The 72,089-nt window shown below is 41.4% G+C and overlaps 1 protein-coding gene and 1 pseudogene across 6 annotated transcripts; one reads left to right on the plus strand and one right to left on the minus strand.

Moving 5' to 3' along the window:
* The first annotated feature begins 5,931 nt into the window (after nt 1–5,931).
* CYSLTR2 (cysteinyl leukotriene receptor 2) lies at nt 5,932–44,371 on the plus strand. Of its 6 annotated transcripts, none has more exons than XM_058685686.1 (3): nt 5,932–6,133; nt 15,169–15,245; nt 43,304–44,371. In XM_058685686.1, the coding sequence occupies exon 3, from the start codon at nt 43,353–43,355 to the stop codon at nt 44,340–44,342; it is 990 nt and encodes a 329-aa protein (XP_058541669.1). In that variant the 5' UTR covers nt 5,932–6,133; nt 15,169–15,245; nt 43,304–43,352; the 3' UTR covers nt 44,343–44,371. The 6 variants fall into 6 exon arrangements, with proteins under 6 accessions (XP_058541669.1, XP_058541687.1, XP_058541663.1 ...); XM_058685704.1 differs by lacking the exon at nt 5,932–6,133 and adding an exon at nt 6,672–6,925; XM_058685696.1 differs by lacking the exons at nt 5,932–6,133; nt 15,169–15,245 and adding exons at nt 18,101–19,012; nt 30,841–30,953.
* On the minus strand, nt 11,657–28,500 carry LOC131493136 (NADH dehydrogenase [ubiquinone] 1 subunit C1, mitochondrial-like; annotated as a pseudogene).
* Nucleotides 44,372–72,089: the final 27,718 nt, after the last annotated feature.

Genomic DNA, 72,089 nt, shown 5'->3' on the forward strand with positions numbered 1-72,089 from the left:
CAAATAATTTGGGAGCAGGAAGTACGTAGGAGATAAATGAAACCAGACTGGTCATGAATTGACACTGAGTGATAAGAGCATGGGAATTCATTATATTATCCTGTTGACTTTTGGACATATTTAAAACTTGCCATATTAGGAAAGAAAAAAAAAAAAAAAAGGAATGGCCACTCAAGTAGGACGACAACCAAGATATCGTGGTGTCAAGAAACCTAGGAAAAAACATGCTTCATGAAAATAGTGGGCAATGGCCAGTGCTTCTGAGGATGGAGAAGATGTGGACAGAGAGCTGACCCCTCGAGCTGACAAAATAGCTGTCGCGGGGGTCTCATTAAGAATCATTCAGTGGGTGGGGCTTCTCGGTGGCTCAGTCAGTTAAACATCCAACTCTTTTTTTTTTTAATTTTTAAAAATCTTTTCATTTATTTTTGAGAGAGAGAGAGAGAGACAGAGTGCAATTGGGGGAGGAATAGAGAGAGAGGGAGACACAGAATCTGAAGCTGTCAGCACAGAGCCTGATGCGGGGCTCGAACCCATGAACCACAAGATCATGACCTGAGCCAAAGTTGGATTTTCCACCGACTGAGCCACCCACGTGCCCCAAACGTCCAACTCTTGATTTCAGCTCAGGTCATGATCTCATGATACATGAGTTCGAGCCCCACCCTGGCAGCGCGAAGCCTGCTTGGGATTCTCTCTCTCTCTCTGCCCCTCCCCCACTCACTCTCACTCTCTTTTTAAAATAAATAAACTTAAAAACAAAGAGTCATTCAGTGGGTTGATGAAGACGAGAGCCTGGCTGGGAGGAGAAGTTGTGCAGAGAATGGAGGATGAGGGAATAGAATGAAAAAGACAATTTCTTTTTCTCTAAAGGAAAACAAAGAAATGGAAAAACAGCTAGAGGGGCATGGAGCTGAGGAATCTATTTAAATGGGTCATATTGAGGCAAATCAATATGTTGATTGGAATGATCCAGCGAGGAAGAAATTTATGCCATAGGAGGCAAGAGCTTGAGTAGGGACAGATGATTGGCTGGAGAGCACAAGAGAGGGTCTGGCTTTGGAGAAGAGCAGGTTGAGAAGGCAAACTATCAGCTGTGGGTTTTCACACAGGTTCTGAATTCAGTGGTGGGAAGATGAGGTAGTTCTCATCTAGTTGTATGTATTTTCTCAGTGAAGTATAAAATGAGGTCGCAAGCTGACAGTGAAGAAAAAAGTTTCCTGTAGGTTTGAGGAGGGAGGAGAAGTTGCCACAGAAGAGGGGACTTGATTTACCAGGGAAATGTGACCATTTAAAAGCTATTGTTATGCCCAGAATTCGTGATCTCCAAAGACCACCAGGGAGCCGAGTCCAATGCAAAAGCAAAAGAGCCTTTATTTGAGCTAGCTCGAGCTCAATCCCCTACCTGCACCGACGCAGCGGTGAGGTGAGATACCGGGGAGAGAGAGCAAGTTTCAAAAGCACAAAAGTTTTATAGGGGTCTAGGGGCAGTTGGTGAGGTAATGGCTGTGGCCTCAGCTGATTGGCTGGGGAAGGGTCGGAGTCCTGTTACGCAGGTCGCTGGGCATGTTTTGATCAGGAAGTTTGAACGGGTGAGCGGGAGGTTACTCAAGGGGAGGAGGCCTGGTCTAGGTGAAGGACACAGAACAAGATGGAGTCAGCTGGTGTAGGCCCGCCCTTTCACTATCTTATACATTTTTTAAGAAAAAGAAAAACATGCAGCAGGATTGTTTGATTTTCTTCTCCCAGTTTCTGCTGCTGGAATGCAGCCATGTAGCAAGCAGACAGTTGGGTTTAATGAGGGTTGGTGTTTTGCCGGGTTAATTAAATGGCGGGAGAGATAGGAGGCCCAGGGTGTTTGTAGCAGTGAGGCTGATGTGCTGGACCATGGGCTCTGAGTCCAGGGAAGTGTATGGTGCATGTATGCATGCATGCGTGAGTGCATGCACACGTGTCCTGGGGATTTAGAGGGCCACGTGGTTTTGAAGCGTAGCTGGAGTGGGGAAACTCAAATGAGTGAATCAGGAGGTGAAGAGGTGGTGGCCAAGAATGGGCAGGGTGTTGAAATAGAGAATTTGGAGATGGTGTGCTTAACGGTGAAGACAGAGTCAAGGTATGCCAGAGGGGGCAGATGGTGGAGGTGGGGTGGAGAAAGTGGCCACTGGAGTTAGAGGCCAAGAAACCAGAGGCTAGAGTTCTCCTCTCCTTTCCCATCAGACATCAAGCACAGGCTTTGTGTCTCATTGGTCCATGGTAATTGTTGACTAAATGTTGGGCATGAGGCCAGGTACAAGTGAACAAGGAGCAGGATGGAGGGAGGGGAAGTAAGAGAGGTAAGAGTAGTCTCTCCATGATCAGCTATCCCCTTGGTTCTGCCTAGAATGCTGCCATTTATAGGTGTTTAATATATTCTAATGGAGTAATCTGAGGTCCACGGGAAGACATATTTGACTCAGTTCAATCTGAGCAATGTTTATCGAGAACCTTATATCTTTAGAATGGCAGACTCTGTGCTGAGAGTACCTAGGAAAGGCTATAATCAAGTTGGAGAGAGGGCATAAACCATTCGTTAAACTGCCAGGCAGCTTCTGCTAAGTGCCAAACAGTGAATGAATACATTGCTTTGCCTCCTCTTTTCAGAGAAGGGAATTTCTTAAGAGGTCTGTTTGAAATCGTAGGGTCTCAGGAAAGCCTGCTGTAATACATTGTGGAGCTGAGACTGAAAGGGCCCCAAAACAGACAACTTGCAAATAGATACATGCTTTGTTTGGTAGTTTTCACCTTTCCTCAAATGCCTTCAATCTTTATTCCCGAAACAGAACTCTTACGAATGAAGTCTTTCCCCTTGTGTATAATCCTACTGATTCCTCATAAAATTGTCCTATTTCCCTCTATAGTAGGGTTTTCCAGAGAAACAGAACCAATAGGATACACAAACGCATGCACGTACACAAATTTATTTTAAGCAATTGGCTCCTGCAAATGAACCCCATGGGACAGACTGGTAGGCTAGAAATCCTGTTAAGAAATGATGATGTCTGGAGTCCAAATTCCACAAGGCAGCAGGCCAGAAATTCAGGCAGGGTTTCTATTTTGCAGTTTTGACAATTTCTTCTGCTTTGGGAAACCTTAGTTTTTCTCTTAAGGCCTTCATCTGACTGAATGATGCCAACCTACATGACAGAGAACGCTGTGCTTTACTGAAAGTCTACTGATTTAGGTGTAAATCTCATCTAAAAAATACTTTACAGCAATCTCTAGATTGGTGTTTGACCAAACCACCATAGCGTAGTCAAGGTGACACATAAAATTGACCATCGCACTGGCCTAGAAGATAATCAATACTACAGGAATTTAATTCATCTGGTTTTTTCTTTGGAATGTTTATAGTCTATCAAATATATAATTTTTGTGAAAGTCTTATCCGAGCTATTATTCTTTCAGCTTCTTGCTAATAGGTACTATTTTCCATTCCTCTTTCCATCATTTCCCCAAACTTAGCCACTATTGTATATTGGTGTATTATCAAGTCCTGTGCTGAGTGCTTTGCATGCATTAACTTAGTTATTCTGCAGAACAATCCCGATTGGACTGCTACATCATTGTTATCATTTCACAGGGAGCAAAGAGGCTCAGAGAGGGTAAGTTACATGCACACACACACACACACACACACACACACACAGCTGGAACTAGTGAGGCAGAGTGGAGCTAAGGCTGGCTATTGTTCCCTGCAGAGTACCTGGTGTTTCTCCAAAATTCCCTCTGCCATGAAGGCCCTGCTTTCCATCTGGGGCAGCCACTTCTCTCCAGAGCCAGCTCCTGCCCCACAGCCTCTGAGAGGCCATTTCTGCTGTGCTCTTCCTTAGGAAGAAGAGCTGATGGGAGCCAGCTGATGGGAGCCAGATGAGGGGGTCTCTACTTCACCAGGACATCAGGGGGAACACCAGGGAGTTCCCACAGCAGGGAACTGATGAAGCTACACCTTATCCTAATCTTCAAAGCCAGAATGGCTGTCATTCACACAGAACTACCTATAGCAGAGGGGCACCTGGGTGGCTCAGTCGGTTAAGTGTCTGACCTTGGTTCAGGTTGTGATCTCACAGTTCGTGAGTTCAAACCCCACTTCGGGCTCTGTGCTGACAGCTCAGAGCCTGGTTTGGATTTTGTGTCTCCCTCTGCAACCACACCCCATCTTGTGCTCTCTCTTTTTCTGTTTCAAAAATAAATAAATAAACTTATTTTTTAAAAAAGAGGTACCTGTAGTGTTCGCTGAGCCCTAGGACTGGCCCCCACTGGCACAAGTACTCAGAAATGTTCGTTTTCTGGCAGTGACCCTCTTGAGGGCAGGACCCACATCTTAGGTGTTATTGTATATCTTCATCCTATGTGGACTGACACAGCTCTGCTTAATGTTTTTGTTTGTTTTTTAGCAACAATGTATTTTTTTAATTTTATTTTTTATTTTTAAAATTTACATCCAAATTAGCATAGAGTGCAACAATGATTTCAGGAGTAGATTCCTTAATGCCCCTTACCCATTCAGCCCATCCCTCCTCCCACAACCCCTCCAGTAACCCACTGTTCGTTTTCCATATTTAAGTCTCTTATGTTTTGTCCCTCTCCCTGTGTTTATATTATTTTTGCTTCCCTTCCTTTATGTTCATCTGTTTTGTCTCTTGAAGTCCTCATATGAATGAAGTCATATGATTTTTGTCTTTCTCTGACTGACAAATTTCACTTAGCATAATACCCTCCAATTCCATCCACGTAGTTGCAAATGGCAAGATTTCATTCTTTTTGATTGCCGAGTAATACTCCATTGTGTGTGTGTGTGTGTGTGTGTGTGTGTGTGTGTGTGTGTGTATATATATATATATATATATATATATATATATATATCACATCTTCTTTATCCATTCATCCCTCAATGGACATTTGGTCTCTTTCCATACTTTGGCTATTGCTGATAGTGCTGCTATAAACATGGGGGTGCATGTGTCTCTTCGAAACAGCACACCTGTAGCCCCTGGATAAATGCCTAGTAGTGCAATTGCTGGGTCGTAGAGTAGTTCTATTTTAGTTTTTTGAGGAACCTCCATACTGTTTTCCAGAGTGGCTGCACCAGCTTGCATTCCCAACTCTGCTTAATGTTTGTTGGACAAATGGATTTAAAAAAAAAAAAAAGAATAAATGAAGATGTATTTTTTGAAGTTGGCAAGATTATTTCATTTCTTTCTTCATCCATACACATATATTTACTAAGTATCTACTATGTGTCAGTGGCTGTATAGACAGTGGTGCTACAAAGACATGTGAGATTTTTCTAATTCTGGCCCATAGGAGAAATTCATTTATTCTTTTCTACTCTTCTATACAGAGAGGAAAAACAACAGCCATACAGCAAGCTGGTTCCTTAATGTGTCCTACTAGGTTTCCTGGGGTTTCATCCTTCCAGGCTCCTAATTACCTAACATGTTCAAAACAGAAGAGTCTTTTTATGTACGCCAGGGGCAGGAATTTATAAACACTGACATTCCTGGAGTGTGGAAAATTCAGATGTCAGAATGCCTTCTTCACTGCATGTTTCCCATCTGTTTGTTTTTCTACAGCATCTACTCCTTTGCCAAACCCACCTCCCTCTACTCCACCAGGACAGAGCCCAGGTTAGACTGCCAGCCAAAGCTCCTTTCCTCCCGGGGCATCTTTCCCTCCCCACTGGAGCAGAAAGTAGTGCTAATTGGGCCCTGGGAAGTCATCAACAGGAGTCTCATGGCTCATCTGTGAAACGCAAAGTGAATTGGTTCTTCTGGACAGTTCCTAAGTGGCTTGGTGCGTGTGACCTCCCTAATGACTCAGATGTGGAATTCTGAGGTCTCCAGCTATTAAAGCAATTGTAAAGTACTCTTTAGATACTTGGATGCATGATGCATTTTGTGTTACTGTTTTCTTGGGCCATCAGCTTGTGCTTATTCTACTGAGCATGCCCAATTGAAGAAGAACATTCTGCCCCCATTTTCAGCGCTGTTGAAATGGAGAGAAGCCTGAGAAACTAAGAAAACTACAGTGCCAAATAAATGGGAGTGCCGTGGAAAAGCTCAGTAATACTAAGAAGAGTCCATCATTTCTGTCGGTAAGTAGAAATCACTTAATATGGATAGATGGGTTTATCATGTCAAAGGGATCTATGGTTTGTATCCCAGACATTGCTAATGGTCGGAGGATGCATAATTACTCAGCATCTCTGAAATGTGCCCACCTCATTATTTAGGCTATGTGTCATCTGACAATATCTCAAAGGGTCATTGCAGTGTACATGATACATGTGTGTGTGGCAGTGCCTGCATGGGCTGGGCCCACGGAGGATGCCTAGTGACTGATTGTGGTAGCATCTGAGTGTGATCAACACATGCCCCTCATAGAGTAAAGAGCTCATCAGAGAAGCCCATCCATCAGCTCACATGGGCTGGGGTGGTGTAGTTGCCAGAGTCCAATCGGGAACACAGAGCCCACTCTGAGTATTTACAACAGGGAAGGTTTATGCTGTGATGGAGGAGCTGACTGAGAGAGGCATGAGGTAACACAGAGATGACCCACAATGGGAGGTGATTACCATGGTGGCTGCAGGGACAAAGGGAGGACATGGCCTTCCCCAAGCCCAGGGGTCTCCTTGCAGGATCTGGGGCCATGGGGGGCCAGGAAGGCAGGAACTGGAGCCACAGAGGAGACATAGCTGCCATCAGAAGGAAGGGAGAATGAGAAGAAATACCCTGCCTCCTCACTGCCTTCTTCCACACTCCAAATCCAGCCAGAAGCTGGGCTGACCTGGGGGTCTGAGATATGCATCCTTTAGGGATGAACCTGCCACCCCACCCCAGAGAGAGCAGAGGAGAAGGTGGGGTGGTGGTGAGGAGTAGAACTGAGGGTAAGCAAGCCCAAGCCCCAGGCTGCCAGGTGGGCCTCAGATCCTGCCTCACTGGTAAAGGAACCAGATGAATGGTCTTGCTCGGAGGTCTTCATCTGGGGTGACAGTCCATTTCCAACTATCTCCCCCTGTCTTGTCCTTGTCCCCAGCCTCCCCATCTCTATTTCCCAAATGTCTCTGAGGTTTTCTGCTCAAGATGGGTCATCCTTCTGTGTACAGATGTGAAAGGAGGAGGCACAGGCCTTCAGCCTGTTGCCATTGTGATTGCTGTTTAAATGCCTGGGCACAAGCAGTGCCTGGGCTGACCAAGCGCAGAGGGAAATCAGGGTAACACCACCACTTCTGCCGCTCTGCCTGGAACTAGGTGGAAATTGCTCACAGGGTCTCTCGGGGAGCCCCAGGTGCTCTGGCACAGAGCCTGGCCATGAGCTGGGAGATCAGGAGAGTCCCCTGCCCCTTACCCCCTACGTTAATTCTTAAAGCTCCAGCTTCAAACTCAGACTTGACCCAGGGAAAGCTGAGAACAGGACATTCCTTAGGGTTTTCTGGTAGCTCATTTGCTATTTTCTCAAGAGTCCTTTTCCATCATCTGCCATGTTAAACTTCATGTTTATAAATTCTCCCCTTACCATCAAGTGATGGCTCAGCAGGAAGGAGGTCCTAGAGGGTGTAGGTGGATTTACCCCTTGCTAGCTGGCTGTGGCAGGATCCCCTCACCACACTTCCACTCCCAGTAAACCAGGCTGGCTTTGCCTTGTGTATAAACTGCTGTGTATCCACTATAAGTAAGGAATAAACATTAAAACTGCTTAACTGTGTTTATCAAGGATTATGATTTGTAAGGAATTGAGCCACAGTGAACACAATTTACTCTGATTCAGAATAAATTCATAACATCTTAAAAAATTCGCAGACTCTGGGATTAGGACGTGGACATACATTTGATGCTACCATTCAGCCCACTACACTGGGTAATTCTTTTATCTGTTTGTCTTATCACAGAATGAGCCCTCCCATGCATAAACTTTGCTGCTTTCTAAATTCAAGGTTTCAAGTTTTGTTTCCATTCCTTCCCTTTGTTAATGACCTAAATAGAAACATGATTCATACTGACTTCTTCCTTGGTGTTTAATCTTGCATTATGAAAATAAACACTTTCCCTGATGCCTTTAACACTAGTTCTGACTTTTTAAGAATCCCAGGTTTGTGTTTACAAGAATATACCTGCTAGATTCAAGTCAATGTCTCTAAAAGTCTGAGTAAAACTTCTGTGACTGGTGTATCAATAAAATCAGCAAGAAATTGGCCCTGATTTTCCTTAATTCACTTTGTTATCCAGGACCAACTGAGATCTCCTTCAAAATCAGAGCTGATTCTCATCTTTCCAGGAATTCTGCAGGCCTTTAAGAGTTTTAGAGAAGTCCTTGGGCCACCTGGGTGGCTCAGTCGGTTGAGCATTTGAGTCTTGATTTTGGCTCAGGTCATGCCTCACCCTCTCATGGTTCGTGGGATTGAGCCTCATGTGGGGCTCTGCGCTGACAGCATGGAGCCTACTTGGGCTTCTCTCTCTCTCCCCCTCCCCCACTCACGCTCCCCCCACCTTCAAAATAAATCAATAAACTTAAAAAGAAAATCTATGAGTTCCAGAGAAGATCTCTGTGGCCTGAAACATGCTACACATAAAACAGGCTGACATTATTCCTGTTTTTTTCTCGAGGTTGTCAGGAAAAACAAATTAGAAAAATGTGTTGATTTATTTCTCTGCTCTTTTAGGGTTATATTTTTGTTTAAAGTCATGGATCTTTTCTGTTTCTACACTAAACAAATGCCTTCATTTGCCATCCTGGAAAGTTGGATTATAGTAAGATTTCATCTCTTTGTGTTATCAGGCCAAATTGTACCAAAAAAAGAGACTTTTTAGTGGATCCTTCTCAGTGAATGACTGCCTGCCTCTGGAATGCTTAGAAATTCCAGACTGTTCTAAAAATAAAAGAAAGTCTTAAGAGATTTCTCCTCTCCCTCCCTGAGGTTTACAGATTCAGAGGTAGAGGGGGAAAAGGGGAATTTTCCCTCCTCACTCATCTTTCTAACCATCAAAAGGAGTCTTATTCTGCTCCTTGAAAACCTGATAGGCAAGACTTAGTTCTGGGGGTGCAGGGTGAAATTTTTTCCACTGCTTTTATTTTAATGAGTTGGACATTAGCCAGTTTGCTGAACTTTTCGGGGAGGAGAAGGAACACCTATAATGATTGCCTGTAGACTTTGTTTCTCAAGCGTTTTTTTTTTTTTCTTTTCTGAAGGTGAGAATAGTAATGTTGTGATATTTGTCCACTGTTAATTTCCACTTGGGTCAATCCAATATTAGAAACAGAGTTCCAGGCCCAGCAAGAACCTCGTTCTCTGAGCAGCAGCTTCGGCTCCAGCCCCTTCTCCACAGCCCCATGAAGAGCCAGTACAGCTAACCACCCGCCGTACCCCCGGTTCTGTGTTGTGAAGGTCACGTCACCACACTGTCCTGGCCACAGTCATTGTGGGAGAGCTGTGGGACATTTGTACAGTAGTTCCAGGAGCCCCTTTCCTCTTCATCTTCATAGCGGCAGCAGCCCAGAACTTTTGAGGAAGACATACTTTTTTATTTTTCTCCAAGTTTCAAGACTTTTGTCACTTGTGGAAACTACAGATGGGATAAGGAAGGATTTGTGGTTCTGGCTCCTATCACCCGGCCAGAGTCAAGGCTGGGAAGGGCTGGGGCAGGGGCAGAATCAGTGGTTTCCAGGGTTGTAGGAGACCTAGATCTGTCCAGACCCAGCATGTCTTTCCTGTGGTATTTGGGCTGGCAGAGGACCCTAGTGGAGTGGGGTCAGGTGCACAGGCCCTGGGGACTGTTAGCAGCTTTTCAGACCCCTGTCCCAGGTTCTAGGCCTGGTGTGGCACCAGCTGCATAGCCGCCTGCCAGGAGTGAGAGCCTTTGCACGTCTGAGCCTGCACTTCTTCGGAAGAATCACGATGATTTTTAAGGTCTGTTCCAGGTCCAGTGAACAAATTCTAAACAAGCAAAACAAACAAGGCCTTCCTTGTTTATCTTCAAAGAAGCAACTGATGTTTTCTATCCAACACAACTTACCGTTTTGTGCTACTGTTAGGCCCTAAAATAGTGCCTTTTATTTTGGGAGATGAACAAACAGTTTAGTTTGACCGGAGCCTGGGAAAGGAGAAAGAGAGCCACCAGCAGGAAACGTGACCTGAAAGGGAGGCTGAAATGGGTCCATGAAGGCAGACTGCTCACGGATGTGGGCATGAGGAACCACTGGCCTTGGCACCATGCTTTGGAGGATCCCTCTCTGGTCCTCCTCCAGTACTTCCTGTCCCAAGCGCACAGGGAGGCTGTGGAACTAACCTCCTCCAACTTCACTGTCTATAGTGTGTTTAGGATACTTGAGAATTCAGCACCCAGATGTCCCCGGGGACTCCTTTGTGGCCGCCTCCTCAGATGTGTAAGAGCATACAATTTGTGGAGCTATTCTGCCTAGCGGTGGTCAAGGGCAGCTGTTCTCAGGGGCAGGGAATGGACAAGAAAGCTGGAATATCCACAGGCCTAAGTGTGGGGCTCCTGATAACGTGTGAGGGAGCCAAGGGTGGGACAAGAACACCGGCAGCTGCCGATGTCTGTGGTGACCAGAACCCCAATGAGTTAGAGATGTCTACACAACATACTACAGGAGTCCAATGATTCACAAACAAATATATGATGTTATAAGAAATAGTGATGGTGATGAACACTGTAAAGCAAAATAAAGCAGGTTAAGGGGGTAGAGTGTGTGTGTGTGGGAGGGGCCTTTTAGAAAGGGAGGTCAAGAAAGTCATGGTGGCATTTAAGCAGAGACCCAAATGAAGTGAGGAAGTAAGGGGACAGGGACATTATGGCAGGTGCCTGGAATAGCAGTAGGAAAGTCCTCAGGGATAGAGATGAAGTTGCACAGATACGTAAGACGGGCTGATAGGTCAGACCGTTGTGGACTATAAGGACTTTTTTGTTTGTTTTGTTTTGTTTTGCTTTGTTTTTGACTATAAGGATGTTTATTCTGAGAATATTGGGAAACCACTGCAGAGTTCTGGGCAGGAGACGATGTGATTTGATTTACTCTTGAAAAACAAGGGTAGAATAACAAGGGTGGAAACAGGAAGACAACTAGGTAGGATGTTATACAGCATTCTTTTTTTTTTTGTTTGGACTTTTTCTAATTTATTTTAAAAATTACTTATTTTTTTTTTTATTTTTTTTTTATTTTTTTTTTCAACGTTTTTTATTTATTTTTGGGACAGAGAGAGACAGAGCATGAACGGGGGAGGGGCAGAGAGAGAGGGAGACACAGAATCGGAAACAGGCTCCAGGCTCCGAGCCATCAGCCCAGAGCCTGACGCGGGGCTCGAACTCACGGACCGCGAGATCGTGACCTGGTTGAAGTCGGACGCTTAACCGACTGTGCCACCCAGGCGCCCCAAAAATTACTTATTTTTAAAAATTGTGGTAAAATCTATGTAACATAAAATTGACCATTTTTAAGTTATAGTTCAGTGACATCAAGTACATTCACACTGTTATGCAATCACTACCCACCTCCAAAACTTTTCTCATCTTATAAGACCAAAAATCTATATGCATTAAACAATAACTCCTCATTTCCCCCTTCCTTCAGCCTCTGGCAACCACCCTTGTACTTTCTGTCTTTATGAATTTGACTTATTTTATTTTATTTAAGAATACGGAAGTATTTTTGTTTTTTCATTTAATGATGCAAAACACAAATGCTGATTTGACATACACTCACATATAACTTTTTCTCTCATATTTACAACTCAACAGATTGGTAAATCCAAAGAAACTGGTATAATCACTATATAGAGCATACTGTGTTAGTATTTCAGAAGTTTATTCCAGCCCATTTCTTCTCTGATACTCTAAAACACCTTCATTATGTTGTTTGATGAGATAGATTCACAAGAAGATGGAGGTGCCCAAGGTCAGTCCAACTTGCAGCCAGTCAGGTCTGTTATGTGGTGGCTCCCAAATGTAGAACTTTGATTGCACTGCAGAGCTGCTTGGGAGACTTGGCTAGAGCCAGCAGCTTGGAGAAGGGGCACAAATATATAGCTGGTGCCAACTTGCTGGGCCAGGCTCCTGAATTTGATTACTTTAGATACCTCATAAAAGTGCAATCACACAGTATTTGTCTTTTTGTGACTAGCTTAGTTCACTTAACATAGTATCCTCAAGGTTCATCCATGTTGTAGCATGTGTCAGAACTCCCCCCTCCCCTTTTTTAGGCTGAATAATATTTCATTGTATGTACATATTATATTTTGCATATCCATTCATCCATCAATGGATACTTTAGTTGCTTCCACCTTTTGGTTATTGTGAATAATACTACTATGAACATGAGTGTACAAATGGCTCTTAAAATGTACCTCGTTGTGCAATAGCTGCTTTCAACCCTTTGGGGCATATACTCAGAAGTAGAATTGCCATATCATATGGAGGGTAATTCTATTTTTAATTTTTTGGGAGAAACCACACACATCCTACCAAAAATGCACTAGAGTCTGTTTTCTTCACTTCCTTTTCACACTTGCTATTTTCTTTTTTCTTTTTTGGGTAACGGTCATCTTAATGGGTGTGAAGTAGCACCTCATTGTGGTTTTGAGTTGCATTTCTGTAATGGTTAGTAATGTTGAGTATCTTTTCATGTGCTCGTTGGCCATTTGTATATTTTCTATTTCTATATTCTTTTTTTTTTAATTTTTTTTAACGTTTATTTATTTTTGAGACAGAGAGAGACAGAGCATGAACGGGGGAGGGGCAGAGAGAGAGGGAGACACAGAATCTGAAACAGGCTCCAGGCTCTGAGCCATCAGCCCAGAGCCTGACATGGGGCTCGAACTCACGGACCGCGAGATCGTGACCTGAGCTGAAGTCGGAGGCTTAACTGACTGAGCCACCCAGGCGCCCCTCTATATTCTTTATATTCAAGTCCTTTGCCCATTTTTAAATTGGGTTGTTAGTTTTTGTTGCTGTTGAGTTATAGTTCTATTTTTATTCTGGATATTAATCCTTTATCAGATATGTGATTTGCAAATATTTTCTCCCATTTTGTGGATTGACTTATTACCCTTTGATGTGTCCTTTGATGCACAAAGTTTTTAATTTTGATAAAGTCGAATTTGTCTATTTTTTCTTTTAAAATCTGTATTATATTCAAGAAATCATTGCAAAATCCATGAAGCTTTTCTCTATGTTTTCTTCTAAGAGTTTTACAGTTTTAGCTCCTTTGCTTAGATCTTTGAACCATTTTGAGTTAATTTTTTGTATATGGTGTTAGGTAAGGGTCCAACTTCATTCTTTCACACGTGAATATCCAATTTTCTCAGAACTACTTGTTGAAAACACTGTCTTTTCCTATAAATGGTCTTGGCACCCTTATTAAAAGTTACTAGACCCTATATGTGAGTTTGTTTCTGAGATCTCTATTCTACTTCATTAGGCTATTATCTATCTTTATGCCAAGACTATACTGTTTTTCACTACTGTAGTGCTGTAGTCAGTTTTGAAATCAGGAAGTATCGGTCTTCCAACTTTGTTCTTTTTCAAGATTGTTTTGGTTATTTGGGAGTCCTTTAGATTCCATATGAATTTTAGAATAGATTTTTCTACATCTGAGAAAAATATCATTGGGATTTTATTAGGGATTGTATTGAATCTATAGATTGATTTGGATGTTATTGATGTCTTAATAATATTAAGTCTTTTAACCCATGAACATGGGATGTCTTTCATTTATTTATGTCTTCTTTAATTTCTTTCAGCACTGTTTTGTAGTGTTCAGTGTATAAGTCTCCTTAATTAATACCTAAATACCTTATTTATGCTTAAGTCAGACTCTTAACCAACTGAGCCACCCAGGCACCCGTATTTATTCTTTTCAATGTTACTGTAATTGGAATTGTTCTTTAATTTCCTTTTGGGTTATTCATTTTTAACATATAGAAATGCAAGCTGATTTTTGTGTGTTAACTTTGTATCCTGCAACTTTGCTGAATTTGTTTATTCTAACAGATTTTATTTTGTATGTAGCATCTTTAGGGTTTTTTACATATAATTTTATATTATCTGCAAACAGACATAGTTTTACTTATTTCTTTCCAATTTGGGTGTCTGTTATTTCTTGTCTAATGTTACTGCAACATTCTATACAAAAAACTATGAGAATTTTAATGGGGGCTGGGAAAGTGAGAAATGGTTGGATTGAGGACACATTTTGCTGCTAGAACAAATAGAATTGTTTGGTTTGGATATGGTTGTGGGAGAAAGAGAGGAGTTAAGAATGACTTCTAGGTTTACAGACGTAATAACTGGTTGAACCATTGTGGTGCCATTTATTAGATGGGGTAGTTGGGGGAGTATATGCTTGGGAGAAGCCATATTAAATGTGGCCATGGATGTGGACAACATACATAAAAGCAAGAGAATATGGTAGGAAGAGGTCAGAAGACAGACTTTTGGGGCAAGCTCACATTTAGAAAAGGAGTAGAAGAAAAGGAATCAGAAAGGAAGGCAATGAAGAAGCAACTGAAGGGGTAGAAAAAGAACAAGGAGAGTCAGAGAAACAAAAAGGAGAAAGTTGCAAGAAAGTGGCTTTGGTTAACTGTGCAACAAATTGGGGAAGGAAGATGAGGACTGAGCAAGGACCTTTTACATGAGTGTCATTGGTGACCTCCAACACAGTATTTGCAGTAGAATGGGGAAGGCCTCCACCCATGTGCAAATAAATCGGAAAAGCAAGTGGGTAATGGGAAATGCTCTAAACAACTCTAAAGTGCTATACCTATAAGGCATATGAGGTCATTGATGTTAGTGTTGTCATGGGAACAAAAACCATTTAGGAGAACCAATAGCTGCCTAATACGGGTGACTCTAACTCATCACATTCCCCGGATCTGTTGGGAAAGATGCTGATAAAAACAGTGTTAGAGAGACAGGGCTAATCCCTAAAAGGTTTCTTCCTTTTAGAGGTAGTCCCTAGCTGAAATATCTCCCCCTTCTTCCTGAGAAGGAAGCCAGACCAACACCCACACCAAGTCCTATAAGCACAGAAACACCAGCTGACCAAAGTTCCTTATCTTCTTGCTGTGAGCTGAAACTGTTTATAAACTAAATTTGCTCTTTCACTTTTCTTCTGAAAAAGCTGGATTACTTGGAGGAGGAAGGTGGGAGGAATAGAGAAGACCGAAGCAAAGCCAGCTGAAACACAGAAACCTTTGGGTGAGCATTTTCATCTTTGCTTTGTTAATTCATTACTGAGAATTAGACCTTGCTTATCACTTCATAGTCGGAAGAATGACTTTTGAAAAGTATGTTAATTTTGTTCTAGTGTAAACTTTTTTCCTACCATATACATGGCAGTTTAAAAGATGTTGGGAAAGTACAGAAAAGTAGAAGGAAGTAAAAACCACTACTGAGCTAGTCTCTATTGACATTTTGGGGGGTATTTCTTTTCATTCTTTTTTTGCATGTCTGCATATAGTTTTAGTTTGATCTCCACTGTTGTGTCCATACAGTGTGGATTACTTAATGATAATTTTTTTCCCATTAGAGCATAAATTGTTTCTACATTGCTGTAAATTCTTCATAATGGTAATTTTAAATTGCTGGATATTGTTGCATTGAGGAGATTTGCTACATCTCACTCAAGCATTCCCTTGCTTTTGGCCATAGAGCATCTTTCTTATTTTTTATATACTGGGACATTTAATGTTTATTTTTTGAGAGAGCAAGAGGCAGAGAGAGAGGGAGACAGAGGACCCGAAGTGGGCTCTGCGCTGACAGCTGAGAGCCCACATGGGGCTTAAACTCACAAACCATGAAATCATGACCTGAGCTGAAGTCAGATGCTTAACCAACTGAGCCACCTAGGCACCCTGCAACTGGGTCATTTTATTATGTAAAATGTATCTTTTTCCCATTCAGGGGAGAGGCAATATATTGGGGGAGAGGAAGTTAAATTTGAGAATGTAGGTGTCAGTGGTTTTACTTGGAGGTAGAAAGAGAGAGAGTGTGTGTGTGTGTTTGAGAGCATATGTGTATAAACTGTTTATTACCTCTTTGGGACCTGATTCAGTGGTTTAGCTGCACATTCAGCCAAAATCACCTGATTCTGAGGAAATTAAAAAGTATCCCTAAAATAACTAAAACCTAGATTTTAGAGGTAAGCCAGTCATGTGTAGTAGTCTTTTGTTTTGTTTTGGTTTGTTTTTCAAAAATTTCCCAGATTGTTCTAATGGGTGGCCAGCAAAATAATAGCTGACATAGGTCATTTGAAACATTTTCCTGTCTCTGACCCATGCCTGAGATCAATATGTATTAAGGGAAGGAGAGGTACAATTTCAGGCAAGCCACCCAGATCTTTCTTTTAATACTATATTAATAATGCAGAAGTAATTTGTGGGAAACATAAAATGAACAAAACCTCTAGAAATTTCTATCATCCACCTCACCCACATAAACTCTTGAGATGAGAATCTATTTATGAGTTTCAACTTACTAATGCTTTAAAGACATGGATTTGTTTCCAGTGCATTGGTTAAAAGTTAGGGAGGTTGGGGCTCCAGAATGTTCCAAATGAATCAAAATTAAGCCCAGCATCTGTTAGCATTCTGCCTTCCTACCCACCTGGGGTTATCAGGGTACAAGACAACATAAATAACACCTGTTCTGGAAGAAAAATAACATATTTTTGCAATGTTCTCATTGCTCTGTGTCAGGATCACCTTGGGCGTTTTTGGTATCTCATGTGTACTCCAGACTCAGAGACTCCCATTTTTCAAGTTTGTCTTACACCCCAGACTTGGGAGGCACACTCGTCCTCCAACGCTAAGCCTGGAAACTAAAAGCCTAACAAGAGCTTGTACAGTTACCCAGTGGGCTCTCCTTAACATAGCAGCCAAAGAGAGAAAGACAAACATTTGTCTGGATTGCTCAGCTTTGCCATTGCACCTTATCAAATTTATGTCAGAACCTCCAGCACCATATCTGTGATTTTCTGGGGGGCACTGACCACTGCCTTCTTTGTATTGGAGTTAGTTATGTGCAGGTCTCAACCCTTCTACTGACCAAGAATGCCCGAGGATGGAGTCCTTGCAGAAAACCTAGTACATGAGCTCTGTTAAGAATAGATGAGAAGGTAAGGGAGCCTGGGTGGCTCAGTCAGTTGAGCATTTGACTTCGGCTCGGGTCATGATCTCACAGTTGGTGAGTTCCAGTCCCACATCGGGCTTTGCTCTAACAGTGCCAGGCCTGCTTCTGATTCTGTCTCCCTCTCTCTATCCCTCCCCACTCAAGCTCTCTGTCTCTCTCAAAAATAAATGAAATTAAAGACTAGATGGGAAGGCATAAATATATTAATTCATTAATGAATGTGGAGTTTAGCTAATAGCTTATGTTTATCTCTGTTGAACCTATTGACCTCTTTATATCATTAACTGACCCATGGAGAAAACGGTACAAGGTTTGAGAGTATTTAAAGCAAAACTTCTTCCTATCGGATAGATGACTTAGTGGCAGTGTAGGCTGATGCCCTTGACAAGGGAACTAGTAGAAGCTGGAGCAGTGAGTGGGAACCAAAGCATCTCAAAAGTTGGAAGCGTCCTTGAGAAGAGCCAGGGTCAGGAAAGTAAACTTTTTGTTTCTCTGGTGTTTCAAAGAGAGGTTTCAAGGAAAAGGGGAAGGAGATTTGAAGAGAACTAGAAGGAAAAAGAGAGGGGAAGGGAGGGAGGACAGGACAGGGGTGGGGGTGGGGGATAGACAGAAGAATTAAGTGGAGGGAAAGCGGGGAGCACAGCCTCTTTGCTCCAGGGGTTTAAAGATTAATTAAGCTGGAAGAATTTAAAAGGATCCAGTGTACATACCTTTATTGTACATTATAAAAACAAGAATTTTTTTATCATTAAAAAAAAAAACAATTTCCCGTCTTTTCACGTTTAGTACAGAACACATGATGGTCTACAGAGTACGTGGGGGCATTGCCGATTCTTTAAAGGATGTTGGTTTCATTGTATTTTGAGTTTTACCTTAACGATAACTTTGTTCTCTTATAAATTCTCTGAGAGGATTAAAGTTCGTTTTCCTGGCAGACACAAATCCCTACGGGGAACTTGGCACAAAGTGAGAAAAACGACTGTCAGCCCTCAGAGATACAGTGTCCCTTTCTACAGTGTTTAGAACAGAGCACTATTTGGGTTCTTTCTGTCAATACCCCTCTACCCCCATGCCACTGATTCTGTATGCCTGTCCCCAGAGCCTAGATTGAATTTAAGAAGTGGAAAGTTGGTGAGGAAAAATGTGCAAACGTCATTTTGTTACAAAAGACCATCGGGATTCTTTTCCTTAGAAAATATTTATTGTGAGACATAAAATGAGGGAGGTGAATAATACCTTCATTAGCTCATTCGGTGGTCATTTATTTGAGCATGTTTATGTGCCACAAGCCATGCTAGGGCCTGAGGATACAGTGTTAGACAAGTGAGGCTTCCTCCTGCCGTTAGTGGTGACCAGTCTGGTGGGTGGGGTTAGACAGGAGCTATGGCTGGCCCATGGGGTAGGTGCTGGGACAGAAAGCCCATGGGGCAGCAGGGCCAGGTGGGGCAGTAACCAGCCAAGAGCTCCAGGGGGCAGAGAAGGCTTTTTCTGGAAGAAATGATGTCATAAAGAAACCTGAGATTGGGTAAAAGATGGCCAGGTGATGAGCTGGAGCTCAGAGTAAATAGGCAACAGAAAGCCAGGTGTGTTGGTTCACGAGGCTGGAATGGACTTTACTGAGGGGAGTGGAATGGAGAGAATATGCCAGATGACAAGATCCATATTGTGATGTGCCTGGAGTTGAACTTGATTCTGATGTGATGGTGATAAACAGAAGAGTAATATGGTCAGATATGCCTTTTGGAAAGGTCACTCTGGCCACTGTGTAGATAATGAACTGAGAACAGCAAGAGTGGGGGCAGGGAGCCATTCAGGAGACTGTGTCCTTTGTGCAGGTGAGAGATGACAACTTGTACTGGGACCACCATCAGCTCCTCTGTAACGTCTATACCAGAGCGTAGATAGGAGGGTAATGAGGCCAGGCCTGCCTTGGAGAAGACACTGGACAGCAGGACAGGCCAGGGGAGGAGGAAAGCCCGTGGTTTGCTCTTGTTCCGTGCCCTCTCCTCATTAGGCTACTGATGCCCACTGCCCCCGTGCCACTGGCAGCTTCCTAGGGCACCTTCCTGGGCCATTACCTTGGTTTTCCATTTTTCCATACATATCAAAACACACCTCCTTATCTATTTGTTATCAATTATCCCACATCCGGCATGCCAAAAAGTTCTCAGGCTTTTCTTCCCTTGGCAACAGGCAGAGTTGCATTAGGCATGACACTGCATTGACTGCGCCAGGCTCAGGGCAGCTTCGTGTCGGAGGCTTTCTTTCACCTGTGTTGCCTCCTGGTCTTCTGGATAACTCTGAGAGGTTGAGTACTCGCTAATGTTCACACAGTTAGCAAGGGGTAGAGCTGGGATTGGGATCCTGTTGCAATTTAAAGTTTTTCTATGACATCACAATGCCTCGATATCATTCCAGGAAACAAAGAACGTTTAACAAGCTCCCTTTGTAAATGATTTCTTGGCTCTAAGAAGTGAATTTGATGGTGAAATATGAGATGGCTCGGTAGGAGGGAAGAGAAAGAGAGGGAGTTTTAATTTTGAATGAGTGGGCTTTGAGGGAGCCTCTGAGTCATGGCTCTTAGGCACTTTCATTGCAGGCAAGGAAAGTTCCTAATGCTGACACAGTCATGAGGAAATTATTGGACTGAGTTGGGCAATGGCTTCTGAGATGACACTTGCTGGCTTCTGTCTTTCTTCTGTCTTTGCAACTTGAAGACTGGAGAATCAGAGACAGATGCAAAGTGGCCCTGCGGCCTTCCTGAGGCCAGGAACTGGGCAAATCACAGAGACCACCATTCTTCCTGCATACACTGGTGAAGGGCATTTGGGGACAAAAAATTGTCGAGGTATTTTTATAAAATTAAATCCATAATCCGTGTCATAGGATTATTACATTATTAACATTATTACTAACAAAGAGCTGCGAAAGGTTATAAGAGCCAGAGAAAAGATAGCACGTAGTCAAAATAATGCTTAAAAAAATGAAGTTATATGTTTAAGGAGCCCAGAGTGGTCCCTGTGTGTTCGGGGTTCTTTGTGTTCAATTTGTCTTTGTTTGTTGTAGTGGCTGAGTGTTACTGGTTAGGAAGAACATGGAAGAAAAACTAGCTTTGGGAGAATAGTAGAGAATGAAACAAGGAAATTAAGCAAAGACAGAGGCAGAAGGAGGACGTCAGAGATAGTGCCACACATCTCACTCCTGGGGGCAGAGAGAGGCCCCTTCACATGCTCAGATGCCGACCTTCTGCTAGGCTTCAGCTCCTGCTGTGCCTCTGGGGATAATTTGCTCTCTGGAAGCATTTGTACCCTCCAAATACACAATAAAGAATGAAATTGTGAAGAAAGTCCAATTTGAAGGGGCAATTATCCACAAATGTGTCCAAAATTCATAGGCACCTTTTTGCACAGGAAAATTATCCAGAAAGGAACGTCACAGGAGAATGTATAAACGAGGAGAAAAGCAACCAAGCAAACAGAGGAGAAAAGCTTACCTGCAAGGGGTAGAAAAAAAGGCAACTGTTGTTCACCTCTAAGTCTGATGCTGACATCTGACCTCTGACATTTTGGCCACACTAGCGCTTTCCAAATGGTCACTTTTCATCCATACAGATCTTTGCCCTAGTGGCAACTCTAGCAATACACATTTTCTTACGGTGCTTTTTCCGTCTGTCCCTGTGCATTTGTGGTGGTGGATGTCATTTTACCACACATTTTGTGGTCTGAGCAAAGTTCCCCTTTCAGTGGGAACACAGCCAGTGTGTGCTACATATCCAGCCCCACTCCCAAACTGGACCTAACAGTCAACAGTTCAAGAGGGCCCAGCAGCTTTAGGAAGAGCCCGGGCCAGGAAAGCTCTGGCGGCTCCCTTAAGCTCACAGGAGTCGGGAAAGGTGCTAAAAGGAGAGGAAGGCTGATGCAAACTGAAGGGCACATGTGGATCAGCGGCTGGACAAAATCACTTAAAAGTTGGCAATCCAACTGCTACGATTTTACGAAAATATTCTGATTAGGAAACTTGATATCATAAGGTGCTTAGTCTTTAGAGCTAAAATAGGAAATCAAATTAATGAAATTCAAATTTTATTTTGGGGGTTTCTGAACTTTCTCTGAACATTCTGGAATTTAGTCAGCAGGCAGGTCAGGGAGACTGACCAATTCGCAGTATCTTCCTTCAGTATCCCGGTGGGTTCCTGAAGAATCTGAGGAGAGATGGCGATGGGGTCTGGAAATTTTGGTTATAAAAGAAGCCACTTAGGGGGCATCTGGGTGGCTCAGTCAGATGAGAGACTAACTCTTGATTTTGGTTCAGATCATAATCCCAGGGTCGTGGGATTGAGCCCTGCATCAGACTCCATGATGGCATGGAGCCTGCTTGGGATTCTTTCTCCCTTTCCCTCTGCCCCTCTCCCCTGCTCACGTGCGCTCTCTCTCTCTCTCAAATAAAAAAAATAAAAATAAACCACTTAGTTTAGGCAATTACAAGGGAGAAAGTGTTCAGTGCACTTGGTCACCACAGAGATCCTCCGTCTGTTGTGACAACTGCTTGTGAAAGCCTCCCCGCCCTTGCTGCAAAGGCTCACTCAGGTCTTCTCTGTATGGAACACAGGCCAGATCCAAAGACCCTTCCTCAGAGGTTTCAAGCTACTCCAGAAACCCACAGCAAGCCTATGAACAACACACTGAATTTTCTGCCTGCTGAGTTCCAGAGTGAATCAGACACAGGTTGGTGGGACCTGGGAAGACAGGGCTCTATGAGCTTTGCAACTTCCAAATGTGGAGTCCTAACTAGAGGACAAGAATTAGACAATAAAACTCTGCATAGGCCATGGGGCAGAAACTCCAATTATCCTTCAGGGTGAATTATCAGGCCCCGGGACTCTGGCTGAAAAGTCCCTCTGGCCCCAAAGCTGTTAAGGAGAATCCCTACAGTACAGAGAAAGTCAGTTAGAGAATTTCCTCCTCAGGGTACTTCCAGAGCCATAAATACTGTTCAACATTTACTGCTTTACAGCAGATCTGGGTCAAGGTGCTGACTTGTCAGCTATGAGGCCTGGGGAGGTAAATGGCATTTGGAAGGCAAAAGGGCATTAGCCTGGTGGTTTGCAAAGTGACTTGCACTTTGGGGCACCTTGAGGCACTTTGCGGGGAGACAGGGAAAGGGAGGGATTGGAGCAGCAGAATGCTCCAAAGTGCTGACTCCAAGGAAAAGGGGCCTTCCTGCCCCCATTTATTCTGGAAACCTGGGACCAGCCCAGCTCCTCAATCAAAAGATGTTGTCACCTCCATTCTTTTTGTCTGTATTTCTGTTTTGGTCTCCAAGAACTTAATTTATGTTATCCCTTTGGAAAAAATCTGAAAGTACAAAACTGTTCCCAGGAGGCCAGAAAGTATACGAAGCTTTACATGCCTTCCATGACATTTGGGGCCAGTTCCAACTATTAAGTTAGCAGTCTTGGATTTCAAGAACCAGGCACTCAATGATACTTCCCTGTTTGGGAGTCAGGGAGACGTATCTGGTCAGCACTCTGGGGCCTCTGGGATTTCAAGGGACATTTTGCAGACTCTTCCAATCCAGAGGGTTGCATCCTCTCTTCACAACCTCGGTGGCTCAGTCTGCGGTCCTTTGCAGTAATAACACCTCCCATGCCGTGCTTTCTCTCGTCCCAGCCCTGGCCTGGGTGTCATTTGTGCGTCACCCCACTTCATCCTCACAGCAGCCCCGTGGCGAAATGACTAGTGCTATCACTGCCCCCATTTTACCAAGGAGGAATGGAGGCACAGGGAGATGAAGTTACTTGCCCAGGGTAACTCACAAAGCCAGTGAGTGAAAGAACCAGTGCTCAGTCACTGCTTCCTCCCTGCAGAGGCACCATTTCTTTTTATCCTTAAATCATCTCTCAGCCTTGCTTTTCCAGTGTGACTCATGCCCCCAGGTCCTTTTCACCTTTTAAATCATTTCTCTGGGCCCCCAATTCGAAGTTTAATCATAATAGTCAACATCGTTGAGTGCTCACACTGTGTGAGATACTTCACCCTCCCTGTGCCATTTCCAGATGAGGAAACCGAGGCCCAGAGAAGATAAATCACTTGCACAAGATCCCCAGGCTTGTAAGCGGCAGATTTGGCTCCACGATCTTATACCAACTCCCTCCTCTGAACATTTCCATGAACTATAAAAAGAATGTCCTATTTGCTATTCCACAGTATGCAGTAGCTCTGGGAGCTAAAATCCAAAGTTGACAGAGGAAACAAAGGGCATTATTGTCGGGGAGTAGTGAACCGCAGGGTGGCTATTAAAGTAGAAGCTGCATGCGGTGGAGAACTACAAACCCACGGCGACATAGTGTGAGGACGTACATGTATGAGAGGAGGAAAGGGAGAGGTCTGATGGGGCTGTGAATTCACCTGGACCATCAAATCCCACGGTTCTGTGATGGTTTAATCTCACGATGGTATACAGGTCAGGAGATGCTAACAGTTTCTAAGCATCGGCGAACAAAATCCAAGGACCGTGATGACTTTGTACGTGGAGAGTAAGACACGGAGAGAATTCAAGGCACGTCATACAAAAGTAATAGAGCTAACTCTGTCAACTGATTGGATGTAAGATATACAAGAAAGAAAAATTAAAGAAAACATCCCCCAAATGGCCACCAGCTGTATTGGTCTGCTCAAGCTGCCATAACAAAATAACCACAGACCAGGAGGTTTAAATAACAAGAACTTATTTCACACAGTTCTAGGGGCTGGAAGTCCAAATCAAGGTGCTGACAAGGTAGGTTTTATTCTGAGGCCTTTCTTCTTGGCTTGTAGGTGGCCACCATCTGACTATGTCCTCCCATGGCAGAGAGTGTTTCTTCTCCTAAGGACACTAGTCCTATTGGATCAGAGCTCTACCCTGTGACCTTATTTAACATCAATTAACTCCATAAAAGCCCTGTCTCCAATACAGTCACATTTGAGGCTGGGGCTTCAACATAAAAATTTTGGGGGCACACAAACATTCAGCCCAATAACACCAGCTGAGTGGGATTGGTTTGAGAGGGAGGAGAAACCCAAGGAAGATGTGAACAGAGACAGAGTCTCCAAATAAGTCTATCCTGTAGACAACTGGAAATGTAGGGATATGGCTTAGATTAGAAGTCAGGAAAAAACACTTAAAATTTTTCTAGTTCTCAGAGGTTTTTTTTCCTTTAGTTATAAAATTGAGATAATACTAACTCAGCCTATCACACAAGATAGGCCAAGTGAAGCAAATGACATAAGTGAGAAAATTTTTTTTGCAAATTATAAGTTAAAAATATGATATTTTCATATGAAAAAGACATCTGGGAGTCAGAGGCAGAGAGATGGAGTCAAGTCTTCATTGTGGGTGAGTTCTTGGGGGATTAGAGAGAGGTGAGCTGAGGATGGCTGGTGGGGCTCCAGTGGTTGTCCACAATTGGTAAAGAAGAACTAACAGTGGATTACTAAACAATCAGGAAATGGAAAACCACAAGTACCCAGGACCACAGAAGTTAGAGAAGTGGATGTTTCATAGACAAGACATGAGGAACAAATTCTAGAGTGACTGAGAAGGAAGTCTGAGAGGCAGCAGTAGTACGCGCTGGTGAGCAGGAGCAGATGACCTTATCTTAGTCATGTATGATTCGGAGGGGGCTCTCAGGAGGTGGTGGGGATGGGGCAGGGCAGCTCTTGTTGTAAATTAAAAAGAGGAAGATGAGAAAGAAATGACAACAGTGAGCTCAGTAGTACAGAGAGTTAAGGTGTAACAGGACAAGCAAAACAAAAACTTGAATAGGTCACAGAATTAGTAGGAGAAGAGAGAACTGGCATTTGGTTGACCACCTGCTAGGCATAGTGAACACATTCTTTCACTTGCAACTGCAGGCAAGTCCTACAGGCTTTCTTCGCCTCATTTTGAAGGTGAGGAGGCTGAAGCTCAAAGGGTAAGTGTTCTACGACTAGAATGTGGGAGGGTGGGGAGTCAGAGCAGGTCTGCTACACTTCAGGCACAGTGTACGTTCTAGTCTAGAGGTTCAGGTGGATGAAACGAAGAGAGGAAGAGACTGAAGTCACTGGAGGGAGGTTGGCTAAGAGTAACAATCAAGATGTCTCTGAAGAAAAGAAGACATGCATCTTCCCTCCCTGACTCAAAATCTTCCTCCGGCAATGCACCTCTTCATAACTACAGAGCTCGAGAGTGTCCTCTCCCATCTTAGCGGTAACTTTCTCGACTGCTGCACCTGATTCTATCAGCTCCCTGTCCTTGGACTTCCACCCCAACCCTCTGGTCACTGATAACCTTGAGACTTTATCCCCACTGACTACCTGGTTTTTCAACCAGTCTTTCTCTTGGCCTCCTTGATGTTGCATCCTTGATTGGTCTCTTACAGTTCGGCCAGCCTTTGTCAATCATCTTTCCAGCTCCTGTTCTCTGCCTGCCCCTTAATTGTGGTTGTCCCTGCAAGGTCCTGTCTTTGACATTCTTTTCTTCTCTGTTCTCACACCCCTGTGAGGTCATCCACTTTTCTGGCTTCAGTTAGCATTAAGCACTGATGGCCCTGCTCTAGACTGCAAGGGGACAGTTCCATTTACATGTGTCACAAAAGCTTCAAATTCAAAACGTCCCAAATTGAACTCATTTTCCCCCAAACAACATCTTCCTCTTGTATTCTTTTTATTAGTGTAAGGCAACATTCTCCCTGCAAATACCTGAGAAGATCCCCCCTTCCCTTGATTGGTCCCCCCCTTCTATAACTGGTCCATCTGTAACTCTGGCCATCTCTCATTTTTCTTTATATCTCTTGGTCCCTTCCAACTATGTCCACCCCCTCTGCCCTGGACAATCACAGGAGTGTCCTTTGCAATCTCTCTGAACTTAAGCTTGCCTCCTTCCAAACTGCCCTCTCATCTGCTGCCAGAATCACTTGTCTAAAATACAGATCTGCTTTCCATAATTCGAAGGCTCTCATTGCCCTCAGAGTAAAACCCAAACTCCTTAGTGTGGATGTAGGTCACTCGCAAATCACCCTCTGTTCACCTCATTCTCCCATTCATGCTTCTCCTATACTGTATCACTTGCTGTTCCCCAAACTTGCCATGTGCTCTTAGTAACCAGTCTTCATATATCCTGCTCCCCTGTCTGGAACCCCTATCCCCTTTCCCTAGTCAACCTTTCCCCCTTAGTACCCTAAAAATTTCCTTGTTCCCCAAGGCTGTTCCTATGGCATTCATTTGGATGGCCCTTCTCACCTTGCTTTATCTATTAACTTATCTGATTTAGTCAGCACCGTGGAGGTTCCTGTAGGTCTGAGACTGTATTTTCTTCTTTGTCAGATACACAGGACCCAGTATTTGTGGCTCAAGTAGAGACAGAACAGCTTTGTAACAGAGAGCTGGGAACTGGGTTTCAGCCCCATCCCACCACTAAATCACAAGTGACCTTGGGCACACACGCTATTCTATGCCTTTGCCCTCTGGTTGTTCTCATCTGTGCAATAGCTAATGCAGAGTACCTCGGGCTGTTTGAGGACTAATTGCGTTAATATACATAAGGAGCTTTGCAGAGTGCCTACCACAGAGTAAACACAATACAGGTTGGCTGTTGCTTATTTTGAATGAACAAACATCTGTGGCTTGAGGTGGAGGTGGCTAACAGAGGATGTGTGCTTTCCCAGAGCCCTTAGGCAGGTTTGGCCAAGGTGGGTAGCTTGAAGTGAGGGCAGTGAGGTTGCCTGATGAAATCAGACCGCCAAGGGCCTGATGTTAACTTGCCAGAAGCATTCTCAGTGTGGGAGTCAGAAGTTCCAGAGACAGTGGCCAAACAGAGGACCCAGAACGTCACCTAGTGGCAATCTGGGAGGCTGCCGGCAGGCCGGTCTAGCTCTCCTGACCTGGCGCTGACAGATTAGGTGCTGCTGAAAATCCCATCATGAGTTCCTTGTAAAGATGATGCAAGCAGACTGCACCGGCGTTTATTCTCCAGAAGATTCTCTGTTCTTTAGAAGTTTATCACAATCTCACAGCATCCCGTTGTGTAATGCACATCCCTTTGCTGCTCTGCCGGGTATACCTACAGTCAGTGTGTCTGAGTGCCTCAGGCTTCAGGTTCTGAGACAGGTCCCAGAATTGAAGGTGAGTGCAGCTGTGACACACAGTAATGCTGACTGGGGTGGGGGGGGGCACTCTGTGACAGGGTCTAATGATCACCTGTGAATGTGTCACAAATGTATTTTTCTTTAAAAATGTGTATTTTTCTAAGTATAGATGAAAATAATTTCTGCGATGTTTTGGACAGTTGCAGCTTTGCTACAACCATGAAAACATTCTAAGCATCAATGGAAGCTATTCATCCTGGTCAGATTTATCTGGTCATGCAGCACATTTGGTTTTCTTCGTAACTAAAATATGGAATCCCCATCTGCTGCTGCTTCTCACTGTTTCTTCTTTGTTGTTGGATCACCAGTAAAGCTGCAGGAGTAAAGCTGCAGGAGACAAAGCCCTAATTCTTTCCTTGTTTCAAGCCCCCTCTCAGTACAGGAAGCTGTACACATGCTCTTTCTCTTCTCCTGCCAAGGCGGTGGAAATTAGGCTGTCAGTTTATTTCCTAATTTTCCTTGAATTTACCTCTTCATGTATTTCTCAGCTTCCTGTCACGTACTTAATTGGTCTGGCTGATTTTACAGCCACAGATAGCAGGCAATTTTTTTTTTTGTTTTCCTTTTTTTTACATTCTAGTGAAAGGTTGAAGTGTGATGTGGTCAGGTATATTTTATGTGGGCAGAAAAGAACAATCAATGTTTTAAAGGATTCTCAAGAGAAAGTGTTGAGCTAAATGGAATTTTGGATTTGAGCTGGTCCTGCATTTAGCCTGTGGCTGTTAGGTAAATGAGGCTTCTAGGAAGGGTATTAGTGTATTCTCTTTCTTTAGCATTCCATGGACTAAGATGCTCTTGGACTCAAAGCTCCAGCTTCTGTAGGTATTGTCTCCCTGAAGCACAGGCTGTTTGCCAGCCATCGACCGCTCCCACTCCCCTCCAGGCCCCTATAGGGCCCAGAAACAATCCCAATCTCAGGCAGAGGAATGGAAGCAATTCTGGAACTCGGTGTTACCTGCAATTCTGGAACTCGGCGTTACCCTTAGGCTGATCTGATCCTGACTTTGTGCCATGACTCTGAAGTTGGGCATCTTTCCTGTCCTGAAATTTTGTCTCCACCTCATTAGGGAAAATGGACCCCTGCCTCGGCATCTCTGGCCTGAGTCTCTGTGTCCAAGGCTTTGTACAGCCCTTGGGCTCTCTAAGACCCAAGATCTCCATGACGCAAGGCCTCCAGACTTAGGGCCTCCAGGACTCAAAGCCTCCAAAATCCAGGGCTTCTGGGACCCAAGGCTCTCAAGGACTCAGGGCCTCCAGGATTCAGGGCCTGCCTGCACTGGTCAGGCCTCCTCTCAGGCCCCAAACCCTCTCCTTGCACTGTGGCTTGGCTGTAAAGGGTCTTGCAGCTTACAGATGGACTTCCCCATGAATTCTGCCTTGCTTCCCAGTTGCTCAAGGAATCCCTGTTGCTAGAGTCTGGTTTTGGTCCCCCCAAACATCTCAAGTCCCTGATGGAACATTTATTACTATCTATTGAGACCTCTTGTCTGTGGTTGTACCTGCTGGCTTCCATGCTCTACCTATGAGATGGGACTTTTCTCAGCATCCATAGCTGACAGTGTCCCTGAAGGCTTGCCACACCCTAGTCAGGGAAGAGTGCAGGCTGCTTCCTAACCTTTCCAGGCTGCCCTTCTCATTGCAATTCACAAGCCATGTTAGTCTTGAGATGGGAGAAGTGGTAGTCTTCATGGTCAAAAAGTTTAAGGACTTGATTGCTTTCAAGTCCATTTTTCCTTTTTGAGATCCTTCCCTGGTCTGTTAGATATGAGATTTCCCTAAGATTCTCTCAGAATCTGGGCTCCAAAGTCAGGGTGTTTAAGACTAAAGTACATTCTGTATGGTCATATGGGTAGAATTCCATCCTTTCCAAAAAAAATGTCATTTGTAATGGAAGCCTTCCATAGGAATTCCTCTAGCTGGTCATATACCAGTCTTATTTACCATGTCTTGTATCTTTGTCCCCTAAGGCTCTGTTTGTTACCCTGGTTCTAGTGCTGCACCCATCCAGAGCTGACATAATTGTGACATCTAATCGAACTTCATGCTTGCTTCATGGACTTGATTTGTGTTGACTGTACTACCTCTAGCATTTCCTGATTCAAAGTTCGATCCTTCTGCCCTGGCCTTGCAAACCAGTAGATACTTTAATTCTCTATAACATTGAATTAAGACACTATCTCCAGTTCCTCATTTTACTGTATTCCCTTTCCCAAGTCAGGCTTACAGACTTCTAGCCTCTGTGGGATGATCTTTCTGAACCATATGTACATCCTTGACCTGTCTCCTGAACTCTAGAGTGTGTGCTCCTCATCCTAGCTAATGGCCTCACCATTCTCCCTATAACCCGAGCTAGAAACCTCAGACTTGCTGTTGAGATGGATCAAAAGCGGAGAGCCATTATCCGTGTAATCATAACTAAGCCCCTACCATCTCTCAGAAATAAGATGTGGCCCTCAGCTCTGCGTATAAGAAATCTCATCTTGTCAAGAAATCAATTCACACAAGCCAAACTCACAGGGAATTCATTTTTAACCCAGAATTCTGGTTATTCTGGTTTGGACATTTATAATGGGGGGGGCTATACTTTCCCTTTATTGTAATCTTCCAGTTCACCATTCAAAGTCCATCCTTTCAGAGAGGACTGATGAAGCAGATGGGTTATTAGAAGGTTCCCTGGTAGGAATAGACTGAAAGCAAAGGAGTGAAGTGGAATCAAGAGATTTTCATCGTAAACAGAATAAAGGTTATCAGTATTTCTGTACAGAATGCCTTTCTTGCAAATACCAACAGGAATCTACTTTTTACACTTCAAATGAATTTGAGAACTGAGGTCATCAACTCATCCTCATGGTCAGTGGGATGACAGATGTTGAAGCTAGGTCATTCCTACATTCATTCATGACAGTAAAGCAGCTGGGGAGCACTTACCCAGTGCCAACTACTCTATGAAGCTCTCTCTCTCTCTTTCTCTCTCTCGCTCTCTCTCTCTCTCTAATTTAATGTTTACAACAACCCCATGAAATTGATGTTATATATCCTTGTTGTGAGTTGAATTATGCCCCCCCCCAAAATATATCCAAGTACTAACACCAGGTACCTGTGAATGTGACCTTATTTGGAAATAGAATCTTTGTAGATGTAATTAGTTAAGATGAGGTCCTACTGGATTAAGATGGGCCCTAAGCCAAATAACTTGTTCTTGTAAAAAGGTCATTCCTCCCTTCCTCCCTCGCTCCTTCTTTCTTCCCTCCTTCCTTCCTTCCTTCCTTCCTTCCTTCCTTCCTTCCTTTCTCTCTCTCCCTTTCTTTCTCTCTCTCCCTTTCTTTCTTTCTTTCTTCTTTCTTTCTTTCTTTCTTTCTTTCTTTCTTTCTTTCTTTCTTTCTTTTCTTTCTTCAGAGCCCCATAGAGGCTTTAATTCCATTATGAATCTCCAGAAGAGGAATACTAGAGCTTGCAGTGTTTCTCTAACTGATTTAAACATAGAAGCCTTGTCTTTTACAGAACATCTCATGGAATTCATATTCTGTGGAAGATACTTTGGGAAGTGCTGAATTAAAGAAAAAAGGTTTTCGTTTTTTGAAATCATTTATGTGATTTCTGAGTTACACTTTCATGTAAGTGTCTGAAGGAGAATTGAAAAACATCCTTGCTGCTTCAGAAATATATTTACAAACCATCTCTTTGGATATGTTAATTTCACTAATATTTTGCCATACCTTTAGATCATTATATGGATTCTCAGAGTCAGTGTCTTCTAGTCAAAGGCAATTGGGAACACACCTACAGTTGAACAAGGTTGGGTTTATTGACTGGTTGTGTTAAAGGAGAATGCACATAAAGGGAAACTGGGGAATCTCAGAAAGAAGATGTCAGGAATTATAATAGGATTTATGCTTGCATCAGATAATTTGGGAGTAAGATTCAAGGAAGCAGACTTTGTAGGAACAAAAATGGTTATTAGTTCTTATAACAGACTGAAAAACAGAAACCCATACCATCATACTCAGACAGTGAAAACATGTCCCCCCTACCCAAATCCAGCTGTTCTTTTCTAGACTTCCAGGAGGCTTCTCTCCACACACACCTCCAGTCATAGGTTGTTATGTAATATTTACAGGTGCAGTAATAAGTGTTTGTTTATTCTAGCATAAATTTCTCTTTGGCTAGTTAAGAAGAAATTAAGGACTATGTTATTATCTGTGACAACTCTGCCTCATGAATTCACATTTAAACCTAGGATTTGTCGGGGCGCCTGGGTGGCGCAGTCGGTTAAGCGTCCGACTTCAGCCAGGTCACGATCTCGCGGTCCGTGAGTTCGAGCCCCGCGTCAGGCTCTGGGCTGATGGCTCGGAGCCTGGAGCCTGTTTCCGATTCTGTGTCTCCCTCTCTCTCTGCCCCTCCCCCGTTCATGCTCTGTCTCTCTCTGTCCCAAAAATAAATAAAAAACGTTTAAAAAAAAAAAAAAAAAACCTAGGATTTGTCAAAGATAAAGCAAAGCCAGACACTAAAGTAAGGACAGATTTTATACTGTTGCAGTAGAGAAAAGACTCCAACATGAACTGAACTCAACTTAAATTTTTACAGAGATGACTGGATGTTTTTAAGGAAGAATGAAGGAATGGGGGGGGGGGGCGGCGGTAAACAGGAGCTCAGCAGAGTCAGGGAAGTAAAAAATTGCAAATAGTGGAAACTGCATCTGGATTTGCTAACTGACACTTATGAAGTTTAGGATTCTACCCTCCCACAGAGCCTGGGGGCCAGGAGCCCTATCTTCAGGTTGGCTGGAACAAATAGTAAATTCTTTTGACATCCTTGAGTTTTTTCAGGCTCTATAATAAGGGAAGGTTATGGTCATCCTAGAGATATGACCCTGAGCTGTTAAAAAAAAAACCTGTTAGACCTTTATTCAAGTCCTTACAGACCGAGGTAGAAGCCCAGTCAGGAAGAGGGCTCAGAGGAGTCTGGCTAGAGTTTGATCAAGGAGAGAGTTTTTGTCAGCTTCCAGAGAAGAAGTTGGACCCTTTAAGATTTTTGCCAAGGTCAGAGATAAGTTATGAGTAATTCTTTCCAGTTAGATTATTCCAACTCTGGTAGTTGTTGCTTGCACAGTATGCATGCCGGGGACTTAGTAATCTTTCCTGACAGTTCTCTCGTAAGCCTGTGCCTGCCTCTTTCAGATGTCTCTGTGTATTCTTTTTAGGGAAACATGATTCCTGGAGGGGTGGTAGTTTTAAATATCTGATGTTCTCTAACGATGATCTTGAATACATAGGACAGTGGGTACATGTGGCAGGTGGGTGTAAGCCTGATGTCCACATAAGAAGTAACCTGGTGGTACTGGGAATTTAAGAATCATTTATCAAAACAGGAATGAGCCTTTTTCTTTATTTGAGAATCTGTGGTGGAAAGTCACTTGAGGCAGACAGATTCTCCTTCAGTGGAGTCAAACAGGTCCTGCACAGCAAGCTGGAAGGTTGTGAAAGAAAATAAAGTAGCAATTTCTATCCAAGTTAGACCAAATCTTTGTTCTTACTCCCAAAGTGTCAGCTTTTGCTGATAGGGTTGTAAGGAATTCAGCAGAAGTATTTTGTTAATATGGGGCCAATGTACAATTTAATAAGCCTGAAATTGGTTAATTATGCAAGGGAAATTTAAATATCAGAAGGGATATATAGAAGAAAATTTACCTCTTGAAGTGTTTTTTTTTGTTTTGTTTTTTGTTTGCTTGGTTTTTTTTATTTTTTAAGTTTATTTATTTATTTTGAGAAAGAGAAAGTGCACATCACAAGAGCTCGCATTAGCCAAGGAGAGAGAGAGAGGGAGAGGGAGAGGGAGAGGGAGAGGGAGAGGGAGAGGGAGAGGGAGAGGGAGAGAGAGAGAATCCCAAGCAGGTTCTCCATTGTCAACACAGACATGACGTGGGACTCCATCTCACGAACTGTGAGATCATGACCTGAGCCAACACCAAGAGTCAGAGGCCTAATGGACTGAGCCACCCAGCCACCCATTTGCTAGTTTTTAGTTGTTAAATTTTGCCAGTAATCAGTTAAATTCAGAACAGTGGCTATGGTCTAAGAAAAAACAACCCAGAGAATTTTGTTTTCTCTTAAGTGGTAAAGACTATAATAGGTCACAGGATGAAGATAAGGGAGATTATATTAGTTAATACGGTAAAAGTACAATGATGAACAAGATGACTAGTAAAGGGAAAGAAGAGGGTGCTAAAGAATTAGAAAATTTTGTTCTGTCTTGTGTGAAAGCCATCTGCTTCTGCAGTCAATATTTGTTTCACTGCTTTGGGCAGAAGTTTCCCACTTCTGTAAATCAACAACTTCTGGAGAATTTCTAAAAATCTTCAGTTTGAGGTCTTTCAAAGGAATGGACTTCCAGTAGTCGGGTGGGGGGAGTTCTGAATGTCTTTTTAGTTGGGAGACATGAGTCCAAAAATTAAAATATTGGAATGTTAATACAATGTCAGTTGTTAAAGATAGCAATAGGGTATTTTCCATCTGGGATCAAGAGAAGTTTTTCTCTGAGGTCTTTTCCAGAAGACCAAATATCTAGGTTTCTGATCAGACAGAGACTGCTTTGGAGAATACTTTGGAAATGCAGCTTTCCTATAGTCATCATGTTAGATGGCAATAGGATAGGATCAAAGATTGGAAGTAATTCCCAAATGCACAAGGCAGCTTGTTATATACTCAGGAGGAGATACTTTGTTGGTTCTAGAGGGGACTGATCTCATTGCCTGCAATCAAGGCCAATGGAAATACTTCAACCATTAGAAGTTTGAGGATTTTAGAATTCCATTAGTTGTTACTTTCCCTGTTGTCCGTGGATAAGGAGTATCGTTTCTAAGTAAAAGGTAAAGCTTTACAGTTCTTTGATGACTATGTCAGTGAAATGTGTGTCTCTTACTGAAGAGACAGGTTGGGATTCCCAAATTAAGCAATTTTTTTTTCTACCATACAGCCAGAGCTCTCTAGCAAAGAAAAGCCTTAACACACTCTGAGAATAAACAATAACCAGAACACATTCTCAGATCTTCTGGGGATGTTCAAAGGAGCCTTGGGGCTGTTGTTGTCCATGTTCTACCTTTACAGACTTGCTAGAATTGTGCTGATGGCAGGTAGGGCACGCATTAGAATGTCCTTAGCAATAGCCTTCAAATTCCCTGCCAGTGTTGGTTCAATATCATTGCCAGTTTATCTCTGCCATTGTAGGTAAATCATGAAATGGGCTTGCTAAACTCTACTTTTATTATGGCTTTCTCTTTGGGTAATAGCAAGACATCTCAAGGTTCTTTGATTCATTGTCTACTTTATAGGGAGTCTTGTAGTGTCAGGAAATCTCTATTTCTAAACTATTTTGAATTCATGGATGGATCCAAAATCATATTCCATGTATAAGTATAAATATTGGTTCTTTTATCCTTTTGTCTGCAAGTCTGAGTAAAGGCAATTAATTTAGTCATCTGAATTGATTTTATTTCAAGGTAAAACTCCTATTTCAAGGGTAAATTCAAGCATAGCCTGCTTGGAAATTTTAGTTTTTCTTCCAAAGTAGGAACCAACCAACAAACAAAATTAAATCAGGGATATCCAAGGGAGAATCTAAAAGGTCCATGCAAAGTATGGATAACTCCATTACTGAGGTAACCAATCATGGGCTTTTTTTTAATAGACGAGGAAAGGAGGGTAGCTAGTTTAGTGTTAAAGCAACAGATGATGATGTTTTAAGGGAAACCAGCAAAATTATATAGGAAGTTATGTGATTGACTGAAAAGTCCCAGGTTATTTCTATCAAAAGGAGAGTCTGTATAACAGGAAAACTATTTCTTTTAAGTAATCTCTACACCTAATGTGGGGCTTGAACTCATGACCCAGAGATCAAGAGTCACATATTCTTCTGACTGAGTCAGCCAGACACCACCGACAGGGAGACTGTTAAAAGTTTAGTGGAGACCATAGAACTAAGTTGACTAAGTGGATGTAAGGCCTCTATAAGCCTGCTGGAGTTGCTATCAGTCTTAAACAAGATGGCTTAATGAGATCTAATGAAAGACTGAAATCAACAGTTGGTCTCTGATGATTCCCATGTGATTGACTCAGAAAGTCTAGTGCTTATTGAGATTTGTCATGCCAAAAAAGGAAAAAGTGGTTGTGAGCCTAGAACCCTGGAAAAAATCTTTTTATACTCAGCTATAGAAATCTTAGTATTTAAACATAAGCATGCTTCTTTTAACTTAAAAAGTATGCAATCCCTCAAAGATATTTATTTAGCATATTTTACCTAAGTGTAATTAACTTAGGGACTTCAACCTTTTTTATGGTAATTTATGAGCTTTTTTATTACTAAGTTTGGCTAATAAATACACTCTTATAATAGCTTTATATTAATCAAAATTCAAAGGATTTTTAGAAATCTAATTATTCTCATTTTTTCTTTCTTTCATAGGATGAAAGAACAAATCTTGTGTTACCCCTTGGCCATTGTAGTAAAACCCAAAGATGGTTTAGGCACAAATGGCATATTAATAGCTTTATCCTAAATTGGGGGCCTGGATTTGGGAAAGAATCAGGAATAATGGTTTGATGAGAGAAGATATAACTCAGAGTCAAGAAATAACTATAGGCAACATTATAAAAATACTCAACAATAATTATTAGAAACTTTATTTTGAAAGCAAGGAATCTTTTAAAAAATGATTTAAAATTATATCAGAAGCACTGAAATTTAACAGAATATTTTATTTACAAAAATCTTTATTAATGAGTATAAAATAACCTAATTATTTTATATTAAAAAGACTAATTCTAATATTACTTTTTTGTACATTATTCCTAAAACAGTCTATAATAAAGGATTTATTAATATGCCCTCATATGTATGCATTTAGGCATTCACAAATGTGTAAATACACAAATAGTAATGAATTTAAAGTATTGAACTATAGCTTTAAAATTAAATCTATTAAATAAAACAAAGGGTGTATCAAATTAAATTTACCCTTTGAATAAACTATTTTAGTTTTCTTAATAAACAAACAGAAAATCATATCATTATCTTCTATGCATATTTGTATTTCTCTGTATTAACTATTTATATTAATTATAATCTTTAACCAAAATAATCAACCTTCTTTTTCATCAAGCATAAGAAAATTTAGAGGAGAGAAAATAAAGAATAATTCAGATATTTTTCTATCTACTAGCATTTATGTCATGCAATTTAAATAATTTTAAAGTATAATTAAAAAGTATAATTCAAAGGCATTTACAAATTTTGTTCATCTACTGCCCTTGTAAAAACTAAGGAAAAAATTACACGTAATGATCACTGTTTTGTATCTGTTTCTTATTTAGAAACTGTTTAGGCATCTAAAGATTATTTATTAATTATTTGTCTGAGGTCCTAAAGTTAAGGATTTATAATTATAATTACAAATTATAATCATAATTTTAGGAAATTATAATTTTAGTTAAAATATTAAATTCTTATGCTTTGTCCCAAAGTTAGAATGTCATAAAATTAAACCTTTAAAAAGGCATTCATTGTTATCAGTCATTTTAGTTAAATACAATTTTATATGCATAATTTTGAATTTTAAACAAGTTATGGAAGTAGTGGAATATTGCTTAATTCATAAACAATGCAGGAAATTCAGTTTAATCAAAAGAAATTTAATCCTGGCCTTGTACAAACCAAAATATTATGCTGACACTAGTTTTTATATATTAAACTAATTTTTAAAGACTCTGAATCATGCTAAAAATGTTATCTTCTTTTAACTTGAAAGTAATGCCCTTTCTTTTCTCACAAGTGTAATAACAAAGCTATTATGTAAATATGCTTTTAGGGTCCACAAATGAAATACATCTTAATAACTTTGTCTTTTTTTACATTTCAGACATTTCACCTATTTATCTGGACTATACATTCCTCAAATGTACACATAAAGAGTGAAGGACTCTTAATCAAGTAATCATTATTTCTTAAGAGAAGGAAAATGAGAAAGAGGAAATGAAAAACAAAAAGGAAGAGGAAACTCCTTTAGATGAATATGACATTAACACTAAAAAAAGACAATTATGTTCCCTCTGAGAAGAAAGGTTGTATATAGAAAAACAATTTTTGGGGGGTGCCTGGCTGTCTCAGTCGGAGGAGCATGCAACTCTTGACTTCAGGGTTGTGAGTTCAAGCCCCACATTGGGTATAGAAATTACTTAAAAATAAAATCTAAAAAAAAAAAAAATAAACAACATATTTCAAAATATATACATGAAAAGGAGTGACATCAAAATTGGCTTACATCCTTGCCAATTTTGTCAATGACTTATTTAAAAAGAACAAAAAACAAAAAACAAAAAAAAATCCACCATTTATTAGTCCCCAACAGAAGGAAGTAAAGGAAGGGGCATCACCAACATTAAATAAAAGAATCTTTCTTTTAGACAACTTCCTCTTGAAAGTTGCCTCACTTTTTGTTTCTAGAGTGCCTCTCAAGTAAACGATCTTGTTTATGTCAAAACTTCCCCAAAGCGGCCATTACACTTCTGAATTGTCCCTGGTGATACTGTGCCAGTTGCACGAGTGCTTTACAGGGAGGAAAAGCTGAAGGAAACCTCTTGGCCCTGGGAGATGTGCAGTTTGAAGTTGTGTGGGCCCCAGGAGACCTGCGGTGGTGTAAGGATGGTGCTTGTCTGCCCTTCTGCCTCTGAAATTTGGGCAAAGGTCACCTGTCTCAAGTTAGGGCTGAATAAACAACAAAGCAGATCTCAGGGTCACAAAGATATGACAGAGGAAGTCATTCCAATTTTTGAAATGATGACCTTACACCAAGTTGATCCAAAGGACAAAATTTGTGCAAAGAATGCCAGTCCTTCTGAACACTCAGTCCCTGGGGCAGCTGGAAGATGGACTAGTGGGGTCTTTCCTTGTCTTTTCCTTAGAAACTTTTCCTCTGAGAGGCAAACAACACTCAGGACAATAGACAGACTATACAATGGGTATTAGAAGTTTAGGAAACAATTATCACAATTTACTACATTTACAAGTCTGATTGGTAACTAGAATGTCTTGGGGTTATCACTATTTTTTTTTTTTTTTTAGCCATTCTAATAGATGTGTAGTTCTATCCCATGGTAGTTATAGTTGGCATCTCCTTAATGGCTAATGCTATTGGACAAACTTTTATGTACCTATATGTCATCTACACACCTGAAATATCTCTTCATGTCTTTTGCCTATTTTCTAATCGGATTGTTTGTTTTGTTTGGTTGGTTTGGTTTTTACTGTTGAGTTTTGAGAGTTCTTTATATATTGTAGACACTGGTCCTTTGTTGAATCTGTGTTTTGCAAATATTGTCTCTTAGTCTGTAGCTTATCTTTTCATCCTCTTAACAGAACTTTTTGCAGTGCAAAAGTTTTCCATCTTGATGAATTCCAATTTATCAATTTTTCCTTTCATGGATCATGTTTTTGATGTTATGTCCAAGAACTCTCTGTCTAGCCTTAAATCCCAAAGATTTTATCATATGCCTTTTTTCCTAAAAAAGTTATAGTTTCACATTTGACTAATTTGGTCTATGATCCATTTTTGTTAATTTTTGTATAAGGTATGAGGTTTAAGTCATGGTTCATTCTTTTGCCTATGGATGTCCACTTGCTCCAGCACTACAAAAATACCATCTTTCTTCTGTTGAATCTCTTTTGCCCTTTGTCAAAAATTAGTTAAGCATATTTGTGTAACTCTTTTTTTAGGTACTCTGTTTTGTTCCACTAATTTATGTGTCTATCCCTTCAATATCACACAGTCTTGAGAACTTCCAATTCCTTTCCCTTTCCACATAAATTTTAGAATAATCTTATCTATTTCAACAACAAAAAAAGTATTGCCTGAATTTTATTACGAATTTAATTAATCCTATAAACCAATTTGGGAAAGATTGACATCTTTATTCTGTTGAGCCTTCCAATCCATGAACATGGTGTGTGTCTCCATTTACTTTGAACTTTGATTTCTTTCATCAGCATCTTGTAGTTTTCAACATATAAATTCTGGAATGTCTTGTTAGATTTACACTTAAGTATTTCATTTTATTTTTGAATGATTGCAAATGGTACTGTATTTCTTATTCCAATGTGTTCATATGTTCATTGCTAGTATATAAAAATACAATTGATTTTTATGTGTTGTGTCCTGTGACTTGGTTGAATTTACTTGTTACTTCTATGACTTTTTGGTGTAGATTCCTTGGGATTTTCTGTGTAAACAGTCAGGTCATCTGCAAATGGGGAGTGTTTTCTTTCTTCCTTTCTGATCAGTAAGATGTTGATTTCCTTTCTTGCCTTATTTCACTGGCTAGAATTTACAGCATTATGTTAAATAAGAGTAGTAAGAGTAGACATCCTTGTATTGGTCCCAATTTTAAGGAGAAGGCATGCAGTCTTTCACCCTTAACTATGTTAGCTATGAGCGGGGGTTTTTTGTTGATAATTATCAAGTTGAGGAAGTTCCCCTGTATGCCTCTGTTTCTAAGAGTTTTGATCAAGAGTTGGTATTGGATTTTGTTCATATGCTTTTTCTGCATTCATTGATATGATCACATGATTTTTGTCATTTAGCCTCTTAACATGAATTACATTGACTGTTTTCTAAATATTGAACCAGGCTTGAATGCATGAAATAAACCATACTTGGTCATGATATATAATTCTTCTTGTAATATTGCTAAAATTTACTTGCTAATATTTTGCTAAGAGATTTTGTGTCTATATTCATAAGGAATATTGGTCTGTAGTCTTTTGTTTTATACTGTGTCTGGTTTTGATATCAAGGTAATACTAGCTTTGTAAAATAAACTGGGATATGTATCCTCCTCTTCTGTCTTCTGGAAGAGATTGCATGGAATTGGTGTTAATTCTTATTTAAATATGGTAGATTTGGGTAGAAGTCTCCAGGGATACCACCTGGACTTGGAGATTCCTTTTACAGCTTTAAATTAAGAATTTAATTTTCTCAGTAGTTAAACTTATCATTTTGTATTTGGTGAGTTGGGGTAGTTTTTTTTTTTAAAGAAATTAATCCATTTCCTTTAGGTTATCAAATTTATTCTTGTAGAGGTAATCATGGTATTCCTTTATTATATTTTTGATGTATCTATCACGATGTTCCCTGTTTCACATTCTTGATAATGGTAATTTGTGTCTGCTCTATTTTTACTTTTGTCTGTCTTGCTAGAGGTTTGTCAATTGTATTGATCTTTCCAAATAACCAGTTCTTTCTTTCATCGATTCTCCTTGATTTTTGTTTTGTTTTGTTTTCAATTTCCTTGATTTCTGCTTTTACCTTTATTACTTGCCCCCTTTTTCTTGATTTGGGTTTATCTCATTTAAAAAATTTTTGGTTTCTTGAGATTGGAGCTTAGATGATTGATTTAAAACTATTTTGTAATGTATGCATTTAGTGTTTTACAGTTCTCTCTTAGCAATGCTTTTGATATACCCCACAAATTTTGATATGATACATTTTCATTTCTTCAACGTTTTTTTTTTGTTTTTTTTTTTGTTTTTTTTTTTTTATTTTTGGGACAGAGAGAGACAGGGCATGAACGGGGGAGGGGCAGAGAGAGAGGGAGACACAGAATCGGAAACAGGCTCCAGGCTCCGAGCCATCAGCCCGGAGCCCGACGCGGGGCTCGAACTCACGGACCGCGAGATCGTGACCTGGCTGAAGTCGGACGCTTAACCGACTGCGCCACCCAGGCGCCCCTACATTTTCATTTCTATTGAGTTCAATATATCATTTGGTTTCCCTTGAGACTTCCTCTTTGACCCATGGAATATTTAGAAGAGTGTGGTTTAGTGCCCAAGCATTTGGAGATTTTCCTATTATTTTTCTGCTGTTGATATCTAGTTTGATTCCATTGTAGTTATAGAGCACACTCTGTACGGTTTCAATTTTTTTTTTAATCTGTTGAGGTTTTCTTTTTATGGCCCAGGATGTGGTTTATTTGGGTATATGTTTTGTGGGCACTTGAAAAGAATGTGTATTCTGCTTTGGTTGAATGGATTTTTTTATAAATGTCAATTGGTTCCTGTTGGTTGATGTTATATTTGAGTTTTTCTGTATTCTTGTGGATTTTTGTCTAGCTGCTCTATCACTTACTGAGAGAGGGTTTTGAAATTACCAACTATACCTATGAACTTGTCAATTTCTCCTTTCAGTTCTATCGGTTTTTGCTTCACATAGTTTGTAACTGTTGTTAGGTGTATACACATTTAGAATTGATGTGTCTTTTTGGTAGATAAACTCTTTTATCATTATATATTGTCCCTTGCATAATTTTCTCTGTTCTAAAGTTTACTTTATCTGGTCTTAAGAGCCACTCCTGATTTCCTTTCATTAATGTTTGCATGACATATATGTTTTTCACCCTTTTACTTTCAACATGTCAATACTGTGAATTTCTTATATACAGCATATAATTTACATATATATATATATAGACAGATATAGATATATCGGTCTGTCAATCTATATTTTAATTGGTATATTTACACTATTTATATTTATTGTAATTATTTATTTTTTAGGGATAAGTGTGCCATTTTATTTTATTTTTCTATTTGTATTATCTATTTTCTTTTTCCTATCTTCTTGTTGGCTACTTGAACACTCTTAAGTATTCTGGTTTGATTTATCTCTAGTGTTTTTAGCTTATCTCTTTGTATAGCTTTTTAATGGCTGCTCTAGGTGTTACATTACACATACATCACTTACCACAGTCTATTGGCATCATCATGTTACCAACTCAAGTGAAGTGTGGAAATCTTACCTCCTTTGTATCCTTTTACCTTTCCCCATTTATAATATCGTTATAATTATCTTTAAAAATTCCCCTACATTAAAGCTCATCACACCAGACAATGTTTCAATCATCAAACATAACTCAGAATCAAAAAAGAGAAGAAAATCCTATTGTACTTACCCATATTTTTGCTTATCATGTTCTTACTTTCTGATGGTCCTAGGTTCCTTCTTTTACTGATTCCTTTCTGATATGAGAACTTCTTTTAGTCATTCTTTTAGGGTAGGTCTGCTGCCAACAAATTCTCTTAGTTTTCCATCATTTGAGAATGCCTTGACTTCTCCTTTATATTTGAAGGATATTTTTGCTGGCTATAGAACTCTGAATTGTAGACTTTTCTTCCTCAACATATTGGCCAACCAGATCCAATAATACATTAAAAAAATTATTCACCATGACCAAGTGGGATTTATACCTGGGATGCAGGGCTGGTTCAGTATCCACAAAACAATCAATGTGATTCATCACATCAATAAAAGAAAGGACAAGAACCACATGATCCTCTCAATAGATGCAAAGAAAGCATTTGACAAAATACAGCATCCTTTCTCAATAAAAACCCTTAAGAAAGTAGGGATAGAAGGATCATACCTCGAGACCATAAAAGCCATATATGAAAGGCCCCATGCCAATATCATCAATGGGGAAAAACTGAGAGCCTTCCCCCTAAAGTCAGGAACAAGATAGGGATGTCCACTCTTGCCACTGTTATTCAACATAGTAGAATGTTGGTAGACTTCTCTTTCAGCACTTGAAAATGTTGTGCCACTTCCTTTTGTCTTCCATACATTTTGTTGAAACATCTGCTGTCTGGTAGATTTGGACTGCAGTATGAACATAAGCACTGGACCAAAGGTCTCCCAAGTTTGAGGCTTCTGTTTCAACAAAGTAAATGAATGTTTATTTTGTATTCTAGAAATGTATCATGAAATATAATGGAGCATATGGTAAAAACTTTGCTGATATTTTTGACTCAAGTTTCAAAGAAAAGCTAGTATTTCTCCCTGTTTCATTAAAACCTGGAAAGATGTAAGTAGTGAGCAGGAAGTAACTTTTTGTGTCTGTGTTTTTTGTTTTTTTTTTTAATCCAGCGTGGAGAGAAAACTTATGCCCTTGCCTCTATACATCTCCACATCATAAATGGAACCCAATGGCATCTTCAGCAGTAATGACAACAACACGGACTGTTCAATCGAAAACTTCAAAAGGGGATTTTACCCCATCGTGTACCTGATAATATTTGTCTGGGGAACCTTGGGAAATGGATTTTCCATATATGTTTTCCTGCAGCCTTATAAGAAGTCCACGTCTGTGAATGTTTTCATGCTAAACCTGGCCATTTCAGATTTTTTGTTCACAAGTACACTGCCCTTCAGAGTTGACTATTACATCAGAGGCTCCAACTGGATATTTGGGGACCTGAGCTGCAGGATTATGTCTTATTCTATGTATGTCAACATGTACAGCAGCATTTATTTCCTGACTGTGCTGAGCATTGTGCGTTTTCTGGCAACTGTTCATCCCTTCCGGCTCCTCCATGTGGCTAGTATCAGGAGTGCCTGGATTCTGTGTGTGGTTATATGGGTCCTTATCATGGCTTCCTCAGTAGTGCTTCTGAACAATGGCTCTGAGCAGAATGGCAATACCACATTATGCTTAGAGTTGAATATGAATAAAATTGTTAAACTGAGGACGATGAACTACATTGCCTTGGTGATAGGCTTCATGCTACCATTCTGCTTGCTCAGCATCTGTTATCTGCTAATCATTCGAGTCCTGTTAAAGGTAAAGGTCCCAGAATCTGGGCTGCGGGTTTCTCACAAGAAAGCACTTATCACCATCATCATTGCCTTGATCATCTTCCTTCTGTGTTTCCTGCCTTATCACATACTGAGAACCCTCCACCTGGTCATGTGGAAAGTGGATACATGCGAAGACAATCTTCATAAAGCTGTGGTCATCACACTGACCTTGGCAGCAACCAATAGCTGCCTCAATCCTTTGCTCTATTATTTTGCTGGGGAAAATTTTAAGGACAGACTAAGGTCTGCACTCAGAAAAGATCACCCCTGGAAGACAAAGTACAGCATTCCTGTCTGCGTGTGGTTGAAAGAGGAAACACAAGTTTAAGGGGTTATTAAATGAGGCCTGTTTTTGTATACTTGTGTCCACCTTCATTCACACATAGTCCCAGTCACATGACCATGTATTTACATTATTTCCAACAAAGATCAATTCCTAACATTTAAATTGACCATGACTTCTGTTAATAAGTCCTACTTCAAACATTTTATTAGGTGTGTTTTCAGTGGTTGAGTCTAAATGAGAATGTAGCAGGCAAAATCTCTACTAGTCTTGCAACCTAAAATGTTAGACTGGGAAAAAATGCTGAGCACACTGGGTGCTTATTTTCTTCAGATTCTGTACCAGATCTCTGTTCTACCAGCCAATCTAAATTAACTTTAAGACAACTTCAACTTCCCCAGCTTCTCCAGCTCCTCTTCCATCTTCAGTCCCCTAAGATATAGCCAGGTTCCAGAGCTAAAGGAGATTCCAGAGCAGATAAGAAAAGTATCCTAAGGAATCAGTGAAAAGACTTTGTGAAGAAGGCTGCCCTTTAACAAGGCAGTCAGGGTCCCAAAAAAGAACGGTGAGAGAAAAAGGGAGAGAAGGACTAGGGCAAGAAAGAGCTGGTTAGAAGTAGGGAGAAAGACAAATTTTATTTTGCACTGGGAGAGAGGCTCTAGCACACTGAAGGCAAGAAGGTTCTCTTTGTCTCTCTCGCCAGGGGGCTAGAAAGGATAAGAAGACTAGGAGGAGGAACTGGGGCATTACCCTAGGGGGTGGAGGGATTATGTGTGAAATAGCAGAATAGAGGGGATCAATATTAGTTTTAGGATTTGGGTTTGGACTGCACTGCAGTTCTCAGTCTTGCTCATTAATCCATTTGGATGGGAGCCAGAATGGAGGAGGTCGCTTTAAGGGTTTGGTTGGGCACTGAAAGAGAGAGTGGGGTAGAGGGTAAGTTGTAAAGGTGGCTGTACCCCTGAAATTCTATTAATATCTTGGGAGAACATGTGTAGGGTGGCTTTCTTTTTGAGGGAGTATAGAAAAGAACTGGATAGTGGGAAGGGATCCTTTCTGTCCACTGAAAAAAGCTAGGGAGACTACCAACTACTACCTCCCTGAACATTGTACCACCAACAATTGAATGCCCTCTCCACGCTGGGCAGACTTGTGCCAGGCACTTGACATTCAGGAACCCCGTTTAACCCTCACACTAAAGCCATTCACTCTATGAATGAAGAAATGGAAGTTCAGAGAAATTAAGAAACTTGTTCAAGTTCACACAGCTTGTAAGAGTTTAAAAAATCTCCATGCAGAAGGGTTGGCCAGGTGCTTACTTGACCGCTCTTCCTACAAATCTTCAGGCAAATTGGTTGAAAATCTGAATAAGAGTTCCCTCCCCCCACCAGGCACCTACCCCTCCTCACTGTCATGAGATTTTCTCTTTAGAGTTGTTGATCCCAGGCAGAGTAGAGTGTGGGAGAGAGGTAGTGTTCTAAAGTCAGGGAAGAAGTGAATGTTTTCATTGTAAACAAGAGTCCCAGAACCCTTCCCTTACTCCTCTGTCTGGATGCTGACAGAATATCCTGTCAAAACAATAGATGAGAATTCACCTATGGGGAACAGATACAGACTGTTGAGGATTCCCCAACATAAAAGCCAGCATCTGCCTTATTACCTACTGACAGGGAGGCCCACACTGCAACTAATCTATTCAGAGAGCATCTAGTCAACCTGTTAGAGCCTCATTATTAATTATGAATAGTCAATGACCACTACACATGGGCAGGGGGGAAAGGTCCAAACATAAAAAATACCAACAAACAAATCAGGATAGAGACATTTTCAATATGAAAGGTCTCAACACTTTTATTACCCATGTACTTTTTATCAGAAACCTACTGTGAGGATGTGCTCCTCCAAAATAAGTGATTAAGCCAAGATAGAGGAAAACATGACATCTAGGACACAAGGAATCCAGTACAGGGGAAAGGTGAACAACACAGGATGTTGGTGGTAGCAGAAAAACAAGAAACTAACTGATTTGAACAATCAATTTGGAGAGATTTATATTTTTCTTGAAGAGGTTGGGATGAACTAGTGAAAGTACATAGAAAAGTAAGCAAGGGAAAAGACACTGTGATCATTGAATGCTAGCAAAAAGAAACTGTTGTTTAAGAAAGGAAATATAATCATAGTACACTACATGGTTCAGCTGTGACTAATGTTTACACAATATAATGTAAATAACAAAATGCTGTGATATAACTTTTTTTGGGAAATGAGAGGAGAGGATATGTATGTGGGGGAGGGGTATCAGAAATCTAGGTCCCCATCTTCAATCACAGAAAATGCACAATAACTAAAGCTAAAGAATGATAAAAGCTGTATAAAAATGTTATTTAGCAATAGGGGCTACAGCCCAGAAGAAACAATGAAAAGAACGGACAAGGTTGGCCTCTGGGGAGTTTGGAGTGGGAAAAAGGGTGGTGATTTCTCTTTCCCTTTTAAGAACTAATCATCTAACTTGTAAATATGTATTGCTGAAATAAAAATTAAGTTAAAATTAAATTTAAAAACTTAAATTAATTCTTCGGGTTTTGTTGGTTTGTTGGTTTGTTTGTTTTAAAAAAAAAAAAAAAGACAGGGGCACCTGGGTAATTCAGTCAGTTGAGCAATGACTTTGGCTCAGGTCATGATCTCAAGATTCATGGGTTCGAGCCCCACATCTGGCTCTGTGCTGACAGCATGGAGCCTCCTTGGAATTCTCTCTCTCCCCCTCTGTCTTTGCCCCTTCCCTGCTTGAGCTCTCTCTCTCTCTCAAAAATAAACATTAAAAAAATTGAAAAATATATATTAAAAAAGAAACAAGACAGAAAAGAAAGGCCACCAGAAATGAGCACTAAATGAACACTGACAGATGAAAGGAAAGCAGGCGGGGTGCCTGGATGGTTCAGTTGGTTAAGTGTCCATCTCTTGATCTTGGCTCAGGTCATGATCTCACATTTGGTGAGTTTGAGTCCCATGTCTGGCTCTGCACTGTCAGCAAGGAGTCTGCTTGGGATTCTGTCTGTCTGTCTCTCTCTGCCCCTACCCCGCTTGCACTCTCTCTTTCTCTCTCTAAATAAATGCATAAATAAACTTTATTTAAAAAATAAGGAAAGAAAGGAAAGCAGGAAATGGTTAGACTTGGATTTGGGCCCCTGAGGGAGGCCTGCCCAGCCCTGCCACGGGAGGGGAGACCCCTCTTGGGATGAATGGAGTCACTTCCTGGGGTCAGAGGAACATTAGGATATTTTTTAGTCACATGTAACAGAAAACCCAACTCCAAGTGAGTTAAACAGTCACTATCTCATATAACTGTAATATCCAAAGAAAAGTTAAACTTCAGACCTATTCACCTGGGGCTTCTGTGAGCCTTATTCTCCAGTTATCGGCTTGGTCCCATGGCTGAATCCCCTCATGGGAATAAGCTGATTGCAAACAGCCTGAGGCTACGTTTCCTTACTTATTATTTCCAGGAGAAGAAACAGGGTATCTCCTGCTCAAAGCATTTAATAAAGTTATAGGGCTTCCCTTTGATCAGACCTACTCAGATTACACACTAGCTCTAGTTTACTAGACCAAAGAAGGGATTGCTCTGATGGAAAGAGGATGATCAGAGTCTACACCTGCAGTAGGGTTAAACCCACTGAAACCTCAGCTGGGAGAAAACTGAAATGGAATTTGCAGAGGCCACATATTCTGCATGGCAAGTGAAGTGGAAAAGAACTGCCAGCCAGACAGCCAACCAAGCTCAGCGTGGCCAGCACCTAGGCAGCAGCCCCAGCAGCTGAGGAGGGTGAGGGAATGATGTGCTGGTGGAAGAAGGATGAAAGCTAAAATAGGACTTTATGTTGTAAAGTCACAGGGATTTTTGAAGGGTGATTAGAAATCTCAACAACTCTCCAAGGTTAAGCTAGCCCAGATAAAGCTGTGATAACTGAGAGCACCCAAGGTCCTTGGGATGAACGGTCATGGAGGGGTTGTGAGTTCTTTGTGTCTTTAAATCTCTGGTGAGTGTGCATGTGTGTGCATGAGAGAGAGAGAGAGAGAGAGAGAGAGAGAGAGAGAGAGACAGAGACAGAGACAGAGACAGAGAGCATGCTTAATGACTTTTTCTTTTTCCAAGACTTTTCCTTTCTCTAGTCAGGATGAAACATCTCATCTGGTAAAGAATGTTGTCCTCCAGGAAGAAAACAAAATGGAAGTCTTTATTTACCAAAGCTAAAGCCAAGAAGGTCCTGAGGTTTTAGATATAGTTCTTTTTTTGTTTGAGAGATTAGATATCCCCTCAAGCAAGTGCATAAATTGTTCAACTGGGAGAAAGGATTTTTGTTGTGTCAACTTTAGTGGACACCATGCTATTTCAGTAAAGACCTAAGAACAAATGCCATTATATTTCATAACTATTTTAAATGACCAATTCTATGTTTTAAATTTAATTAGGATGACTTACAATTTATTCTGAAGCAGAGATTATGTCAAACTGGTCAAAAACAGGTGTGTGTGGGGGGGGCTTTCTATAGAGAATTCATTTTTATTCCTGGAAAAGAGCTTGAAAATAGAGGCCCTGTCCAGGGAGAATGGGGGTGAGGTGGGGAGGGGGTAATTCAGGGAATATGGTGATACAGATCCTTCCTCTGAAACATTTTGTCTCCAAGTAGATAGAAGCAGCTATTTAGTGCTAATAAAAGCCACAAGGAGAATTATAATGAAATAGAACTTGTTCTAAAAAAAATTAGTGTGTATTTTAAAGCTCTAGTAAATAAAGAGTATGGCACTGACATAAGAATACAGAGTTCAAAGATACACAGCTTAGAATGGAGACTAGTTTACATGGAAGTTGGAAATGTCTTAGCAGGGTTAGCTGTATGATGTTCTGAGGAAGCTATTTTTTTAAGGTTATTTAATTTTGAAAGAGAGTGAGAGCATGAGTGGAGAAGGGGAGGGGCAGAGAGAGAGAGAGAGAGAGAGAGAGAGAGATTGAGGATCCCAAGCAGATAGTGCAGAGTCTGACACGGGGCTTGAACCCACAAATGATGAGATCATGACCTGAGCAAAAATCAAGAGTTGGATGCATAACCAATTGAGTCACCTAGGCACCCCCTGAGGAGGCTAAATTATAAGCCCAGGGATCCCTGGCCCCTCCCTGCTCCCCTGCTCTTGTCTCCAAAGATTCCTGCATTCCAAGTACAGAGTGGACATAGCAGGGCCCGTGTGACATAAATGGAAGCTACAGCCTGGGTCAGTGGACCAGAAGGGCCTCCCTGATGTGTTGGCTCATGTAGAACATCAGGACCTTTCATAACCCTCAAGTTAGGGAAAAACAAACTCTTGTATAACTCTCAAAATGGATAACCCTTATAATGGCCAAGACTGAATTTCCTATTAGCCTTGTGCGATGGATGCTTAGAGTCTGATGTAAATTAATTTTCTTAAAACTAAGCATGACACTTTCTTTATTCACAAGACTTTCATACAAATAAAAATGTCTGAATTAAAGAGTAAAACTATTGCCTCTGTTCTTACTCCCTAATCAGCCTAAGAAATAGAATCTTATTAGTACCACCACACATATTTATGTACCCCTGATCTTGAAGGTAACCATTATTCTGAATTTTGTGTTAGTAACTCTTTTTACTATATAAATATATCTCCAAGCAAAATATTATAGTCGACTCTTGAACAACACAGGTTTGAATCCCGTGGGTCCACTTATATGCAGATTTTTTTTCTATCTACAGTATAGTACCGTAAATGTATTTTCTCTTCCTTACAATTTTCTTAATAAGATTTTCTTTTTTCTGCCTTACTTTATTGTGAGAATATAGTATGTAATACATGTAACATACAAAATATGTATTAATCAACTGTTTAATTTTATCAGTAAGACTTCTGGTCAACAGTAGGCTATTAGTAAAGTTCTGAGGGAGTCAAAAATTATACATAGATTTTCAGCAGTGTAAGAGGTTAGCACCCCCAATACTCAACACTGTTTAAGGGTCAACTGTATTTAGTTTTGCATGTTTTTGTACTTTTTATAAATGGAATAATCTAGTAACTATTTTTTTTCCATTTAGCTTTATCTTTTTGAACTTCAGTCATGATACTGCTGCTCATATGAATGTAACATTTAATTATCCATACTTCTGTTAATGAAGAGTTAGATTAATGTCAGATTTTGGCTATTTGGAACAACGCTCCTACAGATATTCTCATAATGTGCCTTTCAGTACACACATGTCAAAGCTTGTCTGATAATACACTTAGGAATGTGTTCATGATCAACCATTCTACGTAATACCCAACTCTCTTCCAAATTGGCTTTACTAGTTCAACCCCCTGACAGCAGTGTATGAGAACCTCCATACATCTACCTCCTTGGAAGCATTTGAGACAGTGAGACTTTTAACCTGTTGAAACCTGGTGAGTTTCAAGTGACTTCCACTGTGGTGTTCATATTTCACTGTGATTTTCATATATTATTTACACTTAAGGAGTTAACAAGCAATAAGCCCTCACAAAAGGAAACTTAAAGATTTTACTTTTGGCAAAAGAAAAATGATAACAGATGGACACTCTGAAATGCAAGAAGGAACAGTAAAGATGTAGATAAATATATGGGTAAATCAGGAGTTCTTGGCTGATAGCTAGGTTGACTATCCTCTGCTTTTTGTTGTTGCTAATGAGAAGTCAGCTGTCCAATTCCTTTAATAACAGTTAGCAGGGGCACCAGAGTGGCTCAGTCATTTAAGTGTCTGACTCTTGGTTTTGGCTCAGGTCATGATCTCACAGTTCGTGAGTTTGAGCCCCGAATCAGGCTCTGCACTAATAGGACAGAGCCTGCTTGAGATTCTCTCTCTCCCTCTCTCTCTCTCTGCCCCTCTCCCACTTGTGCTGTCTATCAAAATAAATAAACTTAAAAAAAATTTATTAATGCTAGATACTCTTCTAGGAAATATGTGTGCATTTTTTCATGAAATACAAGAAACTGAAAATGTTATTAATCATATTTTACAGATGAAAAAGTTAAGTCACAGAGAGGTAAAGTCACTTGCCAAAATGTACTTACAAATGATAGAACCACCAGTCAATGTGTTTTCAGAGCTCATGCTCTTAGCTACTACACTTGCCACTTATACCTTATTTTCTTATGTACTATACACTAAACTGGAGTGTGATACTGCTTCATAAGTGAGTTGACTTTTTCCTGGTTGGTCTTGAGATCTCCTATCTTTTGTATTCTGAAATATTACTATGATTTATATCATCTTTGCTGCCTCTCATCCATGGTGATTTGGTATGTTTTGTGGTTTTTGACTCCGGGCCCCTGTTCTTTGGAACTTTATCAGTGGGAATATTTTGAAGCTTATGTTGGCTCTCCTCCAGAGAGGTTTTATGTTTATTTCTGCCAGGTTCTTGGATGAATTCCAACCCTGGGACTACATTAAATTAAATTTACTACTTGATTTTTTTTTTTATGCCACATAACACGAAGACATAAGTCAGAAACTGATGGATGTTACAAACAAGGAACAGACAGATGAACCACCAACAGAACACAGAGTATAAAGAATTCTAGTTCAAATGACGGTTTTATGGAAAATGGTCCAGAGCTTAAGAAAGAGCAGAGTTTAGCAGACAGACAATGAGGAAGGAAGAAGGGAAGGGTATTGCAGTTGAGGGACTTAAAGACCCAAACAAATCTAGTGCTTTTTGAAAATTGTGACACTCTGATGTGGACTGGTGGGCAATGGTAGTGCATAAAGGCTGGGGAAGCAGGTTGGGTGGGATCATGGAGGATTGCGAACATGATTCAAGAGGCACTGGGAAGTCATGGGAGACTTCTGAGGAAGACTACATAATGACTGGAGTCATTCGTATCTGAGGAACATTACTCTAGAAGGAACATGAAGGGTAGATCTTCAGTATAAATATAGAACAATGTCCTGCAGCCAAACGGAATTTACTCTTGATTATCTTCAACTGTACTTGATTCATTCTATATTCTTCTCTGCTTGAGGAGATAAGTACAAATTAATTTTATTAGGTTTGCCTGCAAGGAAATGGCGTAAGTCTTTGAGCACAGGAGCCATTCACTTTGAAAATTGATGACCCTTTTCACCAGTCCTCAGATTGCCTCGTGTGGGCCACATTTGAGTTTGTGCTTTTTAATTAGGGCTGAATCAACTCTTTAACTTTTAAAACAAACAAGCAAACAAACAAACAAACCCAGACCTGCAAATTTTTATTGAATATATTTGTAGTCAGACCTGATTATCTGTGTTTTTTAAAAGATTTGCTAGTGCTTCTTGATGGTATATATCTTCAGAGACTCTTTTCAGAATATTTCAGACCTCCCACTACCCTCTTTGGAAAAAGTCAGGTCATTTTTTACAAACTGTTCTCCATTTCAAATTTGAATACATGTCAAAATAGCTCTGAGTATCTGAGTTCTATTGCAAGGGAAAATATAAATCTGAAAAAGCATGCTTATAAAGGAAAGAGTGTTTTAACACTGAGTCAAATGAGCTGAGACCTAGCCTCAGCTCTTAACACTTTCCAACTATGTGACCTTGGGCAAAGGACTTGGCTGTCTTTGCCCTGGTTTTTCTCCTCGGTAACATGAGAATTGACATACTTGCCCCATCTTGCAAAGTAGTCATGAGGACAAAATAAAATATGAAAACATATGCCAATCCTTTTGGAACCTGTAAAACTCTACAGAAATGCAAACTATCATGTGCTACTAGATATTTTGTCTCAATTGAGTTTTTATTAATTATTTAGTTTTAATTAATTATGAGTTGGTCCCTAATTTGTTCTTCACGTTTGGATTTTGTTATTTTGAGTGTTCTGAAAATGGTATATTCCTATTCCTACTTATAAGAATGCAGTAGGGCACCTGGGTGGCTCAGTAGGTTGAGGGTCCCACTTCGCTCAGGTCATGATATCGTGGTCCATGGGTTCAAGCCCACGACGGGCTCTGTGCTGCCAGCTCAGAGACTGGAGTCTGCTTCAGATTCTGTGTCTCCCTCTCTCCATGCCCCTCCCCAACTCGCTCGCGCGCAAGCACTCTCTCTCTGTTTCTCTTTCCCTTTCAAAAATAAATAAACATTTAAAAAATTAAAAGAATGCAGCGATTATGCTGAGCATAACGTAGCACTTCTGCCAGAAGTGAGAATTCACCCTTGAGATGAGGGAGAAGCAAGCATCTGGGAACTGCTCCAAGGTGACCCCCCCAGGGGCTGTTGGAACAAAGGACTTTAATCCTCTGCTTAAGAAGTGATGTCATGGAAGGCAAATTCATCATGACTCAAAGCAACTCTGGGTCTCCTTAACCTCTCAAATGCAGACATCTATAAAAAGCTTTTTACATAAATAAATTTCGTTATATCCAGAAATATGGGAACAAAGCCATAATCTCAAAAGTTAAATGTTAGACCATCAAAAATGTGTACTAGAAATCAGGAATATCCCAAATCTGGTTGAGCTCAGTCCTGACCACCTGTTTTTTAGAGATGGTTGAAATTCACAAGCTTAAACTAAAAGTTAGGGGTTTTATTTTGTGTTGGTTTGTTTTCATTTTGCCGCAAGGCTACAAGAAAGAGAAAATCACAGATCGGTGAGGACTGGACTATGGGTAACATACAAGACTCAAGACTAAGGTCCTGGGAAGCAGTTCAGTGCAACAGGGAGGCTGTGGGTTCACAGTCTGGGAGTCCTGTGTGAACTCTGGCTCTGGAGTTCCCAGGCAAGGGAAGCAATCTCTCAAAATTTCAATTTTCTAATCGGTAAACCTGAAACTATTAAGATCTATCTCATAGTGTTGTGAAAATTACATAAGACAACATATGTAAAAGCAACTAGCAAAGTACTGGGTACAGAGTAGACCTCTCCAAGATGCTTTCACGGAAAACACACCATCCTTCATCCGTAAACCAACTTGGACAAGTCACTTTGCAGAAAGTTTAAGCATAGGCTGTTTGGACTTCCCAGGAGGGAAGACTTTGGCTCTATTTGAATGATACTGCAGAGAAAACTGCTTCGTTTTAATAATTCTGTGCATTTACCTTGCACGTTTTCTCCTGTAACCTGTGTGAAGTCAGGTAGTTGTGTGGTCCAGTTATAGCATGGAGGTACATTCAAAGAAACACAGCCTGGCACCTAAGGAGTAATTAAGCAATTAGAATCTTTAATACATCCCTTCAAGAAAATGCCCAAGAGGATTTGTTTTCTTAGCATACAGAAACCCATCCCACCCCATCCCCACCTTCAATCTTTCTCCTTCTCTTTGTATCTCTCAAACATCTGGCAGCAGCTCCTGAGTCTTTCTACATCACCCTGCTCTGCATTCTTAACAGCCCCTAATTCCCTCCATTTTTTTGTTACCTTGGAGGGGTGCATAATGCTGTAATCTTATGTATACATTTATTAAATAATTAGCAATTCTTTGAACATTAAATAGTCAATGACCCTCCAAATATTCTTAGACGAGGTATATAATAAATCAAAATATATACATTTAATAAAGTAATTTTTTTCTAAATATTTAAATATTGCAAACCTAATCCACTACTTCTAAATGTTTAAATTCACAAATACATTAATCTTATAAATATTTTAATACCTTAAGAGATAATACTTAGAAGATTATAATGATTACAAAAATCAGTGCACTTACATTAAACAAGTAACAAGATTATTAACATGATAAGAAAAAACCCCTCCTTATGTAAAAATGTGACACTGGGTGGCTCAGTTGGTTTAAGCCTTCGATTTCAGCTCAGGTGATGATGTCACGTGGGTTCGAGCCCCACATTGGGCTCTGTGCTAATGGCTCAGTGCCTGGAGCCTGCTTTGGATTCTGTGTCTCCCTTTCTCTCTGCCCCTCCCCTGCTCATGCTCTGTCTCTCTCTCTCTCTCTCTCTCAAAAATAAATAAGCATGAAATTAAAAAAAATAATAATAAAAATGTGACACTCCCAAAACGCTTTCACAACTGATTTATACATGTACATTATTATGAAGAAAAATTTCCCATAAGGGTCATACACATGTGCCCTTATATCCTTGCCAGTACAACACCTTATGCATAACGAATGTCAGCAACTATTTATTACATTGAACTTTATACCTAAGACTTCCCCCAGAGCAATGATACGATGATCTCCATTTTACAGATGAAGAAATAGAGTCATAAACAAGTTAAGACATCTTGGATTCTGAATTATCCCTTCCTGGCCCTTCTGTAAGCAAAACTGTGCTTCCCAGAAGTCAGAGGCAATGCTCCTCTCCAATTTGATGGTGACATAGGCCCTGGTCAGGCCTGCTAGAGGCCCAGTGATGCAATAAAGAACAGAAAACAGAAGGAACTCATTAGAGTGTATATTAGTCTGCTCAGACTGCCATAACACAATACCACAGACTGTGCGGCTTAAAACAAAGGTATTTATTTTCTTACAGTTTTGGAGGCTACAAGTCCAAGATCAAGGTGCCATCAGGGTTGGTTACTAATGAGGTCCCTTCCAGACTTGTAGAGACAGCTACCATCTCACTGTGCCCTCACATGGCCTTTTCTCTGTGTGCACAGAGAGAGAGACAAAGAGACAGAAACAGAGACAGAGAACTCTCTTTGGTGCCTCTTCTTACAAGGTACCAGTCCTGGGGCGCCTGGGTGGCTCAGTCGGTTGAGCGTCGGACTTCAGCTCAGGTCACGATCTCACGGACCGTGAGTTCGAGCCCCGCGTCGGGCTCTGGGCTGATGGCTCAGAGCCTGGAGCCTGCTTCCAGTTCTGTGTCTCCCTCTCTCTCTGCCCCTCCCCCGTTCATGCTCTGTCTCTCTCTGTCTCAAAAATAAATAAACGTTAAAAAAAAAAAAATTTACAAGGCACCTGTCCTATCAGATTAGGACCCTACCCTTATCACCTTAATTACCTTCCTAAAGGCCCCATCTCCAAATATAGTCACATTGGGCGTTAGGGCCTCAACATAAATTTTGGGGGTGACACGGTTGGGTTCATAGAAGAATACAATGCACCTGAGACAACATGACCCTCCTCGGCCTAATGCTTCTGGCCTCCTCCTCATGGCAGATTCTTCTCTCCTCACAGGCTATATGAACTCAGAACTTAGGGTACACCTCTGGGGAAAATAAGAGAGGTGTTAGGAAGATTTGACCTTTGTATTCTTGATCTTGTACATGACCTTGCCTCTGATTGTTAGGTGGCTTGTGAGTAAACCGAAGGAAAGTAAATGGCAACAGAGTCCAAACCATCACTTTTGCTGACCTTTAAAACTAGACTATCTCTTAGGAAAACCCTTCAAGAGGCAGTGTGGTGCAACATAAAGGGCGCTATAGCTGGAATCAGAAGTCCTGGGTTCAAATCCCAACAGCTTATCATGGCCTATAAGCTCCCTCATGATTGAAGCTCTGGCTCTCCCCACTCACCCCTTATCCCCTTCTCTCTTACTCCCTCCAGCAATGCTGGCTTCCTGCTTCTGCTCAAAACCAACAAGCATGCTTCCTACCTCAGGGCCTTTGCAACAGCCGTTTCCTCAGCCTGGAAATGTCTCCCTCAGGTATTCACTTGGCCCATTCTCTTACTTCATGTATTACTTTACTTAAATGCTGCCCCTCCCAGAAAGTTCTTCTCTGATCATACTACCTGAAACGGCCCCCACTCCTCTCTTCCATCAGGTCTATCCCTAGATCCTACTTTATTCATCTTTGTAATATTTATTACCGTCTGACATTACTGTATATATTTATCTGTTTGTGGCTTGTCTTTCCCGGTGTATTGCAAACTCCACTGGGGTAGGTTCATTAGTTTCATTCATTGCTACAGCCCATGCCAAGATCAGTCCCTGAAACAAAGAAGTGACTCAATACAGATTTTGAATGAATGACTTGAATGAGCACTGCTTCCCAACTTGGCTCTTCCTTTCTCAGGCCCGGCGCTCAGGGGTCTTTGTCCTGCCCTTGACCTCATGGGTACTGGTGTCTCAGTGGACCCCAAGGTGCCATCAACCCTGCAGCTTCTATAGCCATGCCAGCTTTCAGCAGACAGTGGTGGGGCAGGGGGGGTAGGCTGCCATGAGTACATGAGAGGTTCCAGAAAAGACATCTACCCTGAAATGGTACAGAGGGCATGGGTGAGGAAGAGAAGATTGGCTCAGGGCCAGCTAACATCTTCAAGGCTGGAAACAAAATGGGAAATTGCATGACAGTGACCTTGCAAGAAGAAAAGTTGGGAGGGGTTTGCCAAAGACAAAGCACAAAGCAAAATTTTGTGCCCAATATAAAAGTGTTTCTGGGCTAAAGACAGAAGAAGCAAAAAAAAAACCTCAACAGGCCCAACTGTTGGTGCAGAAAGGAAGAGAGTGAAAGTGCCTGAGATAAGGCCCGCTCACTGCCCTCTCCCTGCAGACTAGAGCAGCTCCCGGTACATCACAGGTACCCAGTGAATTTGTAGTTTATTTGAAGACGCATCCAGAGGGCACATTGTAGGGGTGTGTGTGGTGAGATGTAGCAAAAGTGGCACGTGAGAAAGACAGCCAACACAGACAGCTTCAAATGAAGAAGCTACTTTAAAAATTCATCAATGATGAGATGGAAAGCCAGGCAGCCACAGGGTCGCTCTCTGATTTGAGCAGTAACTAGCTATGGGAACCTGGGTAAGCCACTTAATTCTTTTGTATCTTATTATTTCTCATCTGGGAAAGTGAGTACAAATGCTATTTACTTTGTAGATTGGATCTGAATTACATGCAAGAGAGCCCAGCATGGCCCCAGCACATGAAGGTGTTCTATTGCAATGCATGGAGAAGAGGGGAGGGAAGAGGAAGGGGCTAAATGCAGAGGTGGCACTGGACAGGGAGAGAGCAGTGGGTCAGGAGGGAGGACTCGGGCAGGGCGGACAGAGGAAACTTCCACCTCAGTGCTGAAGCGTTGACCCCTCTGGCTGGCGTGACCCCCACCCCCACCCCTGCAGAAGGCGCCTGGGGAAGCCCCGTGCCCACCTGGGCAGAGGCAGGGAAATTAAGGCCCATGGAAGTCTCACAGGTCTCTGCAGGAAGCAGAAGTTCGTTAACAAGAATTCATCAGACTTGGATGCCTGCTGGGGAGGAGATGGAAACACAGTAAATGCATCTCATCATCAAAAGCAGGAAGGAAACGAAACATTTTGGAAGTCACTGAAAGGCAGATTTTATGTAAGTTTGAAGTAAAGTGTCTAGTTAACCAGTTGCTTTCCGAGTGACTTCTCGATTTTGTATATTCAGTATAGACTTCACCTTGGCATACACTGGAAGGTTTGTGAGCTCAGTCAGGAGTTGCTACGTAGAAATTTGCAATGAACTCACTCAGCAAACAATGTAATCACCATCCCTTATTGATTGCCTGGATCAAAACTATTTTCGTAGAACGCTAAGATGTTATTTGCATTTTTCACTCTCTTCAATGACAGTATAGAACAGTTTTCTAGATGGGCACCTCAGTGGCTCAGTTGGTTAAGTGTCTGACTTTGGCTCAGGTCATGATCTCATGGTTCATGGGTTCGAGCCCTGCACCAGGCTCTGTTTTGACAGCTCAGAGCCTGAAGCCTGCGTCGAATTCTGTCTCTCTCTCTCTCTCTCTGTCTCCCACTTGTGCTCTGTCTTTCAAAAATAAATAAATATTTTAAAAATTAAAAAAAAGAAGAGTTTTCTAGAGACTACATAATGTGTGATATCATAATCTGAGAACATATATGCAAATGACAGGTCTTAAAGAGATTTACAAAAATGGAGAACACTGTGACTCTTCCAGTTTTTTTTTATCTTGAAAATATAGTTATTTCTCATAAAAACTTTAAAAGAAAGTGAGCATGTGATGGGTTCACTATGATTATTTTTTCTACTGAAATAAATATTTTAATAAGAAATTTAATTGAAAAGTAAATTTCAGTTTTTAATGTGGAAAATACTGATTGGTAGAACGTGCATAAACAAAAGCTTTTTGAGTCTTCAATAACTTGCAAGAACGTAAAGGGATTGTAAGACCGAAATGATTGCAAAGTGCATAAGATCATGTACTTATCTTTTCTGTACATTATCTTCAGCCTACAGAACAGACCCCCCAGATAAAGCCTTTGATTTCCAGCATACAGAGAACAAAATGGAGGGGGAGCCTGGGTGGCTCAGTCAGTTAAGCATCCGACTCTTGGTTTCATTTCGGCTCAGGTCATGATCTCACAGTTCATGGGTTCGAGCCCCGCATCCAGCTTTGTGCTGACAGCACCCGGCTTGTTTGAGATTCTCTCTCCCTCTCTCTCTGCCCCCCTTCTGCTCATTCACTCACAAAAACACATACACACACACACTCTCTCTCTCTCTCTCTCTCTCTCTCTCTCAAAATAAACATTTCTATTTTTTTTTATTTAAAAAAATTTTTTATAATGTTTATTTATTTTGAGGGAGAGAGAGACAGAGTGTGAGTGGAGGAGGGGCAGAGAGAGAAGGAAACACAGAATCCAAAGAAGGCTCCAGGCTCTGAGCTCTCAGCAAAGAGCCCCACACGGGACTCAAACTCACAAACTGTGATATCATGACCTAAGCCAAAGTCAGATGCTTAACCAACTGAGCCACCCAGGCGCCCTAATAAACATTTTTAAAAAAGAAAACAAAAAGGAGCCTCAGAGAAAACAAAACCCACACCTCTAATAAGAGACAAATCTAGGTTTGCACATGTTCACTCTCTGCTATACTCACTTTTCTGCACTGCCTCCTGACATCTACTGTAGCAAAAGGACATTTTATGTCAGAGAAAGAAAACCACAATTGCTATCTGCAAGAGGCAAACTTCACTCTCCAATGCTTTCTGAAAAATATTCTCTGCATGACTTTGTCTCAAGGGAAGGAAACCGACTTAGTTTTAAAAGACATTTCTCTACCCCTGGCTTAGCTCTGGGGACGTGCTCCAGGCCAGGCCTTGGAAAGACCTGGGCCACCACCTATGCACAGCGCCCTCTGCTGGCCCCTCTCTGCTCCAGCACTGCTTGCTCTGGTCTGGAGGCCTTAGCCTGGTTCCTGCTGACCGGGAGGGCCCACAGGCACTGCCGGCATCTTAAAAGTGTTGGGAATTACTCCAGTGGCAACTAGGCTTTTACGTGACTGCATGAAGCTGACTTCAACAGTGAATCCTCCCTGGGAACCTTTCCTGGTTTCAAGTCCATTTTGCTGCATCATTCCCCTGCATCCGAGCTCGAAACACTCAAACTGCTCTTCTCTACACTTGTCTCTTGAGGAGGAAGCCTGGCATGAGCTTTGGACCCACACAAACCTAGATTTTAATCCAAGCCCTTCAACCTGTAGCTCAGCAAGTTACTTAACCTGTATGAGCCCCACTCTTTTAATTTCAAAAGTAGAAATATTAATATTTAGCTTGTAGGTTTATTTTGAGCCTGAGGTGGGACAATCAGAAGTACTTGGCCCAGGGCTGAATGATCAGTGCTGGTTTCGTGTGGCTTCCCCCGCTATCAACATCCTGCACCAGAGTGGCACAATTGTTATCATTGACGAGCCTACATGGGCACATCATAACCACCCGAAGTCCACAGTTCACCTTAAGACTCACTTTTACTGTTGTACTTTCTATAGGTTTTGACAAATGTGTGCACACTAGATGCATGTATACTAAACTGGAAGAGGGGTCAGAGTGAGATAGAAATTTGAAGCTATTACATTGCTGGCTTTGAAGAAGGAGGAGGATGCCATGAGCCAGAAATATAGATGGCTTCTAAAGCCTGGAAAAGGCAAAGAAATGATTCCCCCCCCTAGTGTCTCCAAAAGGAACACGACTTTGCCTTCATTTTAGCCCAGTGAGACCCACATCAGGACTTCTGATCTATAGAACCAAAAGAGAGCAAAAATCTGTATTTGTTCAAACCACTAGGTTTATGGTAATTTTTTACAGCAGCAACAGGAATTGAATACTCAGAGGAGTATTTACCTCTGGGGATCAAAACACCCCAGCTGGCCGGAATGTGAGAACAAACCGAGTATCGAGAAGCAGAAATCTCACTGGTGGGGCCTACAGGGCAGCATTTTACTATAATAAGTACCATTTACATCATAAGCTCATATTTTTTTGCATTTCAGCCATCCTCGAAACAAGGCATCTGTAGCACTAAAATGATTCCTTTCTGTATGGAAGGGGTTATTTATCACATTATCCTATTTGAAGTGATTATTGTCATTCATCAAATTGAATTTAATTAATTTTCATATTTCAAGGGCCTGATAGCTGCTAACTATATCACTCGGCCAAAAGCTCCATAAAACAATCTGTGTTTTTCCCTCTTGCATTTATTTGCATCCTTAAAAGGCTATATTTACTTCTCTGGAGCAAAACTGCTCTGGTGTGCCAGGCCGTATTGGCAAATTGTCCGGTGGGAAGAGAATCCTCTGGTAAAACACAGATCTAGAACCAGTGGCAAGCAGATGAACAGTAAGAACACTGTTTCAGCTGATGGAAAAGGGTGGAGGAGCGAAGGAATTCTGGGGCGGTGGGGGCGGGGGGGGGGGACAGGGTCTTCCCCTTTAGACTCTGCGAGCTTCCTGCAGATGAGCTGGGCTGCCCGATGGCAGAGCAGAAACAGTTCCAAGGTGCTTTCCACTCTGCAGGGGAGCTTATTCCTGACCTCGTTTGTCTGGGAAAGTTGCAAATGGCTTTTTCATATTTGTTTTCCAGTTACCTCGGAGGAAGCTCATGTCTGTGCATGCTTTCATACCAATCCTGGTCATTTTAGATCTCCTGTTCAGGGGCACACTGCCTTTGAGGCTAGCTCTGACCTCGGAGCTCCACCTGGGTGTCTGGTCACCCCGCCTGCAGTATCATGCTTTATTTTTGTGAATCAGCATAGACAGCAGGACTTATTCCCAGATTGGCCTGAGGGTAGCGCTAGAAAGTGCTTCAAAACAAAAGGACAAGGCTATCGCTGGATTTATGTGATGTATAATTAGGCTGATATCATCATATAGCATATTATTACACTTATCTATAAAATATATGTGTCTCTTTACATATATACTAAGAGATATACAGAGAATTTAAGGCGAAATTTCTTTACAGCTCCAGCAAGGTTCTGCCACCTACATTGTATAACCTGTGATTACTACTCTGACCAATAGTGTTCTAACTGTAAACTGATGTGACCTCTGGACTCACCCTGCACTTTCAAATATCCTCCACAGCTTCATATTGACGCAGGCTTTCCCACATTACAAGGCATTTTCGCATGCATTATTTCATTTAATCCTCACAACAGTCTGGTTCTAAAGCGAGGAACCTAAGGGTAAGAGGGTAAGTAATGTGCCCGAGATTATAGACCTACCAGCCGGTGGAGGTGAAGTCGGCAAATAACATTTGCTATTTCTTCTGTTTGGTTACACCTTTTGGAAACTTAAAACTATCAAGAAGTTATGATGGTCATGAAAAGAATGATTATCACTGACTCAGCACATACTGTCCACCAGGTTCTGCACTGGGTGCTTCTGTGCACTTCGCAAATGATCTTTATGGATGCTCACTTTATGGATGAGGCATCTCAGGCTCAGAGAGGTGAACCAACAAGCCTGAGGCCACACAGCTCATATCTGGTAGAGCCAAGTTTGAATTCTGTTCTGACTCCAAAGCTCATGCTCTTCCCTTTTGACTATGTAAACTATCTGCATGTCAGTGCAAATTTAAATCAGTGTTGCTACCTTTTGTGCCAGTATTTGCATTTTGCAGCATGTCTAGTTATGGAATGAAAGGACATGTTCCTTATTGAAACAAACAAAAGAAAACAAAAGAAAACAAAACAAAAAAACACCCAAAACTCCAAGCCTCAGGAAATAGGTAGGATGGAGAATCTAGGGGTCAGTGGACAGTTACGTTAGTGCCTCTGAATCACACCAGATTGCCGCCAGCCTGAGGCTGCTGGGGGTACAATTTCAGCTCTGGGAGGAGGAAGAGGCTCTTCTGGAAAGTGTTACATCTTCCCCGTAGCGGGGGAAGCCATGAGTTCTAGAAGCAGAACACCGGAGGCTGGGCGGCCCTGCTCATTAGGAGCTATGTGGCCTTGACACCTCCTTACCCTCTTGGGGACTCTGCTCCCTTCCTTGGAAAGCAGGGATTAAATTAGATAATGCTAGGGGTGGAGGGTAGTTGCAAGGGAAACTATTCTTATGACTCCCTTCTAGTGAGTCAAGTCTCCCTTTGCCGGCTCTGAGTGAGCACTCTGAGGGACACAGTGGTGACAGCCTGGCAGCCACACAAGGAGCAGCTTTCTCATGCTGCCTTCTGGATGGCTTTGTGCGGTGCAGATACATGCATCATTTCCTGCCCGAGGTTCCAAACCTCTTCACCAAGAGGCCACCTTACATGAAATAACTGTTGTTTGTGTTAAGAAATGACTTTGCTAGTTTCAAGGACAGTTCTGGTTCTACAGGCCCCAATGACAGGGAGAACGAAGGCTGCCTGCAGATTTTCAGGACCCCGGGGACAGGCAGCCACACAGTGTGAGCTTCAGAGGTGGGTGGAGTTTCCCAGCTGGAATATCAGCCCTGTTGGCCTCACCTCTAGAAGCCTCAGTGTCCTTCTTTACATAATGAAGTTAACAGTTGCCACCTTTCAGGACCCCCGTAGGAACTGCAGGTAATGTGAATGAACTGCCTAACAAAAAGCCCGGTATATAGTAGGTATTCAGTAAACGTTGTCTAATTTCCCTTTCCACCCTTTCTTCCTAATACCCACGTTTACAGGTGGGCGTCTATAACAGACTCAAGGGCAAAAGTGCAGCGGATGAAGAAAGGCTGTGGGAGAGGCTCCTTACTGGGCTCTGTCCACTCTGGAAGAGTCACTTGAGCCCACCACGTTCAGATATTTCACCCAGACTGGACAATTTATGAAGATGACAAAGGGATTTTCCAAAGATGGCCGAATCTCTCTGTACTAATTAGAACAATATTCAGACACTGTTGTGTGGCGACCCCTACTGGGTTCTGGCATCTAACTCCTGTTTATCCTTAGGACTGGGGGACTTCCCTGGTGTGTCAGAGGCCATATAGAGGCCCCCACTGTAGTGTGTGAAATGTCTACTTCCCCCTCCAGCGCTGGTAATACCGACTTTGTTTACACAATTGCTGTAAGTATGGTTTTTAAGTCCTACATGTTCATCGAACGGATTTCTGTAAAAGGCTTTGCTTCCCCTTGCCAGTGCTGTGTGAATGCTGGCTGCCATTTCTCAGGCTGGATGGACATAGACCCCATTTGGCAGAATCATGGCACTTTTTGAGAAACAGTGTTTAAATCATTTCTGGGAAGCAGCGTGAGTGTTAATCACTTCATATCCAATTTTCTGTGGTTTCATTACAGTCTGTATGACTTTGGCCTCAAGGTTAAGGAAAAATGAAACAGGATGAAGCAATTTGCCCTGAGATAATGTCTATCATTCAGGCACATAAGTGAGCCAGAGCTATGTCCTGAGCTCTGGTTACATGCAGAGGGCTGTGCTAAGCAAGCTGGTGAGTATGTATCTTTTTGGTGTGGTCCCTGCCCTTAGGAATCTATAATAGGTTGTGGAAGCAGACATAAGGCGCTGAAATAGAGAAGGTAAACCTGATCAGTGTTTGCAATGTGGCAAGTGAGAGATAAATCAATGCAGGTACAGGTTCAGGGACAGTATCTAGAAACTAAGAATTAAGTGAGGGGTATTCAAGGATCTACAGGAACTGAGAAAACCAACGTCAACGTGGAGAAGCATTCTGGGTGGAAGCAACAGCCACATGAAGGCACATAAGTGAGAATTTGCCCAGTGTGTTTAGGACATGGAGAGTGTACCAGTGTATTTGCTTCGTTTCGTTTAGAATAGTGGAAATCAAGTTGGTAAAGATGAATTAGGGTCAACGAAACAGAAGTTGAGTTCTAAGCTGGGGAGTTGGGGCTTATTTCTTTAAGTAGTGAAGTCATTGTAAATCTTCAAGCAGACAAGTGGAATACTAAAATTAGTGTTTTGGGAAAGTGATATTGGCGGTGGTATGTGGAGGGAGTGTCATCAAGGAGCAAAGAGGAGACCTGTGGGGGGAGTAATGTGAGGACTATTGCCAAGAGCTGACATGAAATCGTAAGAACCTGAGCTAGGATACCCATGGAGGGAAAGAGGAATAAAAGACATGTTATATGTAACTTGTAAGGCAAGGAGATATGGACTTAAAGAGACGACAGGAGAAGCAATGGCATCACAGGGTAAAGGTGGAAAGTTGGAGATTCTTTGTGGGCACTGTATTGTCTCCTGGTTAAATTTGAGGTCTGGTGACATAACTAGCAACTGAAAGGTGAAAACGGCCAGCAAGTTACTGGAGATATGAGACAGGGATTGAGAATCAACTCCGGGCTGCAAACATGATTTGGGTGGCCCTTGCATGAGTGAATGGCAGAGTTATGTCAGCTTTTCTCTCCCGTGTGAGATTTAAGGCAGAGGAGAAGACTGAGGAGACACTGACAATCTCCAGAGAGGTCAGGACAATTGAAGAAGCAGGGAGGAAAAACAAGGAGGCTGGGATGAAGAGAACAGGCCAGGGTGATAACCCTGAAAAGAAGGGCCCCACCACAAGGCACGCTAGGCCCTTCACAGCAGGATGGGGTACAGGTGGGGAGAGAGAAGGCAGGAATTCAGGAAAAGAAAGGCAAGCTACAGAACTATTTTGGCTGTGAGGCTGGCCTCCTCAAAAGGGCCGCCCAAGAGTCGTGGCAAATGGAAGACTGGCTTGGCTGACAATGATATGAAGGTGTCCAAGCAGGTTGGGTAGAGGTAGGACCCATGGAGTCAGAAGGCTGGACCTGAAGAATCTGGGCATCAGAGGGTCTGTCCAAGAAAATAGGACCCCAGAAAGAAGTGGAGGATGTGGACAGGATCAGAATTCAGGTAAGAGAAGAGCCGGTCACAGCCCAGGAATCATAAGGTGTAAGACTATCGTTTTGTTTCCTAAACCCTAATGGTTCAGAGGTGCTTCAGGGTCTGCTAAAGGGGCAGAGAGGTTCTACACTCCAAACTTCCATTCAACCTGAGCAGGTCTCTGTGTCTTATTTGTTGAGTTTTATGATAGGATTTAATTGGAAAAAAAGGTTCCACTACTAAAATACAGTTTGAAAATCACTGGTGGCGGATGTGGTCTACCAGAAATAAAAGCAGAGGCATTATTATTGGCAGTGACAAAACAACAACAACAACAACAACAAAAACAACTCAAAATGACATGAAAGTTCATCAAGAAAAGAACAATTGAATAAATGGTGGCATAGCTGCTGTGCCGAAACACTGTAGCCATTAAACATCATCAGCTAGACCTATGTGTATAAATTGACCTAACATCGAAGTGATGTCCGAGGTATATTGTTTAGAAACAAGTTTCAGAATAATGCATGTGGTATGTATATTTGTAAACAAATAAAAAGAAGAAAAAGCCACCTACCCCCTCAAATCCAAAGAAACAGAAACCCGTATGTTTTTGTTTGTGTTGATATGAAAGATAACAAAGTTTACACAGTAGATTTTGGCTTCTTCAGAGGCTGGAATTGAAAGGAGGTAGTAAATTATCACATTTTAAAGAGCTACTTTTATATTCTGTAAGCAGTTACTCTGAGCCAGTATTTTTCCTTTTATACTTACTTGAAAATAACTATAGATTCACCAGAAATTGCAAAAATAGTACAGAGAATCCTGTGTTCCCTTCATCTACTTTCCCCTATAGTAACATCTTATGTAATGATCGTACAATACCAAAGCCAGGAAACTGACGTTGGTATAATTCATCAACAATATTCAGTTCTCACTAGTTTTATATATACTGTGTATGTGTGTGTGCATATATATAGTTCTATGTAATTTTCTTACATGTGTAGATTTGTGTAATCACCAATCACAATCAAGATATACCAGGGCCACATGGGTAACTCAGTCGGTTAAGTTTCCAACTCTTGATTTTGGCTCAGGTCATGATCTCCTGGTTGGTGAGTTTAGGTCTTATGTCGGGCTCTGTGACGACAGTGCTGAGCCTGCTTGGGATTCTCTCTCTCTCTTCTCTCTCTGCCCCTGCCCACTCAAGTGCTCATTCACATGTGTGCTGTCTCCCTCAAAATAAATAAATTTATGCTATGATCCCATCACCACAAAGATCCCTCATGCTACCGCTTTATGGCCACACCCATTTCCTGCCCCTCCTCCCACAGCCTGATACCTGGCAATCAGTAATCTGTTCTCCACTTTTTATAATTATGTCATTTCAAGAATGTTATACAAATGGAACCATACGGCATACAATCTCTTGAGATTGGCTTTTTTTCCCTTCAGCATAACTTCCTTGAGATTCATTCAAGTTGTTGCATGTACCGGTAGTCCATTCCTTTTTATGGCTGAGTAGTGTTCCTTGGCATGGATGAGCCACGGTTTGTTTAACCATTCGCCCACTGAAGGATAAATGGATTGTTTCCAACTTGGGGCTATCACAAATAAAGTTTCTGTGGACATTTGTGTACACATTTTTGTGTGGACATAATTTTTCATTTCTTTGGGATAAATGCCCAGGTTTGTGATTGATGGTTTATAAGATTAGTATATGTTTAGTTTTACAAGAAACTGTCAAACTATTTTCTAGAATGACTGCACCGTTTGCATTCCTACCAGCAAGGCACAAGTAATCCAACTACTTGGCATCCTTGCCGACATTTGATATTGTCACTTTTTTTTTCTTTTTAGCTGTTCTAACAGGTGTGTAGTGATATTCAATTTGCATTACCCTGTGGTTAATTATGGTGAGCAGATTTTCATGTTCTTGTTTGCCATCTGTATAGCTTCTCTGGTGAAATGTCTGTTCATGTCTTTTGCTCATTTTCTAATTGGATTTTTTGTATTTGTTTTAATTCTCGAGTTTTGAGATTATTTATTCTACATGTAAATCTTTTGTCAGATATGTGGTGTGCAAATATGTCCTTCCAGTCTGGTTCTTCTGTTTTCATCACTTTAGCAGAGCCTTTTGCAGAGTAAAAGTTTTTCATTTTGATTTTTTTCTTTTATGAATTGTGCTTTGTGGTATCACATCTAAAAGCTTCACATCGCACAAGCAGGAGGCACGTGAGCCCTTTTGCTGAGGCGGCCCTATATGAGATTCCCTAGTTTCCCATCCACTGATGGAAAAGATAGTATTATGAACTTGAAATCACCCAATGACTAGGGGACTCAATTCTAGAAAGTACATTTATGGCAGCCTGCTCAGATGTCATATCCACTGGGTTAATGGACTCTTCTTAACAGCTCAGTGTTTCTCCTTGTTGCCAAACAGATGTGGCAGTGAACAAAGATGCCATTACTTACTCTTATCATTTCTCAGCTGCAAAGTTACTAGAACATGAATTCCAGCTAAGTCTATTGTGGTCCCTTCTACAGGGCAGAGGAACTAGCATCAGAAAAAGCCATTTTATCTCTTACACTTTTGCAAAGATAAAAGGAAAGCTGAGCTCAAGTATTGTGAGTTTTTGCCTTAAATTCTCATCTTCTCCACGGTAAACAGAGAGAAGCAGAATATTGGAATTCAGAAAAACAAAGATGAAAATGTAATATCCATTAAAAAAATGACAAATCAAACTATATTATAACTGAAAGAAATAGAATTTTGTTTTTAAAGGCAAATATGTTTCTCCAGCAGGATATAATTTGGGGCTCTTTGGTCACAAATAAATCACTAAGAAACAATGGCATTTTATTATTGCACGGAGCCATTCCTGAAGAGAAGGAAATGATGGGTGTACAGAGCCATGCCAGGCTTTTGTTCAGCTTTATGGAATATATTGAAAGCACCAACAGAGACATCTACCCCCACTGCATTCAGAAACCCACAAATGAATGCAGCAGACTGCAAGACCCAAAAGTGTAAAATAGCACACAATAGAATATTGGTCTCCATGAGAATAAATTACACATTTTAATAGAAAGCTATCTAATATAAATTAGTTACACCTACTTCTCGAGATTACTCGGGAGGGCTCAGAACTAACAGTAAAGAGGAAAAGGACACAATAACCAGAATAGTCTTCAGTGGGGCCTTTGGAAGGCAGTCCCAGAGAAAGCTAGAGAATAATTTTGTCAGGTAGGAGGAGTGAGTTGGGAGCTGGTGCACACAGTCTTTCCTACTGTCCTATGGACTTTCTGGAGTCTTGGCGAAATCACTGCGAAGGAATGCCACTTCCCAAATGAACCTCGCGAACCCCTTGGCAATCATTTCTATAGGCAAACGTTATCTAAGTAAGACATGGGGGAAATAAATGATGATTTGGTCATGGTCGGAGGGGCCACAGGAAGTAGTCAGACAAGAGGACCGTAGCTGGCCAGAAGAAAGCAAACCCTCAGCAGGGCTTCCTGTGAGTCAGGCCCGGACCCAGGACTATACAGTTACAGCTCACTAGTTTTCAGAACACCCCAAAGAACCAAGTACCATTAGGATGCCAGTTTACAGATGAAGAAAATGGGGCACAAAGAAGCTAAGCAACTAAGATTATTAAGTAAAAAGACAGAGGCAGAACTGGAGTCCATGTTGTTAACCACCACACTGTGAGAGTGGTTCAGCAGGATGCTAAATATGAGTCAGGACTAGAAAATTTGGTGCCGTGTCTTCCCACATTCTATAGCCAGGTGCCACAGCTGTTTGCCCTGTATTGTTGCCCTGTATTGCCCTGTTGCACCTGCAACATGGCCCCTGTCGTTGTCACTGAGACGGAAGATTCCCATTGCTGCTACAAAGATTTTAATAAAGGAATGTGATGTCTCGGGAGAATTTCTCTAGGAGGAAAGAAAGGGCCTGGGAGGGGAGATTGAGTTAAGAGACACAGAAAAATGCTAAAGAAACACCAGGCCGGGATTCAGGATGCTATGGAACAACTATTTCAACCTGAACCAAGGAGTTAAACCTGGAATGTCTAACAAAAAGTCCAGAGTGTCACCCTGGGCCCATGTTAAGTGACCTAATTAGGCAGGTAGTAAACAGAAGAGACAAAAGTGATCAGACAACAGCCCAATCATTGTGTGAAGCCAGACTCCATTGACTAAATACATTACATGTCTATAAATTACCTTCTTCATGGTTTACTAATAATTTGGTAAAACAGCTTTGCCCAATAAGTATCCAACTAATACAGTTGTTCTGAACACCATTAGAAGAGCAGTCCCATGGATAAACAAAGGGAAGAGTGGTTTTCCCAAGGTCTCACCCTTTAGAGAAGAGCCTGTGATTCCTTCATACCATCTGTGGAAGGTGCTAGCAGCACACAGCAGGGAGCCTTCTCTTCGGTCATTCTATTACAGTGTTTTCCTTCCTCTCTGCAGTTATGTTTAATAGGAAAGCAAGATTCATCTTCCTCAACTTTGGCTTTGGGATTGCACTAGCGTATATATAACATATGGCACTATGATGACTGGACCACACGGCATTGGCCAGTCCACCAGATCCACCATGGCTGAGCCTGGAGCGTTATGACAGAGCATTACTACCAGCCTTCTCACAGTTTCCCAGTGAGCCCAGGACAACATTTATACACATCCATTTCAGGCCACAGCAGGGAGAGGGGGAAAGGAAAAGCTTTCTTCTTACCTCTCTCAGAGCTCCTTTGCAAAGCAGTGTTCTTTTCATAATAAGGTAGCCAGCACCTTGCTGGACCAGAAGACAAAAACCAGCACTCAAATGAGCCAGCTTTTTTGGTCCCCCCTGAAACTCTCCATTCATGAGTGTTTCCCACTCCTCAGCACCCACCTGTGACCTTTGGTTCCTCACGGACTGCCTATTCTGACTGAAATATCTTTCTCTAATCTCCTCCTTCCTTAGCACCTGCTTAATTCCCACTCATTTTGTAGGAATTACCTTGGCCACCCCCTCCAGGAAGTCTACTCTGACTGCCTCAAGGTTATGCCATAAACCACTCATATATATGGCCCTCTACAGCCTGTGCTCACTACAGTATTTATCAAGCGATATTGCAATTTCTTATTTACTTTTCCTTTTTCTTCCAATAGACTGTAAGCTCCGTGAAGGAAGAATCCGCATTTGTATCATGGCTCATCCAGTACCCCGTGGAGTCCACATTCTGGGCCTTAACAGATATTTGCAGGGTGAGCTGATGTTGGAATCCAGCAGGTGTGGATAAGTGAAGGCCTTATTTGGGAGCAGTGTGCACACAAACACAGTTAATGATGTCAGACAGGCCTGGGTTAGAATGCCAGTGCCACCACTTGCTAGCTAAGTGATACTAGACCCACCTGAACTTTAATTCCTTCATTTATAAAGTAACAACCACAACAATGACAATGAATAATAATAATAACTGGTCTTGTTTTTATTACAGTACCTACATTAGGATTGAAATAAGGATTAAGTGATATATTCCTGGTGCTTACAGCAGAACTTGGCACATTCTCAAGGCTTGACAAATAATACCAACACGCCCTCGCCTCCCCTAATGCCAGCCAGTCCTCTCCTTGCCAGGGTGAGTTATGAAAAGAAAAATAATTCATATGTTTAGAAAACCCTGAAATTTATTTTTGAAGAAAACGAAATGGAACTGTTCTCCAAAGACAGCCTCCAACAGACCAGAAACAGTCATCTTTTACAAAGACGAGTAAATATCTATCACAGTCTCATCCAGGATGACTCACACCAGCCAAGGATCTCATCTCCAAGGATGCATTTGAAGGGTTTCTCAAGA

The sequence above is a fragment of the Neofelis nebulosa genome, chromosome 1 (assembly GCF_028018385.1).
Source record: "Neofelis nebulosa isolate mNeoNeb1 chromosome 1, mNeoNeb1.pri, whole genome shotgun sequence".
Classification (NCBI taxonomy): Eukaryota; Metazoa; Chordata; class Mammalia; order Carnivora; family Felidae; genus Neofelis; species Neofelis nebulosa.

Excerpts from the sequence above, each read along its gene's own strand:
- CYSLTR2 (XM_058685686.1), top strand. The coding sequence starts at position 43,353 with ATGGAACCCAATGGCATCTTCAGCAGTAATGACAACAACACGGACTGT.